This window comes from Leptodactylus fuscus, chromosome 11 (assembly GCF_031893055.1).
Source record: "Leptodactylus fuscus isolate aLepFus1 chromosome 11, aLepFus1.hap2, whole genome shotgun sequence".
In the NCBI taxonomy this organism is placed as follows: domain Eukaryota; kingdom Metazoa; phylum Chordata; class Amphibia; order Anura; family Leptodactylidae; genus Leptodactylus; species Leptodactylus fuscus.
In genome coordinates, this window is record NC_134275.1 from 23,938,705 (window position 1) to 24,010,793 (window position 72,089).

General features: G+C 43.4%; 1 protein-coding gene across 2 annotated transcripts; it reads right to left on the bottom strand.

Moving 5' to 3' along the window:
* Positions 1-4,030: 4,030 nt before the first annotated feature.
* LOC142184503 (TSC22 domain family protein 3-like) lies at positions 4,031-52,123 on the bottom strand. 2 transcript variants are annotated; one of them, XM_075259398.1, is made up of 3 exons: positions 51,552-52,123; positions 6,112-6,163; positions 4,031-5,331 (listed from the first exon to the last, which is right to left on the bottom strand). In XM_075259398.1, the coding sequence occupies exons 1-3, from the start codon at positions 51,863-51,865 to the stop codon at positions 5,086-5,088; spliced, it is 612 nt and encodes a 203-aa protein (XP_075115499.1). In that variant the 5' UTR covers positions 51,866-52,123; the 3' UTR covers positions 4,031-5,085. The 2 variants fall into 2 exon arrangements, with proteins under 2 accessions (XP_075115499.1, XP_075115498.1); XM_075259397.1 differs by lacking the exon at positions 51,552-52,123 and adding an exon at positions 6,868-7,141.
* Between the last annotated feature and the right edge of the window lie 19,966 nt (positions 52,124-72,089).

The window sequence follows — 72,089 nt, forward strand, 5'->3', positions numbered from 1 at the left end:
GCCCGTCATAACAAAGGATGAATGTGTCATCATAGAACTCTTAGATAGGTAGTAATACAACTACACCATGGCTAATGCACGTTTGTCACACTAAGGACTCAAAGGGAGAGTTGTGGAGAATGGAAGTCAGTGACTGCCATAAAGGCATTCGTCCCCAACACCCACTATGGTTATTTTTTAATGGTAAACCAATTTATCTCTCAGTATATTGTTCACGTGTGGGAGAAACCTATGTTGGCTCTATATAAATAAAGATTATTATTATTAATTATTATTATTATTATTATTAATTATATACACAATGAGAACATACAAACTCCATAGAGATGGAGATTCAAACCCAGAACCACCGCACTAAGCCATTGTGCTGCCCGGGACCTGAATCGCATGGTGTAAATTTAGGAATGGGATCTATGCCATCTTTCCAGAGCAGGTCTTAAGCCTTAGGGTTGGTTCACACTAGCGCTTGTACACCCGCATGGACACCCCCGGACGGAATACAATCGCAATTGCAAGCACGAATCATCTGTGCGGGCTGTGTGCAGTAAGCACACGGAGCCCATTATAGTCTATGGGGTCCGTGTGCTTTGAAAGCACATCGCTTGCAATTGCGATTGTATTCTGTCCAGGAGGTGTCCATGCGGGTGTACAAGCGCTAGTGTGAACCAACCCTTATTCACACATCAGTGCTTGATCAGTGTATTGCATCACTGATTATTAGGCTGGGTTTATATAGTGCATCATTACTGAAGAACTGTATGCAGTTTTTAATGCCTAGCCTATGTTACTACGCATTTCACTGTCATGCTAACAGACACCAAACTGAAAACTTATTGCCGGAGTTTGCTGGCTTACTAGGTTACTGGCATACTAGATACATGCTAATATATGTTCAGCCAAAACCAGGAGCAACAGAACAGAAAAAGTGCAAATCTTTCTACAAACCAAAACTCTGACCTGTCAAAAGGTCTTATAGATATGGATTTTTCCACTTCAAAATCACCTCCAAATTGCAGTGAATAAAGCAGTGTCCTGCTTCATCTTGCTATAGTTGCCACAGCTCAAGCCCCTTGTTGCACAAACACTGTGTTTTACAGTACCTGCAGAGTGGATGGGCTACTGGCATTCGCCATCCACACATTGCAGAAAAAAATCCACAACGATTTCCAAAACCGTTGCATGCATTTTTGATATCGCAGCATGTCAAGTATACCTACGTAAACAATGGCGTTTTTCACATAGGTGTAATAGAGACATAAATGTGGAAAAAAAACAAAAATACTTTTCCGCAGCGGTTTTATGTCTGTGGCTCGCTACGTGGAGCCTTAGCTTAAATAAGCCCTTTTTTTTTTTGCAAATGCGGCTCAAGTTAAAGGGGTTGTGTCGGGGCCTTCAGGGGGTCTCTATTCTGCTTTTTTACACGGATATGGTGGACCTGTGATCTAAAGCTATGAAAGTGCTCAGTATAACATCTACAAATACTGGAGCTGGTGCGATGGAGTTTCCTGGTGACTCTCTTTAGATTTGTCTCTCTATAACATTGTCATAGTCTCTGGGCCTGTCTGCGCCGGGGAAATCTGGTTTGCAGATTAAGAAAAAAGAAAAACAAGCCGCAGAATTATCTTAACAGACAGGAGTCAATGAGATTTTTAAGGAATCTGAGGTTTAGCTCGAAAGCCCTGGGGCGCTCTGCCTGTAATGGGGTCCCTACAGACCACGTGTTTTAGACTAGAGACACCATTGTGCATTGTATACATTTTCCTCACATCTCTCAGCCCATGTGTCATTAGCATGTCATTAATGTCTGCACACTTGTCCCGCACCAGGGTCACACAACACTCCAAGACTGTGGATCAATTTCGAGCTTGTTTGTTCCTTTCACTGTGGGTGTGACCGCCGTTCGCCTTGGTAACAAAGAAACAAACAAGACTCTAGGACGCAATCTTTCTGCTGGCGGGCGGGCGAGTTACTGATCTGAGTTTCACTATTTTCCTCCATTGCACCACCCATCTTAGTCTGACGTTTGTGCGGTCAATGTAAACCACAGAAAGTAACTGCAACAGTGATCGTCCTTGCACCGCTATGAGATACAGAACACAGTATAGCACAGGCACGGAAAATGTACCGTAATTATGTGCTGCAGATATCATTTTTGCTTTTACTTTTTAAGGGTGTTTTATTACAAGTCAAAGAAAAAAAAAAAAATCTCAAGCAAATAAATCAGCAACACCATAATAAATGGGTCTATAGTGAAATCTGTGTTTGTAGTGTGAATATACTATAGCTAAGCTTTTATGTGATCTGGGTATATGCAAAAGCATCCGCTGGGTGCAAATGACTAAGACCAAACATAAAGCTGGCAGACAACTGCAGACAAAGATATTTCCTATTCTATGACTAATTTATCCCATCCATAGTCATCCATGTGTGAAAAATTGGGCATCAGTTTGTATTCACATGTATTGCTCTACATCAGCAATCCTCAAACTGCGGCCCGAGGGCCACATGCGGCCCGCCAAGCACTTCTGTCTGGCCCTGCCGACAACGCCAGCAGGCGTGCATTTATAATGAAGCTCCTGGGGAGCTCGGGCCAGGCCATGGAGCGCACTTCACTTTACCTATTGGAGGGCACCGCTCCCGATGTCTGTGCGACCTGCTCTGCCTCTGGCCCACTGTTTAAAAAGTTTGAGGACCCCTGCTCTACATTGATGGTAAACTGAACTGTCTGAGGCTTAATAAATGTCCCCACCATGGAGCAGATCAGATCCATCAGTCAGAACTGGTTGCTTTCTGTTCCGGAGATGTAACCATAAGGCCTGCACTACATGACAACTGTGGTTGCACTCAGATGATCATGTCGTCCTGTTACTCTTTCACTAATATATATGAATGGAATCATCTTGTGACCGTAACAATGGCACACCCTTGACACTGGGTTGCAAAAAGATCCAGCAAGGCTTCATTACTGTGAGACTATAAGTCACAGGCTCAGCATCATCAATGTGACTCCATTCACACGTATTCGTCAAGGCGTTGCAGGATAACACTCCAATTCTTGGATATTTGACAATAGTCACAGAAAAAGTCTCCCCAGCCTAATGATTATTTCTATGGCTAATTCTACAAATGTGACTTATTTGTACATGGGTGATTTGGGAATATACATATCATGGATCCCAGAAATCACAGGCCAAGCTGTTCTCGGAAAGCATTGAAGTCACTGCTAATAGACAGACAACGCAACCTGCAGACTATATCATATATTATTTAGCAAGCCATATTATGGTCCACATCTTAATGTGGCTTTAAACTGATGTCAATTACCATGAAAAATAGAAGTAGATACCTGATTTAGCTTTTGAGGTAGAGTGAATGAATAGTATGGAGCCTTAGGGTTGGTTCACACTAGCGCTTGTATTCCGTCCGCAAGGAGTCCGCATGGAGACCCCCCGAACGCAATACCAATGCTAATGCAAGCCCTGTGCAGTTAAGCACACGGAGCCCATAGACTATAATGGGCTCTGTGTGCATTTGTGCGGACAGTGCGCGGCAAGCACACGGAGCCCATTATAGTCTATGGACTCCATGTGCTTTGCAAGCACATCGCTTGCAATTGCGATTGCATTCCGTCCGGGGGGGTCTCCATGCGGATGCAATACAAGCGCTATTGTGAACCAACCCTAAAAGTGCCCATATACATTAGATTAACCCCTTAATATAAGCAGCTCTCTTATCTTCTCGCCACCAGAGATGTCTGACAGCTGCTTCATTCCCTCTTCCCATTCAGAACACGTTTACTGGGGAGAAAGGAATAGCTGTGGGCCAAAAGAGCATCCAACAAATGACTACTGAAGATGTCTAGCTACCTCTACAATGACATCCAAGGGTCTGAAAGTCTACAGCACAATATCAATGTTTATTACTTGCTACCTATTGCCCCTCCTTGCAAGGTGCTAAGGATTAATGGCTGATCTAAAATCCATACTTGCAATAAAACAAGATTAATATCTGTAAGAATGAAACATTCTCATAGGTATATATGAAAAAGGTTTTATTGCGACTCAAAGTTATGTACATTGCAGGTCTCTTACAATAACATTAAACAGCAGAAAGTTCTGAATCCATTGAGCCATGTAAGGTTATTGTTTGACATTTTAGTCCATAAGTCATTAATATTGCAGTATAAAAAAAAGTCTGTCGTCTTGCTTTTCCCAGATTTTAAAGTGTCGTGTGAACTTTACAGGAGGCTCTTTGTCAGCCAATGTGCTTTTGCATGAAGACAAATGGAAATGAGGGAAGTAAGAGATATACAATCTATTCTAGACATGTATAAAAAAGACAAAAGAAAGAAAAAAAGAGTAACAATGTCCATGTTACATGTAGCATATTCCAAGCCTTCGGAGAGACTTTATGGCAACCGCTTATCCAACATTGAACACTATCTCTGTAAACCCATGCTTACAGCCCTGTTATATGTGGGGGGATCTTGGAAAACCTCCACTAGCTCTCACTAGGGCTTCTATGTGCCATCTAACTACAGATATCCATTTCAAAGTGTTTAGGTGCATCTCAAGCTCGGCTGTATTCTTCAACCAAATGGAGCAACGTATCCTATACCAGTCTCTACATTCTGGAGGAGACCAATCTCTGTTTTCCATTTCGGATCAGTTTATGGTCAAGCCAAACAGAGATGGTCCCTCTGACCAACTTTGTACTCCATGGTTAGAGAACTCTTTCAGAAGCGGTCTGTGGACTTCTTCAGCAGCTTCTGCTATTATCTTGGCTTTGCGTTACAAGCCTGACACCAAGAAAGGCAGGTTCCATAGCGGACAAGCTCTGTCTTACTGGTACTCTTCTTAAGAGTCCATGAATGGCTTCTCTCACTCTTCTCTATAAGAAAAGACTTGTGAGGAAGCCTTGTTCTAGCCCTGGTACATCTCATGGTACCAGTATAGGCTAGTCAACGACCCTCCAGGCCAAGGTGACACTTTAAAGAGGGGGGAAAAAAATTACATTTTTTTCTCATTATCGAGGAGACGATTAGGAAAAGTTCTGTGGCTCTGTCCACTCCAAAGACAGAGCCACTTAAACTGCAGATCCAGCTGAGCGTGGTTGGGTAGCATGTATAAAATCTAGGCTTGAAATCTCCCTTGTCTCATCTGAAGGAAGCCGGGATTGAAATTTCTTCATCTGCTCTGGGCTGGCGAGATTCTTTAGTAGGCAATTCTCCCGTTCGAGCTGAGAATTTTTCTCTACCAGCTCCTTGATCTGTTCCTTCAAGACTTCCACCTCTTCCCGCACTGCGTACATGAGATGGTTCTTTACCAAATCCTAAAGGACAAAGAAAAATAAATTGACATTAGTGGGATGATCCAATGCAAGTTTCATGCATAATTTCTGCTCAGTCTAGATGGACCTGAATCAAGCACAGCGTGTTTAACCCTTCCATTGTCAGGTTGGAAATCATATATGTTGGAAAACCTAAGTTAACCAACCACAAAAGGTCTACAATTACATTGTTGTGTATGTGTGAGCATATTACATTTATGCAATTTTAACACAATACTGTTTTTATTCAATAAATAATGCATATGCAGATTAATATACAAGGTGACAGCTACAGTAACTGACTGACGCTAAAGTGCAATGCAGTGCACCTAAGCAGGTTGTTATTCCAGTAGGGCAGACATGCTGGAGTGCGGAGAGAGAAGGCGCTATTGTTGAAATGTCTGCAGTTTCCTTCCTGAGTATGGGATTCCCACATACCCAGCCTGGTGCTGTCTGCAGCTTACACTGCAGTCCTACTCTATCCAATGAGATCCCACAACCTGCGCTGAGAAATCTGCTCAGCAACAAGCAGCGCTACGTCTTCGTATGGAACAACAGGGAGATCCCACTCACCAACCTACACCGACACGCTGAGCTGATGCAACTCCTGTGCAAACGCCTATTACAACTACAGCACACAAAGCATGCCATGTACAGTATATTCATCTCCATTATAAGCAATCTGTACAGGGACATGCTCTTTGCGAGAAGAATGGGATAAAATCCTAAATATCTGCACAATTTCACATTATGTGTATATTGGTTTTGGAAGATGATACTCACCATAGCTTGTTCAATCTTGTTATCTATTGCAACCACACTGGCTCCTGAAGCACTGTAAGAAGAAGAAAGGCAATTTAGTGTCAATGTAACTGCGTAATGCTTATTTAATCTATGTCATATAGTTCACCTCTTATGTAAAAATGATAGTAAAGCGCACTGCAAGCAGGAGACTGTGCAGCGTGTGTACATCCCCGCAGGGGTTAAACTGACAGCCCAGACAAAGCAATGGTCTTCTGCAATACTCTGACAAACAAGTAGGCGGAAACAGAGCTATTCCAGTCCAAACCAGGATAATCCTGCTCCAACCCACCAGCCGTCAATGCAACAAAGCTCAGGCATGTCTGCGGTGTTATAGACTATAGCCATTGACTATAGCAATGCAAGGCTACAGTCCTATTACAAAGGAACGGAGACTGCACTGCACCATTACTAATAATACCACAATAGCATTGATTATATAGATATATATTATGTATAAGTGTAGATATATTATGTAATTATTAACTCTATTGTGCAATTCATACAGAGAATTATATATAAAAAAAAATTATCAAATAAAATATCAAAATAAATTCTAATTAAAAAGCATGCACGGTGCATCCTAGAAATGCATAAGATGAACGCTATTGTACTGAATATACATGAAAACCTATGAAGCCAAGGACGAGCACCTGCCGCAGTCAGATTTTGCAGAGGTTGCTTTGCAGCCCTATAAATGACATCAAGTTAAATATTCCGATAAATCTTCATATTTACCTGTTATCCAGCTTAACAGACACGACATCTGCCCCCAAAAGGGAGGAGAAGAAAGAAATGGAGAAATTGTGCAGCTCATAGACGGCCACCTCCATGGGGTATTTACACACTCCTGTACTCATGTTTGCAGGATAATATGTAAGTGTAGATGTCCACAAAGGAAAGCTGTGCAGTGGTAAGCGGTATATATCCTGTACTGTATGAATGGGACACCCTGCCCTGCGCTCAGGCATCGACTGCTCAGGAAGCAAGCTTAAACTGAAGGCTATTTCAGTGCTGCGCCTCCTTATATAGCAATGGGTGGTGACGTCATATGGTGTCACCCCCTCTATGCAAAGTAGGCTGACTTCGTAATACACCCCCCTCCTCCAAACCACAGAGCTAATAAACAGCCTCAGTTCACTGCAATATATTGACATACATTTGCACAATAAGTTTCTGTGTTTTTCCTCTGAACATTTATTTGTGTTTTTGTGAAGCTGCACAGGACAAAGAGATGTGAAGAGCCCTGCAAAAATGAGAATATACAGCTGGAACGTAATAAAGTCTCGTCTTATTATTACACGCTTACTAGATTTTATAGATTTATATGGAACATAACGCCAGTAGTTACCATGATGGGACCCTGGCAATTGCAGCAAATTGCAAGAGACATATGGATGTATTTCTATGTATCTATTCTATTCTTTCATATTAATATTTGCATTTTCGTCATTGCAAAAAAGAGAATTTCAAGACATAGCAAATGATCCAAGCATATTCAATGAAAAGCTATTGGACGATAACTATATTACAATTATAGTGAGTGTTCACGTCATATTTATCACTTTCACGCCATAAGCTCTTCGTTAGATTTGCAGACAAATAATATTATCCACATAAAGACCTCTCTTAGGCTATATTACATGTATACATACACACTAGATGTAAACAACACCTATATACTGTACCACTGGCTCCTTTTATAAAATGAGATATAACTTATATACATAGATAGGCATAACTTAAAGCACCTTGGTCCCAGTGCAAAATCTGCAAAATCTTGCAATTGTGGCACTTGTGGGACAAGGGAATTTTGGGATCCCATGAGGTACTAGATCCCAGTATCAGCTGCCACTTCGGCACACCTATATGTCTTTGTTATATGTATAGATAGATAGGCAGCTAGACCGATATTACGATAGCACCGTATATTTATTGGTTTGATTTGCACGATCCTCCTATATTGCAAAATGTAGGGTTTTAATGAACAGCATTGATCCAGGCTACTCAGCCATGCAGTGTACTTGGAGCAACTTCGCTATCATTCTCAGGATTAGCTGGAGTCTTAGATGTCAGACTCTCAATCACAAAGTGATGGTATATAATAGTATAGCATAATGCCATATGTTCTAGTGCATAATGTACCATGGATAGAATGTGAAGAGATCCTAGCATAAACAATTATCACAACATGGACTTATATCAATAGTGTCAAGTGTGTGACAAGTTTATTAGAATTTTTCCAAAAGGATATTATATGTCATTTAGTAACTTTGGCAAGTAAAGGATACATGTTTGAAAGATTTAGTCTAGCATATGTATGTTGCCTGACTACACCATTCAATTGAAAAAATGCAATACATGCTATGCAAAAAATGTTAGTAAATAATGGACCACATTCCTAGAACTATCTATACCAGGGGCGTAACTACCGGGGTAGCCACGGTAATGGCTACCACAGGGCCCGGGACATTAGGGAGCCCAGTGACAGCCACCACCATTGCATTTTTTTTTTATATAGGCTGTTACTTGAAGGGAATGGCCCCTATTTACTTACTGATCCTGGATCCTGCTCGAGGCCGCAAGCAATTTCCCCTTCTGTGGATGCAGCTGTGATCAGGAGCCGGGATTAGTAAGTAAGGCCGCAGGCCTGCTATCCCCATAATCACTATCATTATACTCGGGGGGTCTTTTCAGACCCCCCGAGTATAATGATGGGGGGCCCAGTGGAGGTGAGGGAACTTAAAAAAACACTGTTAGGGTGCATTCACACTGAGTAAACGCTAGCTTATTCTGAACGTAAAACACATTCAGAATAAGCGGCGTCTAAAGCAGCTCCATTCATTTCTATGGGAGCGGGGATACGAGCGCTCCCCATAGAAATGAATGGGCTGCTTCTTTCACTCCGTGCAGTCCCATTGAAGTGAATGGGGAGTGCCGGCGTGTACGCTCCGGCATGAGCAGAGCTTGCCGTATACGCCGGCACTCCCCATTCACTTCAATGGGACTGCACGGAGTGAAAGAAGCAGCCCATTCATTTCTATGGGGAGCGCTCGTATCCCCACTCCCATAGAAAAGAATGGAGCTGCTTTAGACGCCGCTTATTCTGAACGTGTTTTACGTTCAGAATAAGCTAGCGTTTACTCAGTGTGAATGCACCCTTAGTTACCTCTCCTGCACTCCGGAAGGCTTCGGGCCTACTTGGTGACGTCACAGATGTCCCCTGACTAAGCCCCGGCTCAAGTGACGTCTGGTCCATCACTGAAGATGGCCGACATCATTGGGGAGTGCACCGGAGCCCAGGAGAGATAAGTAACAGTGGTTTTTATGTTTGTATCCTCCCTTGGGTCTCTGATTATTATACTCTGGGGTCTAAAAAAGTTTGCCATGGGGTCCCCCCATTCCTAGTTACACCACTGATCCATACTAGACTATTTTCATTCATACGTGAGCTATACTGTGTGTTGTTGACTGAAGCTAAGTATGTACAGAACAGATAAAGGTGTGACAATGCTGATGTTGCATGTTGTAGTGTAGAGTAAGGTTCTGTATGCCATATTTAGCCTGCATTCGTGCATATGAATAATAATTAAACAATAAGTGCCTATTTCAGTGGCTATATATTCATGCAGACACATTTCATAACTTGTGTTATTAATGATATGAGCTCCCCCTCCCCCTCAGTCTGTGACACTGGAGTTCCTGGACATTAGTTTGCATTTTCTATTATAACATGATCACTGGCTCCCCCTGCTGGTGTCTCCCTGACACCACAGCCATCGTAACCGCACTAATATCTTGTTTACACTGCAGATGAAAAAGAACACAGTGTTCTCCTTAGATATGGTATAGCCAAAACAACACGGAGCAAAACCTAGTTGTAGCTTTCCAAACCAACCAGAGCCTATTTGTGTTCTCGCCAGTTCTCTGACAGAGGTGTGGTCACCCCAATATGACCTCATTTTTGAGAGGAGACGCAAATGATCCGAGGATTATGCAAGATTATTTTGCATTGTAGGCAGTTTTGCCAATGGGTATTAATAGCACGTAAAAATTTTCCATAAAGTCTAGTTACATATTTGCACCGCAGAAGATACACATAAAGGGAACAGAACAATCTGTGCAGAGCTTTCTATTCATATTGGCGGGGCTAGAAAATGGGCGAGTGTTATGGTTATTGTGGAGGGTGCACTTAATACCGCACCCGAAAAAAGGGCATGCAGCTTTTATATGGAATTATTAATGCTATTTTAAACATATTGTCTGTATAGCAGTGCTGTTGTGTAGAAAAATGAATATAAATGTGTATGATAAGCATAAGCACGGCGGTAGTGACACATAGGCCAAGGCTGCACAGACTTGTCTTTAACGTGTGCACTGCTGAGTTGCAAGCAAATGTTCAAATACATCTTTATTTCACCCTCATCAGACAATAATTTATTGCATTGTTCAGTATTTCAGTGACACACAAACACATTTTATATGTAGCACAATTTTCTGGCCATGTTATTTGATTGCCCTACATTTGACAATGGTGTTTGTCTCTGTCTGCCACCTGGTGGTGTGCATTGGTAGTGCAGTTGAAATATAAAAATGCCCCCTTATTTTGAGACTGCTCCTGTAAGTAGTGTAATGTTGCTGAATAACTCACTGACAGCTTTATTGTCAATCACTTAGAGGTTCTAATTTGACTTCTTGCACTCACAGGAAACAATGGTCCAGATTAAGTACGGTGCCTATGACTAGACGCTGACATGAATGTGGCACATATTTGGCTCATTTGGTACATCTAGTGTGAGCTAACATTTTTCAGACTTGCTAGACAAGTGGCTGTGACTTATTGGCAGAGCCAATTACAAATACCACATTGGATTAGGAAAATCATCATGTCCGCACCAGTTCCACGGTAAAATTACACATTGGTTTTTATGACGTGTGATTCTGCAGTGTGGACATATCCTAGGCTCACGTGTTAGACTGAGGGTCCTTGGATGAACCAGAAAAAGTTATCGTGGGGTTCCATTCCACAATGCCACACAGTACACTTGATATTTGTGTATAATCTGCTGGATCATTATTGTATTAGAGCCCGGGCCAACCAGATTATCCTCCGGTACTTTGGTTTGCCAGTCCGACACTGGTCCTCCATAGACCATATAGCAGCACTTCTGCAGTTTCCTTGCCTGACTTGGCAGACGTCCACATTGGAGAATTCTCTGGCGTCTACAGTACATGTATTAGCTATTGCACTGCTGATATAACAGCAGGTAAGTACAATGTGATACGGCGCCTCCTCCGAACACAGGCGTGCACAGAAATGTGTGCCAAGCAATTATATAATAACAGGAGTGTTTTGCGGATAAGGTCATGCACTAACATGTAATTGGAGCAAGTTCTGAGTAAAGCCACTGGAATGTTAATCTGCAGACTGAGGAATACGTGTAATGCTTATAATATCAATGTCTTCAAGGTGTATGGCGACGTTACAGCATCAAGGTTAAGTTCCAGTCATGAGACAACCTGTTGTGCCAGGATGCTCAGGGGTCATCTCTGGCCACACTGGATATTTGAAAGGCCCCGTCTGTCTATGGGCAGACATCTTCCCTGGCAACAACTCATTGGATGTCACTTTCCAGTGGCTGGAAACTGGGACTTTATAGAAGGTGATCTCCGCCGTGGTCATGTGCTAAAGATTCAAGACCTGAACGCCGCCCTTCCAAGTTTAAGAATGCTCTTTTCACCATGTGTTGTTAGAGGGGCGCTGTCACCTAGATAAGGTCTGCTTGATTCATAGGGGGATAATCTGCTTGTTGAATTTCATTGATGGTTATTTGAGTAAGGCCTGGTTCACATCTGCGTTCAGTATTCCACTTGGGGACCCCCCTAACGGAATACTGAACGCATTGACAAGTGGTGAGCACACGGACCCCATAGACTATAATGGGTCCATGTGTTTTCCGCGCGGTGTCCACATGAGTCATGCAGGGAGGAATGTAGTTCATGAAGTACTTTTCTCTCCGCATGACTCGCGTGGACACCGCAAGGAAAACACACGGACCCCATTATAGTCTATGGGGCCTGTGTGCTTTCAGTGCTCACCACTTATCAATGCGTTCGGTATTTAGTTCAGGGAGGGGGGGTCCCTAAGCGGACTCCCCCAATGGAACACTATACGCAGATGTGAACCAGCCCTAACTATTTATTATTTATGATGTATGGGTTACCCTTAATAAAACACTGTGCTCTTGTTTATCCAAAATAGAACTTGGTCTGTGTCTCATTTTATTATGTACTTATATTGAGGCAGTGGGCTTGTGCTGCCATGCAAACTGATACAAACGTCAGCTAAATCGAATAGATAGACACAGGGACACAGATATAGGGATGAAGTAGAAAGTACACCCAGGCCCTGATGCCAGAGAAAGCCCCCTGTGCCACATAACAAGACACCAGTAGTATAAATGACCATGGGGATCCCTGTTTTCAATTGTACATCGGCACCTAGAACCTTAAAGAGGCTGTTCATTAGAGACACTCAAACCCAATACACAAGATTGGGAATAAATGTTACATTGCTGAATGTCCTACTGCAACCAGAATACTGCTAGTCTGGACTGAAAGTTCCCTTGCGTTCTAACTCCAGGGTACTTGGATGACTGGCACTCCTATCTGTACTAGAAGACTGGCAGTCCCATGGAAATTAGTGACATCACTATTAGAGATGAGCGAACACTAAAATGTTCGAGGTTCGAAATTCGATTCGAACAGCCGCTCAATGTTCGTGTGTTCGAACGGGTTTCGAACCCCATTATAGTCTATGGGGAACAGATACTCGTTAAGGGGGAAACCCAAATCCGTGTCTGGAGGGTCACCAAGTCCACTATGACACCCCAGGAAATGATGCCAACACCTCTGGAATGACACTGGGACAGCAGGGGAAGCATGTCTGGGGGCATCTAACACACCAAAGACCCTCTATTACCCCAACATCACAGCCTAACAACTACACACTTTACACACTCAATACCACCTCTCTGACAGTAGGAAAACACCTTGAAACATGTGTATTTGGCACTTGCAGTGAGGAGAGCTTGTCACCAGCAGTGAATTTGGCCCTTGTAGTAAGTTGAGGTTGGCACCAACATTTGTTTTGAAAATCAGGGTGGATTGAGCCTCTAACCAGCAGAGTTTGGGCAAATTCATGGTGGAGGGAGCCTCTAAACACCCCAGTTTGGGCAAATTCATGGTGGAGGGAGCCTCTAAAAACCCCAGTTTGGACCAATTCATGGTGGAGGGAGCCTCTAACCAGCCCAGTTTGGGCAAATTCATGGTGGAGGGAGCCTCTAAAAAACCCAGTTTGGACCAATTCATGGTGGAGGGAGCCTCTAACCAGCCCAGTTTGGGCAAATTCATGGTGGAGGGAGCCTCTAACCAGCCCAGTTTGGACCAATTCATGGTGGAGGGAGCCTCTAACCAGCCCAGTTTGGACCAATTAATGGTGGAGGGAGCCTCTAACCAGCCCAGTTTGAACCAATTCATGGTGGAGGGAGCCTCTAAACAGCCCAGTTTGGGCAAATTCATGGTGGAGGGAGCCTCTAAAAAACCCAGTTTGGACCAATTCATGGTGGAGGGAGCCTCTAACCAGCCCAGTTTGGACCAATTAATGGTGGAGGGAGCCTCTAACCAGCCCAGTTTGGACCAATTCATGGTGGAGGGAGCCTCTAAACAGCCAAGTTTTGGGAAATTCATGGTGGAGGGAGCCTCTAACCAGCCCAGTTTGGACCAATTCATGGTGGAGGGAGCCTCTAAACAGCCAAGTTTTGGGAAATTCATGGTGGAGGGAGCCTCTAACCAGCCCAGTTTGGACCAATTCATGGTGGAGGGAGCCTCTAAAAAACCCAGTTTGGACCAATTCATGGTGGAGGGAGCCTCTAAACAGCCCAGTTTGGGCAAATTCATGGTGGAGGGAGCCTCTAACCAGCCCAGTTTGGACCAATTAATGGTGGAGGGAGCCTCTAAACAGCCAAGTTTTGGGAAATTCATGGTGGAGGGAGCCTCTAACCAGCCCAGTTTGGACCAATTCATGGTGGAGGGAGCCTCTAAACAGCCCAGTTTGGGCAAATTCATGGTGGAGGGAGCCTCTAAAAAACCCAGTTTGGACCAATTCATGGTGGAGGGAGCCTCTAATTAGCCCAGTTTGGACCAATTAATTGTGGAGGGAGCCTCTAACCAGCCCAGTTTGGACCAATTAATGGTGGAGGGAGCCTCTAAACAGCCCAGTTTGGGCAAATTCATGGTGGAGGGAGCCTCTAACCAGCCCAGTTTGGACCAATTAATGGTGGAGGGAGCCTCTAACCAGCCCAGTTTGGACCAATTAATGGTGGAGGGAGCCTCTAACCACCCCAGTTTGGACCAATTCATGGTGGAGGGAGCCTCTAACCAGCCCAGTTTGGACCAATTCATGGTGGAGGGAGCCTCTAACCAGCCCAGTTTGGACCAATTAATGGTGGAGGGAGCCTCTAACCACCCCAGTTTGGACCAATTCATGGTGGAGGGAGCCTCTAAAAAACCCAGTTTGGACCAATTCATGGTGGAGGGAGCCTCTAAACAGCCCAGTTTGGGCAAATTCATGGTGGAGGGAGCCTCTAAACAGCCCAGTTTGGGCAAATTCATGGTGGAGGGAGCCTCTAACCAGCCCAGTTTGGACCAATTAATGGTGGAGGGAGCCTCTAACCAGCCCAGTTTGGACCAATTCATGGTGGAGGGAGCCTCTAAACAGCCCAGTTTGGGCAAATTCATGGTGGAAGGAGCCTCTAACCAGCAGAGTTGTGGGAAAGCAGGGTGGAGGGAGCCTCTAACCAGCAGAGTTGGTGGAAATCAGGGTGGAGGGAGCCTCTAACCAGCAGAGTTGGGGGAAATCATGTTGGAGGGAGCCTAGTATTAGCAGAATTGTGCAACGCTTATGGTGGATGAGTATGAGGATGCGGAGGAATTGGAGAGGTTGAGTACAGACATGGAGTTTCATGTTGGGGTGCTTTACACAGGTGGGCACAAAAATGAAGGCTCTATCCAGTGGTGGTTCATTTTTATCAAAGTGAGCCGGTCGGCACTCTCAGCTGACAGACGGGTGCGCTTGTCAGTGATGATGCCACCGGCTGCACTGAACACCCTCTCAGATAGGACGCTGGCGGCAGGACAGGACAGCACCTCCAAGGCATATAGGGCAAGTTCAAGCCACAGGTCCAACTTCGACACCCAATACGTGTAGGGCGCAGAGGGGTCGGAGAGGACAGGGCTGTGGTCGGAAAGGTATTCCCGCAACATGCGCCTATACTTCTCACGCCTGGTGACACTAGGACCCTCCGTGGCGGCACTTTGGCGAGGGGGTGCCATCAAGGTGTCCCAGACCTTAGACAGTGTGCCCCTCGTTTGTGTGGACCGGTGAGAACTTGGTTGCCTACTGGAGGAACTGCCCTCCCTGCCGCCACTGTCACATGCTGGAAACATCTCCATCATATTCTGCACCAATTGCCTGTGGCAAGCATTGATGCGATTGGCCCTCCCCTCTACCGGAATAAAAGACGAGATGTTGTTTTTATACCGGGGGTCAAGGATAGCAAAGATCCAGTACTGGTTGTCCTCCATGATTTTGACAATACGCTTGTCGGTTGTAAAGCACCCCAACATGAACTCAGCCATGTCTGCCACAGTGTTAGTTGGCATGACTCCTCTGGCCCCACCGGAAAGTTCAATCTCCATTTCCTCCTCATCCTCCATGTCTACCCATCCGCGCTGCAACAATGGGACGATTCGAAGTTGCCCGGAAGCCTCCTGTATCACCATCACATCATCGGACAACTCTTCTTCCTCCTCCTCCTCCTCCTCCTCCTCCATTAAACGCAGTGAAGCGGACAGATGTGTGGACCTACTCTCCAGCTGTGACGGATCGGATGCTATCCCTAACTCCTCTGTGTGATCTGAGTTATCCCTGATGTCAATCAGGGATTCTCTCAGAACACACAAGAGCGGGATTGTAAGGCTCACCATCGCATCCTCAGAGCTCACCCTCCTTGTGGACTCCTCAAAGACCCGTAGGATGTCACAAAGGTCTCTCATCCATGGCCACTCATGGATGTGAAACTGAGGCAGCTGACTTTGTGGCACCCTAGGGTTTTGTAGCTGGTATTCCATCAAAGGTCTCTGCTGCTCAACCACTCTATTCAACATCTGAAACGTTGAGTTCCAGCGTGTGGGGACGTCGCACAAAAGCCGGTGTTGTGGCACATGCAGGCGTTGCTGGAGAGATTTTAAGCTAGCAGCGGCTACTGTCGACTTGCGAAAGTGGGCGCACATGCGCCGCACTTTCACCAGTAGCTCTGGAACATTGGGGTAGCTCTTTAGGAAACGTTGCACCACTAGGTTGAAGACGTGGGCCAGGCATGGAACATGTTGGAGTCCGGCAAGCTCCAGAGCTGCTACCAGGTTCCGGCCGTTATCACAAACGACCATGCCTGGGCCCAGGTGCAGCGGCTCAAACCATATTGCCGTCTCATCGAGGAGGGCATCCCTCACCTCGGAGGCAGTGTGCTGTCTGTCCCCCAAGCTGATCAGCTTCAGCACAGCCTGCTGACGTCTACCAACGCCAGTGCTGCAACGTTTCCAACTCGTAGCTGGGGTCAATCTAACAGCGGAGGAGGAGGCGGTGGCGGAGGAGGAGGCGGAGGAGGAGGCGGTAGAGGAGGAGGAGGAGGGGGGTGTTCTTCTCGTGTCCCTGCCAGGAATGTTAGGCGGGGAGACGAGGTACACCGGGCCAGTTTGGGAAGCAGTCCCAGCCTCAACTACATTTACCCAGTGTGCCGTCAGTGAAATGTAGCGTCCCTGTCCGCATGCACTTGTCCACGCGTCGGTGGTCAAGTGGACCTTTGTGCAAAGCGCGGAACTAAGGGCCCGCCTGATGTTGAGTGACACGTGCTGGTGCAAGGCGGGGACGGCACACCGGGAGAAGTAGTGACGGCTAGGGACGGCATAGCGAGGTGCCGCAGTTGCCATCAGGTCCAGGAAGGCGGGAGTTTCAACAAGCCGGAACGCCAACATCTCCTGGGCCAGCAGTTTAGCGATGTTGGCGTTCAAGGCTTGCGCGTGTGGGTGGTTAGCAGTGTATTTCTGCCGCCGCTCCAATGTCTGAGAGATGGTGGGTTGTTGTAAAGAAACGCCTGATGGTGCCTTTGATGGTGCAGGAGAAGGAGATAAGACAGGACCAGGGGAGGATGAGGTAGAAGTCAACAAAGTGGCGGAGGCAGATGAAGTGGTGTCCTGGCTCGTCCTCTGGAGTGCATCGCCAGCACAGTCAGCAGTGGCAGTGGCAGAGGCAGAGGCAGAGGCAGTGGCAGTGGCGTGAACGGCAGGCGGCCTTTGTCCTGCCGTTGCTGCCTGCCACTGATTCCAGTGCTTGGATTCCAAATGACGGCGCATTGAAGTGGTGGACAGGTTGCTCTTCTCAGAGCCCCTAATCAATTTCGAGAGGCAAATTGTGCAGACAACACTATATCTGTCCTCGGCGCATTCCTTGAAAAAACTCCACACCTTCGAGAAACGTGCCCTCGAGGTGGGAGTTTTTCGGGGCTGGGTACGAACTGGAACATCTTGGGAGATTCCGGGTGTGGCCTGGCTTCGCCTAAGCTGCTGACCTCTGCCTCTGCCTCTAGCTACCCTTTTTGGTGCTGCACCTGCCTCAACATCCACACTACTTTCCCCGCTTGACATCCCCCCTGTCCAGGTCGGGTCAGTGTCCTCATCATCCACCACTTCCTCTTCCAACTCCTGTCTCATCTCCTCCTCCCGCACAATGCGCCAGTCAACTGGATGCCCTGACGGCAACTGCGTCACATCATCGTCGATGAGGGTGGGTTGCTGGTCATCCACCACCAAATCGAACGGAGATGGAGGAGACTCTAGTGTTTGAGCATCTGGACACAGATGCTCCTCTGTTAGGTTCGTGGAATCGTGACGTGGAGAGGCAGGTTGAGGGACAATGAAAGGAGCGGAGAACAGCTCTGGGGAGCAGGGACAGTTTGGGTTATTGTTCTGTAAAGCTTCGGAATTTTGGGAGGAAGGAAGACAAGACTGTTGGGTAATAGGAGGAGAGGAGGCAGAGTCTGACTGGCTGCTGGACAATGTGCTGTAAGCGTTCTCTGACAGCCATTGCAAGACCTGTTCCTGGTTCTCGGGCCTACTAAGGTTTGTACCCTGCAGTTTAGTTAATGTGGCAAGCAACCCTGGCACTGTGGAGTGGCGCAATGCTTGCTGCCCCACAGGAGTAGGCACGGGACGCCCTGTGGCTTCACTGCTACCTTGCTCCCCAGAACCATTCCCCCGACCTCGCCCACGGCCTCGTCCACGTCCCTTTCCGGGAGCCTTGCGCATTTTGAATTCCTAGTTAGAAATTGGCACTGTATACCAGTAGTAAAAATTGTGGGTGCACGTAACCCCAATATATTCTTTGAATTCCCAGTCAGACACTGGCACTATATGGCAGTAGCAAGAAATGAGGGTATTTGTATTCCCAATATACTCTTTGAATTCCCAGTCAGACAATGGCACTGTATACCAGTAGTAAAAATTGTGGGTGCACGTAACCCCAATATATTCTTTGAATTCCCAGTCAGACACTGGCACTATATGGCAGTAGCAAGAAATGAGGGTATTTGTATTCCCAATATACTCTTTGAATTCCCAGTCAGACAATGGCACTGTATACCAGTAGTAAAAATTGTGGGTGCACGTAACCCCAATATATTCTTTGAATTACCAGTCAGAAACTGGCACTATATGGCAGTAGCAAGAAATGAGGGTATTTATAACCCCAATATATTCTTTGAATTCCCAGTCAGACAATGGCACTGTATACCAGTAGTAAAAATTGTGGGTGCACGTAACCCCAATATATTCTTTGAATTACCAGTCAGAAACTGGCACTATATGGCAGTAGCAAGAAATGAGGGTATTTGTATTCCCAATATACTCTTTGAATTCCCAGTCAGACAATGGCACTGTATACCAGTAGTAAAAATTGTGGGTGCACGTAACCCCAATATATTCTTTGAATTACCAGTCAGAAACTGGCACTATATGGCAGTAGCAAGAAATGAGGGTATTTATAACCCCAATATATTCTTTGAATTCCCAGTCAGACAATGGCACTGTATACCAGTAGTAAAAATTGTGGGTGCACGTAACCCCAATATATTCTTTGAATTCCCAGTCAGAAACTGGCACTATATGGCAGTAGCAAGAAATGAGGGTATTTGTATTCCCAATATACTCTTTGAATTCCCAGTCAGACAATGGCACTGTATACCAGTAGTAAAAATTGTGGGTGCACGTAACCCCAATATATTCTTTGAATTACCAGTCAGAAACTGGCACTATATGGCAGTAGCAAGAAATGAGGGTATTTATAACCCCAATATATTCTTTGAATTCCCAGTCAGACAATGGCACTGTATACCAGTAGTAAAAATTGTGGGTGCACGTAACCCCAATATATTCTTTGAATTCCCAGTCAGACACTGGCACTATATGGCAGTAGCAAGAAATGAGGGTATTTGTATTCCCAATATACTCTTTGAATTCCCAGTCAGACAATGGCACTGTATACCAGTAGTAAAAATTGTGGGTGCACGTAACCCCAATATATTCTTTGAATTCCCAGTCAGACACTGGCACTATATGGCAGTAGCAAGAAATGAGGGTATTTGTATTCCCAATATACTCTTTGAATTCCCAGTCAGACAATGGCACTGTATACCAGTAGTAAAAATTGTGGGTGCACGTAACCCCAATATATTCTTTGAATTACCAGTCAGAAACTGGCACTATATGGCAGTAGCAAGAAATGAGGGTATTTATAACCCCAATATATTCTTTGAATTCCCAGTCAGACAATGGCACTGTATACCAGTAGTAAAAATTGTGGGTGCACGTAACCCCAATATATTCTTTGAATTACCAGTCAGAAACTGGCACTATATGGCAGTAGCAAGAAATGAGGGTATTTGTATTCCCAATATACTCTTTGAATTCCCAGTCAGACAATGGCACTGTATACCAGTAGTAAAAATTGTGGGTGCACGTAACCCCAATATATTCTTTGAATTCCCAGTCAGACACTGGCACTATATGGCAGTAGCAAGAAATGAGGGTATTTGTATTCCCAATATACTCTTTGAATTCCCAGTCAGACAATGGCACTGTATACCAGTAGTAAAAATTGTGGGTGCACGTAACCCCAATATATTCTTTGAATTACCAGTCAGAAACTGGCACTATATGGCAGTAGCAAGAAATGAGGGTATTTATAACCCCAATATATTCTTTGAATTCCCAGTCAGACAATGGCACTGTATACCAGTAGTAAAAATTGTGGGTGCACGTAACCCCAATATATTCTTTGAATTACCAGTCAGAAACTGGCACTATATGGCAGTAGCAAGAAATGAGGGTATTTGTATTCCCAATATACTCTTTGAATTCCCAGTCAGACAATGGCACTGTATACCAGTAGTAAAAATTGTGGGTGCACGTAACCCCAATATATTCTTTGAATTACCAGTCAGAAACTGGCACTATATGGCAGTAGCAAGAAATGAGGGTATTTATAACCCCAATATATTCTTTGAATTCCCAGTCAGACAATGGCACTGTATACCAGTAGTAAAAATTGTGGGTGCACGTAACCCCAATATATTCTTTGAATTCCCAGTCAGAAACTGGCACTATATGGCAGTAGCAAGAAATGAGGGTATTTGTATTCCCAATATATTCTTTGAATTCCCAGTCAGACAATGGCACTGTATACCAGTAGTAAAAATTGTGGGTGCACGTAACCCCAATATATTCTTTGAATTACCAGTCAGAAACTGGCACTATATGGCAGTAGCAAGAAATGAGGGTATTTATAACCCCAATATATTCTTTGAATTCCCAGTCAGACAATGGCACTGTATACCAGTAGTAAAAATTGTGGGTGCACGTAACCCCAATATATTCTTTGAATTCCCAGTCAGACACTGGCACTATATGGCAGTAGCAAGAAATGAGGGTATTTGTATTCCCAATATACTCTTTGAATTCCCAGTCAGACAATGGCACTGTATACCAGTAGTAAAAATTGTGGGTGCACGTAACCCCAATATATTCTTTGAATTCCCAGTCAGACACTGGCACTATATGGCAGTAGCAAGAAATGAGGGTATTTGTATTCCCAATATACTCTTTGAATTCCCAGTCAGACAATGGCACTGTATACCAGTAGTAAAAATTGTGGGTGCACGTAACCCCAATATATTCTTTGAATTACCAGTCAGAAACTGGCACTATATGGCAGTAGCAAGAAATGAGGGTATTTATAACCCCAATATATTCTTTGAATTCCCAGTCAGACAATGGCACTGTATACCAGTAGTAAAAATTGTGGGTGCACGTAACCCCAATATATTCTTTGAATTACCAGTCAGAAACTGGCACTATATGGCAGTAGCAAGAAATGAGGGTATTTGTATTCCCAATATACTCTTTGAATTCCCAGTCAGACAATGGCACTGTATACCAGTAGTAAAAATTGTGGGTGCACGTAACCCCAATATATTCTTTGAATTACCAGTCAGAAACTGGCACTATATGGCAGTAGCAAGAAATGAGGGTATTTATAACCCCAATATATTCTTTGAATTCCCAGTCAGACAATGGCACTGTATACCAGTAGTAAAAATTGTGGGTGCACGTAACCCCAATATATTCTTTGAATTCCCAGTCAGAAACTGGCACTATATGGCAGTAGCAAGAAATGAGGGTATTTGTATTCCCAATATACTCTTTGAATTCCCAGTCAGACAATGGCACTGTATACCAGTAGTAAAAATTGTGGGTGCACGTAACCCCAATATATTCTTTGAATTACCAGTCAGAAACTGGCACTATATGGCAGTAGCAAGAAATGAGGGTATTTATAACCCCAATATATTCTTTGAATTCCCAGTCAGACAATGGCACTGTATACCAGTAGTAAAAATTGTGGGTGCACGTAACCCCAATATATTCTTTGAATTCCCAGTCAGACACTGGCACTATATGGCAGTAGCAAGAAATGAGGGTATTTGTATTCCCAATATACTCTTTGAATTCCCAGTCAGACAATGGCACTGTATACCAGTAGTAAAAATTGTGGGTGCACGTAACCCCAATATATTCTTTGAATTACCAGTCAGAAACTGGCACTATATGGCAGTAGCAAGAAATGAGGGTATTTATAACCCCAATATATTCTTTGAATTCCCAGTCAGACAATGGCACTGTATACCAGTAGTAAAAATTGTGGGTGCACGTAACCCCAATATATTCTTTGAATTACCAGTCAGAAACTGGCACTATATGGCAGTAGCAAGAAATGAGGGTATTTGTATTCCCAATATACTCTTTGAATTCCCAGTCAGACAATGGCACTGTATACCAGTAGTAAAAATTGTGGGTGCACGTAACCCCAATATATTCTTTGAATTACCAGTCAGAAACTGGCACTATATGGCAGTAGCAAGAAATGAGGGTATTTATAACCCCAATATATTCTTTGAATTCCCAGTCAGACAATGGCACTGTATACCAGTAGTAAAAATTGTGGGTGCACGTAACCCCAATATATTCTTTGAATTCCCAGTCAGAAACTGGCACTATATGGCAGTAGCAAGAAATGAGGGTATTTGTATTCCCAATATATTCTTTGAATTCCCAGTCAGACAATGGCACTGTATACCAGTAGTAAAAATTGTGGGTGCACGTAACCCCAATATATTCTTTGAATTACCAGTCAGAAACTGGCACTATATGGCAGTAGCAAGAAATGAGGGTATTTATAACCCCAATATATTCTTTGAATTCCCAGTCAGACAATGGCACTGTATACCAGTAGTAAAAATTGTGGGTGCACGTAACCCCAATATATTCTTTGAATTCCCAGTCAGAAACTGGCACTATATGGCAGTAGCAAGAAATGAGGGTATTTGTATTCCCAATATACTCTTTGAATTCCCAGTCAGACAATGGCACTGTATACCAGTAGTAAAAATTGTGGGTGCACGTAACCCCAATATATTCTTTGAATTACCAGTCAGAAACTGGCACTATATGGCAGTAGCAAGAAATGAGGGTATTTGTATTCCCAATATATTCTTTGAATTCCCAGTCAGACAATGGCACTGTATACCAGTAGTAAAAATTGTGGGTGTATATAGCCCCAATTCTATTGCTAGGGGACTTGCAGGGTATTTCTGGGGTGAAGGTGGGGGGGCACACCGTTGGAACGGGTATCGGGGTATATATCGGGTATACGGGAATACACTGACAGTGTATTCCATTCAGGATCCTGGGAAAGCTGGGTTGCGGCGATTGAGCCCGTCAGTGCCACGTTACACTGACAAGCTTCTCCCTGGAATTTAGCTCTTACAAGAGCTGTTGGTTGTCTTCTCCTTCCTATCCTAGCCTGTCCCTGCCTACCCAGAATCTAAGCCCTAGCTAGCTGGACGGAAACCTCCGTCCTCGGTGAATTGCAAGCTCAGAATGACGCGAAGCTGGGCGTCGCTGTTCTTTTAAATTAGAGGTCACATGTTTTCGGCAGCCAATGGGTTTTGCCTACTTTTTTCAACGTCACCGGTGTCGTAGTTCCTGTCCCACCTACCCTGCGCTGTTATTGGAGCAAAAAAGGCGCCAGGGAAGGTGGGAGGGGAATCGAGTAATGGCGCACTTTACCACGCGGTGTTCGATTCGATTCGAACATGCCGAACAGCCTAATATCCGATCGAACATGAGTTCGATAGAACACTGTTCGCTCATCTCTAATCACTATACCCAGGACCAGAAGTGGTCACCACCCAAACTTTCTTTATCTTTCTATTAGCAAGCACCAAGTAAAGTTATTGGAAATTGGTTTACTCTTTACTCAAATAATCCGAGCATGTATGTGTAGAGCTAGGAGGAATCGCTGTCAAGGGAACAAGTGTTCGGCAAGCGTATGGGCACCTTAATAGCCTCTCAGTCACAAACTGAAGATTCAATGGGGGTTACAAAGCGCAGCGTATTCCATCCTCATTTATAAGGAATCCTCTTCATGCGGGGGGCTCATCTGATGGCCCGTGTGCCTGTGATGAAGTCTACACCAGCTTGTAGCACAACTTCATAGTTACATAGTTAGTACGGATGAAAAAAGACATACGTCCATTAAGTTCACTTCCACCCCACTTTTGCGAAACAAAAATGATTGTCGCAACTGGCGTTTACAAGTTTGCAAACCCAAGACTTGTGACTTTTTTACATTCTAGAGATCTGACACATATGAATAATAAAGTTCCCCCAATAAATTCAGTAAAATAGGAGCTAAGATAATAAACATGAAGAATAGTAATAATATGTGCTGGGAAGTGGGAAAACTACAGGAGCAGAATGCAAACGTCTGCAGGACTACGTCCATACTGAGCAGTAAACAAGTAGAGGTCAACAGTGTGTGAGAAGTCAAGAATAAAAGCGCCATATCTGTCATCGTGTCCGCTCCGTGAGAGCAGATTATAAATAGCCTCGTACTAGAGAACAGCAGCAGGAAGGAGACCTGTTATTACTATTACTACAGAGCCTGCAGTCCAGGAATTCCCTGATACAGACATACAGACCTACGCCTACTCTGCTAGAACACTATATGCCATGTATCATCCTGTAATAATGCCCATGACACATAGGTGTCAACTGGTTAATTCACAGAATGGCTTCTAGAAACGGATCTGTTATAGATGTCGCCATTACTCTCATTTTTATCCCATACGTAAATGGTTAATGCATATATCATTAGCCACGGTCACCCATTGCTATATTGCAAATAATTGTTAGCCCCTTTTTGGATTTTTGCGGTGCGATTGACTTGGGTATTTTTTGTAGGCTAGGTTGTATTTTTTAATGGCGCCATTTAATGTTCCATATAATGTATTGATATGCAAAGAAATTATTTGTAGGTAGTTCACACGTAAAAACCTCCTGGCTTATTTTGGTCCTGAAAAAAAACGCTTCCTAATTAGGAAGCTTTTTTTTGACATTGCCAAGCTTTTTTCCGCACGTTTTCTTGCAAAAAACTGCGTCGCTTATTTTTGCAAAAAAACGCACGGAAAAAAAACGCGCGGTTTTTGCCTCCCATTCACTTCTATTGCTTTCTTCAGGCGGAAAACGCCTGAAGAAAGGTCATGTCGCTTATTTTTTCTGCTAGCTGAAAAATAACTAGCAGGAAAAAAAAGCTAGCGGAAAAAAAAGCTAGCTGTTCACATAGGGCTCCATTGTAAAGGGGCTGATTTTGAAGCGAAATCCGCTGTCAAAAACTCCCCTTTGCCCACGTGTGAACTAGCCCTAAAATAGGAAAAATTGATTTGGAGTTTTGAACATTTGGGTTTAGTTGTAACTGTTAACTTTGTTCTTTGGGATGGTGTGATTATGTCAGTACCAAAATGGTGTAGTTTTTGTCATGTTTTACTACTTTCTGGGACGGAAACGCTACGATTTGCCTGCAGCAGAAACGCCGCGGGAAAAATTGCAGTGTTTTAGGGTATGTTTCACACAGAGTTTTTTTGCAGGCAGATTTTGAAGCAGAATGCACCTCAAAATCCGCCTGGAAAAAAAAAGCTCCCATTTATTACAATGTTCCTGCTTTAGTACAATTTTACTGCTAGCAATTTTTTTCAGTTAGCGGGAAAAAGAAGCGACATGCCCTGCGGAGGAAAACTCTGCGAACTTTCTGTTTAAAGCACTGCGGAAAGAACTACGATGCATGGCCGCTGCGTTTTTTTCCACAGCACCTTATTGCTGCATGATGTCCTGTGGGGCCTTAGCCTTATGCAGTTTTTCTCACAGCACTTTTTGGCTGAGGCCCGTTACATGACCATTTTCATAGATCGTTTTTTCCCCCAGAACCAGGCTTGTGTACATGAGCTGTATATGACATTACAGAATGTGGCGCATTCCACGGACAAGTCAAACGCTATTTCTACGGGAATATCGCAGACATGTTTTTAGAGTCCCAGACAGCTTGTCAAACATTACTGCAGCAGTATTAAGCTGTCGGACAGGTTAGTGATACATGTACAGTATTATGTGTATGACAGCAGCCGCCAAGCTACTGTTTTCTTCAGTTTGTTTCATGAGGAAGGTGTTTGGGACATTGAAGATCCAGCCCTTTAGTCTTTATGTGATGGTCAGACATGTAGCGTGTTACATAATGGCAGGAAGCAGGAGGTTGTGTTCAGCATTCACTGCCTTCATTCCTGCTGTGCGCTCCTGTGGGTACAATATCAATTGGGGAGATCAGCTGATGTCTGTAGCTACGAAGTCTTGATATTGAGGTTTTCCTATCATAGACATGAAAGGCGAGCTTTCCTATCACAGAGATTTCCTGCACGACATCACAGGCTCCTGAGCGACAGATTGCAAATGGCAGCTATGTTAGCGTGAGGGTTACCATCAAAGCAGCAGTTTCTATTCTGTCACCTGACGGGATTCTAAATGTCATTCAGCAGATTATATCTGTTGAGGTCTGGCAACTGGAAATAAAGGGGGGGGGGTCTACTCTTAACTGATGACAAGCAAATCCAGTGTTAATATTAATCATGCCATGCATGCGGAGGTGGAACCTGGAAAGCTACTGGGCTCTAGTGTAAAATATGTGACGGGATCCCCATTACCATGTGATAGCTATAATAGTCATGTGTCATTAGGTTGTAGAAAGGCCTTTAGCACCCTGAGACTCCTGGATCCAGTAGCTCTGCATTCCCTATAGCTATGTCCCTGCATTTATGTTTCTACTATCCTTCCCCATTGTCATGTTTACAAAGGGGATGGTGGAGAACTTATATTGATGGCCTATCGTTTGGATCCGACTGTTTGATGGGGCGAACCCTTGGTCAAAACCTTTGGTCTTGTCACTGTGGCATCTCCATTATTGAGAGGTAGACTTTTTACCTATGCACCACTGGTATGTTATATATATATATATATATATATATATATATATATATATATATATATATTGTTATATTGCAAGGGTTGATAAAAGGGTAAAAGAATAGAGTCACTGCCGTATATACCAGCGTAGCAGACGTAGCTGCTATAGAGCCTGGGATCTTAGGGGCCCCTTTATTTGTTCAATAGGCCGTTAACTGCTGGAGTAACCCCAGGAGAGGTAAGTACCACTGGTTTTTATGTTTGTCACCTCCCCAGGGCCTCAGATCATTATACTATAGGGTCTTTAAAAATAATAGTTTGTGGGTGGTATATCCCAAAAATTTTATGTGCTGCCAAACCCGAAATTATTGCAATATTTGCAACAAACACCTTTTGGTGTCCACTTTTCACAGCCGTCTTGCATCCATGGGGCACCCTTTTTCACAGATGCCCCATACATTTGAGTGACGCATGAAAATCACCAAAAATAGGCGGTCTGTCTTGGGATATCAAGGAGAATCTGACCAATGTACCTGTTAGGATTGTAGGTTTCAGATATAATTTATGACAGTTTTATGGTATAGATAATACAGTATAAAATTTGTTCATAGAAAAAGTGAAAAAATTTCCAGCTCCACTCCTTGTGTCCCTTTTTAGTAAAACATAGCGTTTATTTGTACATTTGTTTAAAAAAATCCAGTATATGTTACAGGCATGATTGCTCTTAAATCAATTCCATGTTTCAAAAGTAAAGCCAGCTGACGCGTTTCAAGGACAGGCACGTCCCCTTAGTCGTAGCAAAATTTGTTCCTCTGCTGTGGCCATGCCCATGTAGTTCCCGGCTCTGCCTATGTTCTGTCCAAGTTTTTCAAAGACATGTTCTATCTTTGTTTGTCCAAACAGATAAAGCCATGTAAACAGACCCATAAAGTTTCATGGATTTTATACCAACCACACGGTCATTTCTTGATTTGAACAGACCTTAGCTCCATGAAACATGGAGCTGTTGTGTGAACAAGACTTCTTTGGACCTGAACGGATCAATACAACTGGTTTTCATGCCCGTTAGATCTTTGAAATACACCACTGCCATGTGAATACATCTTATTAGAAAAGTGATAACCAGTGGTGTAACTAAAGTCTTGTGGGCCCCGGTGCAATCTTCTCATCCCTTCAGCGAATTCTGGATAGTGATGGTTTTGGGTGCTAAGGAGTTTAATCCACCTTAGTGTGGTTAGGGGAATCTGTGGATCTCCTTGGTTTATGGGCCAGATGGAAGATGCAATCTCTATACTGATGCCAGTGCTTATGGGATCCCTAAGGTTCCTGGGCCCTGGTGCGACTGCACCCTCTGCACCCCCTCAAGTTATGCCCCTGCCGAATTCTAGAAGTCCTCTATTATTAAGCAGGTACGAATCACAGTCACACAGTTGCAATCTTTTCAGATATTTGATGCCACTTACCGGTATATAAGTATTAGTCTTAATAAATATCCCTCAATTTATTATCTATGTTATACGTTTTAACCATGAAATGGGGTATTTACCTATCCTTGTATATAGGGATACTCACCTACACCCAATGTGCCCTGCAATATAATATAGTCTTTGAAATTGTCTACACCAAATACTCTCGATCATAGGTGAAGGACAGTAAACATCTAGGTCTATGTGAATAAACAAAAACATGCCCTATTGTACTTTGTTATCATTCAGACTTCATTATTGTGTTGTGCAAATCTATCATCTGTAAATAGGAAAAACATTGATCCTGTTATGACCAAGTACCAATAGTCAGTGACTAGTGCAGAAAATATCACTCTATATGAATAGCGCCTTGCATACAATGATGTATTAATGAGCTTTCATCCCACCAGGATTAGCATGCAAACTCAATGTAATGTTTCCTGTGCCGGTATCAATCTCTATAAATTGATTATTAATTATTTGTTAAAACATTTTAAGCTATTTAATATTTGTGAGTTTCACATAATGCAAATATTAAAACAATTGAATAGTAAAGTGAAGATTGCTTAACATTATATTAGGCTATAAGTACAAGGAATGTACTGTACTAACAGAGCAAAAATGTAAGTACAGGAATGTCCGACTGTGCAATCGCTGCTATCTCTAAGTCACGACGCCGATGGCCTAAACTATATAATTAAACGCACAATAAAGCGAACTGGAGGGAATTAACATGTAATTTTCTTTTTCTGCACTTAGTATATATTCCATAGTGACATTTAGTCTGACAAATAATGTTCAGCATGAGTCAAGTGTTCTATACAGAAGGAATGACTAAGTGAAAGAGGCTAAGGAATAAAGAGAGGCAAGAAATATCCGAGAACACTAATACACTCTTCATAGCAGAACAAATATACACAGAGGTAGTAAAAGAGAAGAAAGAAAATAAAGAAAAGATAAAGAAATGAGAAAGAGAGAGACAGCTGGCAAGCTCCCATCTCCAGCTGCCGGTCGATCTGCTTCCTTTGATAAAGCCCTTGGCAGAACTCCCAGTTCTTAATGTCTGGCATCCCAGTTACGCCCCAGACTAGAACGGTCCTTGTCCAAAGGCCTCCCCCTTCTCTTACCCTGTCTTCTCAGGCCTTTCTGCACAGAGGACAACAGTTAGAAACAAGAGGACAGAATAGCAGAGAGAACCTAATGTCCGACCAGCAACAAGGGGTTTTCTTTTTAAGGCCAGTGCAAAATAAACCCTACACTATTATACAAGGCCATACGATATTATACCATATTCAGAGGTAGGGGAACAATAATAAAGAAAAAACTTTCCCAAAAGACCAGCTTTTTCAGAAGTCCACCCATAAGATTTCCTCCAGATCTTTTTGTTTCACCATATATTATGCATACTGAACCTTCATTTTGGAGAACATTACCCTCCAGGAGACTACAGATGAGCGAACACTGTTCGGATCAGCCGATCCGAACAGCACACACCCATAGAAATGAATGGAAGCACCTGTGACGCTGACTTTTACGGCGGCCGGCTGGCGTCACAGGTGCTTCCATTCATTTCTATGGGTGCGTGCTGTTCGGATCGGCTGATCCGAACAGTGTTCGGATCGGCTGATCCGAACAGTGTTCGCTCATCTCTACAGGAGACCACTTGTCAATGCAATTTTAGTTGGTTTGCTCAAAGAGGTTTAAAACAGGTTTTACCTTCCCCAAGGCCCTTGGTCCATTAAGTGTGACTGCACTTGCTATAAGGTCTACATTAAAAGCCGTATCGGAAAGAGGTTACTTGGACTCTATGTAGCAAATGATTCTTGGGCTACCCTCCAAACCCTAGGAAATAGACCATAGCACCCTTAAAACGAGTGTGTTTTCTGCCAGACCATTATTACGTGCCGAACAACAGACAGCCCAACACTAGGGTGAACCTAGCGTAATGTGGATTACTAAACGCTTATTACCGCAGCCTTAACCATGTTCCTTCTCAGATGGGTATATGTCATACTAAATGTTGTAAACAATGCTGCGGGTATACTGTAGGTAACAGGGGGGTGGGCTAAGAAAAGGCAAAATTATTTGTTTGTAACTTCCTCGACCCCTTCCTCTAACCTTAATTTCTGCAACCAGGGCAAAGAGTCCTTGTGTCAGGATATAGAGTACATTATATACAGGATATACCATAGATGGAGTAGAGAAACAGCAAGACCCAAGACCTGGTGCCTGAAGGGACCAAAAGCCCCCTTTGCCACATAAGAAGCTACCAGTCATATAAATGCCATGTGATAGGCATGGAAGGGGGGGGGGATTCTGTTGCAGATTTTGCTATGGAGCCCCAGAAACTGAAGATAAGCCCGTGTGATGCTGATGATGATTATTATTATAATTATTATATTATTTCATAGTTCTGTAGAATGTTATCTGTTCTATAAACAAAAAAGAGAACCATATCATGAAGGTGTAAATTGAAGTGTCGTAGACGGCCGTCAGTTGCCCACCTGGTCGTTTGACACTATTGCAAAGAAAAATGCAGACACTTTGCAGCCACGATGTGTTTTACGAGAAGGTCGCACATAAATTTATCAGTTACCTATATTGCATAAGATAAATAATCTTTTCTGTTTTCCCTGGAAATTCCGCATAGGATCCTGCCAAGAACTCCCTGTCAACATGCAGTACGTGTTACAATGTGTGTTAGATGGTAATGTTATCCTTTATAGGGAGTTATATAACTTCTCATGCAGTTTGACTCTCTGCCAGGTCTGTTTGCCTGAATGATCTCAGCACTTCTTGCAGAGCTTGCAGGGAGAGGCTTCCGTGTGATAACTTGTGATGAGGACGCACAGCAATATGGCCGTGACTTCCCTTGAGAAAGGAAATGTTATTACTAGGCTACACATAAAGGAATAAAAGTTAGACGTGGAAAACATTTTCCCAAGATAAAACTCACACAGTTTACAAGCTAGGACATTACATTTTAAAGACGCGGTCCAGTCTGGAACTACTAATAGAAGATTATTCCATACCTACGTGCTCATCACATACAAGAGAAACTCCAGCCTCAACTATCTAAGCAAATAATCACATGTGGACATTGTAATGATTCCCCGGGGTCACAATTACTGGTAAATTGCAATGCAGAGGAGTGAAGAATTTGCTAGAGAGTCATTAGAGGATCTTCGTGATGATCACTTAACTCCTATAGGGGCAAGCGGCCCTCAGGCCAATGCGCCATGTGGCGTATACAGTTGTTTTACAGTCATTGCAAAGTGGATAGGATTCTAGCAAACACACATACTGCAGAAAACACACACAGCGGAAACGCTGCAATTTCTAAAACTGTTGCGGTTTTGGAAATCGCAGCATGTAAAATATAAATAGACAGGCGGTTTCCCTATAGGTATAATGGAAGCAGAACGTCCACAGAGGAAACCTGTGAAAAACCATGGTGCATTTCTGCCACAGTTTTTCCTGCTGCGCTTTTTCCCGTTGCGTTTTTACGCTGCAGTCCACTACATGGGGCCTTAGCCTCAGACTGTTTTTGCAGCAGGCCCCCTTTTGTTTTTATGTCCTTATCTCACTATAACTAATGTGCATAGCGCCTATCCAAACAATAAGTATATAAACTAGTTTCCATTAATAAACAACAGAAGAATTTTCCATTATAATGAGTATAGACCATCTAAGGCTCTGTTCACATCTGCATTATTGCTTCATAACAAAAACCACAGCGCTGTGCAGGAAGCATAGTACAAGGGTTCCCTATAGAGCCAAATATCAGCACTACTCAGTGCTGTTGTGATATCCATTGTATTTTGGGAAGGATAGTGTTGCATACTACACTATTCCTACAGTCAAATGTCACTAGACTGTCAAGAAATCTTAAAGGGATCCGATCATAAAAACTAATTTTTTTCTGGGTACCACGTAGGAATAGCCTTAATAAAGGCTATTCGTCTCCTACCTTTAGATGTCTTCTCCGGGCTGCGTTCGGTATATAATCCGGTTTTCGTCAGTATGCAAATGAGTTCTCTCGCAGCACTGGGGGCGTCCCCAATGCTGCGAGAGAACTCTCCAGCACCGCCTCCATCTTCTTCATGAACGGGTCTTCTTCACGTCTTCTTCCGGCGGTGGCTTTAAACTTCTAGACCTCGGGCAGCCAACTGCACATGTCTGGCAGCCACAACAAAACGGCCGCTTACAATACTGTGTAAGCAGCCATTTTCTTGTGGCCGGCGGGCATACACAGTTGGCTTTGCCCTAGGCCTAGAAGTTTGAAGCCAACCCCTGGAAGAAGGCACGAAGAAGATCTGTTCCTGAAGAAGATGGAGGCGGCTCTGGAGAGTTCTCTTGCAGCATTGGGGACACCCCCAGTGCTGTTTGAAAACTGGGGCCCACCCCCAGTGCTGTGAGAGAGTTAATTTGCATACGGGCAAAAACCGGATTATATACCGAACGGCGGCCCGGAGAAGACATCTAAAGGTAGGAGAAGAATAGCCTTTCTTAAGGCTATTCCTACATGGTATCCAGAAAAAAATGAGTTTTAATGATAGGATCCATTTAAACTGCATTGAATGTCCTTTTCTGATATAAGAAAACTGACCAAAATCAGACATACTATAGCATTTTTTTTCGTACTAGGATTGAGGCCCGGTTCACATCTGCGTTCGGTAATCCGTTCTGGGATACCAAACACATTGACAAGTGGTGAGCAGTGGAAGCACATGGACCCCATAGACTGCGGACAGGAAAGTAGATCATGAAGGACTTTTCTGTCTGCAGAACAACAGACTCGGACAATACTCAGTTGTCTGAACAGGTCCTTAGTAAGTGACTGGTTTAGATGCAGACCCCATGGCAGACATTATAGGGCATTTCCATGATATTTTATTGTTCTTATGTTCTTAGGAGAATCATATTTGCTCTACATTTATAGTATATAACGCTGTATTACTGTCCTGTGGGCCTGTCTACATCTCACTATAGTACTGTCCTTCTATCCTGTTGTGCCGTCCCCATGTCTTGTGCTTGTTCTGCTGTAAAATGATTTCGATCAGCGATTCTGGCCTTATGTTGTACCGCTCTGTAACTCCCCCCTGTTGTACTCTGTCTCTGTCCAGCTGTACTCCGTGAGCCATAAGTCAACTGAGGATCCCTCCTAAGCACTGGCAGAGGCCCTGTAACTTTCCAGAATTGTATATTAACCTTTGAAAGGCAGCGGGAGGCAAAGAGCTAGCAAACGGGGTCTATTTATAATCAGCAGTGGCATTTAGAGACATGCTGAGCTTTATTTTATTGCCCTATATACCTTCAGCACTTATATCAGCTTTTCACTGACTCGCAGAAATACTTTCTGTAAACTCTACATCTAAGCTAATAAGCCGGAGAAAATGACCTCTCTACGTCAGACTACATGTTGGAGATGTTGGATAATCTAGTTGATAACCTGCAATGTTCAGGGACTAACTATAGTAGTTATATTACTAAGTAATATCCCTATCTTACGTTTATGTTATATACATAGACTATATTATTAGCTATAGGTCCCACCTCAGGTCTTCATCCAGACCTTGTCACTGAGGCTCCTTGACTAGAGATGAGCGAACAGTAAAATGTTTGAGGTTCGATATTCGTTTCGAGTAGCCCCTCAATATTCGACTACTCGAATCGAATATCGAACCCTATTATAGTCTATGGGGGGAAAATGCTCGTTTCAGGGGTAGGCAATGTTCGATCGAATTATACTTACCAAGTCCACGAGTGAGGGTCGGGCTGGATCCTCCAAGCAGTCTTCTCCTTGCAGCGTCCCCGCGGCATCTTCCGGCTCTTCATTCACTCTGCCAGGCATCGGGCCTGGGCAGAACCGACTGCGCATGCCCGCACTACAAGCGGACATGCGCAGTCGGCTCTGCCCAGGCCCGATGCCTGGCAGAGTGAATTCAGAGCTGGAAGATGCCGCGGGGAAGCTGCACGGAGAAGACTTCTAAAGGTAGGAGAAGAACTAGCGTTGATTGGCCGACTGTATAGCATTCGGCCAATCAATGCTGGTTCTGCATTGAACATTTACATTCGAATAGTGAGTGGTACTCGATCGAGTACGAGTATTTCGAATACCGTAGTATTCGATCGAATACCTACTCCATCGAGTACTACTCGCTCATCTCTATCCTTGACCCTTATTCATAAATTCATAGCTAAGTTTGTCCTCAAAGACTTCCTAAAAAAGCTGGACAACCACTAGTGATGATAGATCCCATTACATCCAATTATCTAAGAAGACAATGTAGAGAAATATATTTCTAGATATTTATAACATTGTATTATATATGTGCTTGAAGCATAGTAAACCTCCTTCGTACATTGTTGACGAGAGCTATAATGGGACATGCTATACACATCAATACTATTATTATTTGGCAGGACAATTGTGTTGTGCAAATTCCCCCCTATGTGGGTTCTGGAATCTGACTCCCACTGACCTTGTATTCCAGCTTTGTTGACATACATGCCCACATCAATAGGAATGTATTTGTCTAATAAGACTTACTACTAACTGGTTCTGTTGATGATGTTAATCTCCGCTGTCTGACTTTATCATGGTTACAGACTATAATCAAACCCTATAAAGGCATATAGTGCAGTCATGTACTAATCTTTATGTATCCCCTCTTCTGCTGTCCAAAAGGATATTGGTGAATCCTGGTGGACCCCAATGACTTTTTTGGGCTTCATTAGATGGCAATAGAAGAATTTCAGACTATGCTGTTCTGATCACCAACATGTCAGAAAAATCTGCAGCAATCCTGATCTATAAGAAACTTCTATACGTCATGAACTCAGTTATAGTCAATACGATTGTCTATTGTAAGTTTAATCATTTTACCCTACAATGGACTTCGGTTTTTAAAGAAGAAAAAACAACAAGTCTAGAAATGCAAAAACAACAAAAACAAATGATATTATCCACAGTCTGCAAAATGATTTCTTCACACGATACATATGCTTCAATGGAGATGTAATATGCTGCTTTAAATGTCATGCTTGAATAAGCGGACACACCTATCTACCAGAAAACATAAAGTGATGGCTTAACTATTTACCAGGTCCCTGTGTATTGAGATTCTTCGGTCAAAATTTCATTACATGATCGGAGGAAAGATCTTTAGGTTTAAAACTACAGTGGAACGTCTTTCAGATGACCACGACAAACTGTGGTGAAACGTGGTCTTCTAATCTGGAGGAGTTCTACTGTGGTGAAACGTGGTCTTCTAATCTAGAGGAGTTCTTCTTGAGGGAAAGTTACAGATCAATGTGAGTAAGGAAGGAGAACAGATAAACTCAAGGTGCAGGAAAAGAGACCGACTGTAATGTAGGGGGTATTCAAACTTGCGCCCGTGTCCGTCCGTCGGGTCTCCATCCTATTCCCCAAGAGTAGGACAGAGACCCGGTGGGCATGTCCGACTTTGTGTCCAGCCGCAGAGAGGCTGCATACGGACACCGTCAGTTTGCTTTAAAATCACATTCATATGAAGGGGTTTTAAAGGTCAGGAAGCCGTCCCCTATCCAGTTTCTCCGGGGATTAGGACGGAGACCCGGCGTGTGGAAAGAAGTCTGAACGCCCCCGTATAGTATAAAGGACTGAGATGTGAATGGGGGGACAAATTAAAGATCATAGTGATCACAACCCTTCCATTTCCTAAACTCATTATTGTTAGTGGTCACGATGGAAGGGTGTCTCATGCCAAGTTTTTTTGTTGGACCCTGTGTACACTTGTTCTTGACCTAAAAAGGTGATATGAATCTGAATAAAATCTGATAAAGAATAACTAATAATGTTACTAGTATTACTTGACAAACATTGCGATAAGTGACCATTGATACAATACTTGGAGCCTGAACTACGGTATATCGTCACTAATAAAGTTGGCTCTGAGCAGGGACCCCCTTCCCTAGTTTGATATCCATATGCCCTAATAAAGCACATGGGAGCACATTACTAAGACAAATGTTTTAATACATTAAAATAGCTGCAAGCACAACCTTTACTATAAAGAATATTAGAAATGTATCAGTCAGTCCAGCAATAATGGGATCTGGATGCTGATAAATGTGTATTTGTAAAGCCGCACTATTTATGCCAAAATCGTAAAATAAAAAAGGTTACATAAACCCGGGCAATGCAGTTCTGGGGATTCTGCTGATGGGAAGACTTTGGTGTAACCATGTTATGACACATACGGGAGGCGTGCTGGAAAACAAGATTTATGAGGTGCTGAAAGCCGATATGTGGTATGTAATGTGCTGTAATGTGATTCTGCTTGCAGACACAATAACAATCCAAAAACATATCCAGTCTCAACTGTCCTTAACCTGATGTCTCTATGGGTGGATCAGTCATTCTTTGTGATCTGTTCTCTTTCCATTTGTCTCTGCACACAGCATGTTCGCAACAGCCCTAGCACTTATTGAAGTCTTACAGAATATAGGGATTAGGTAGGAAGTGTGTTGTCTATTCATCTTGTCACTCAGATTGTGGTATGTGTATCCATATCACACCTTTACATGTACACAAAATGGCCCATGCTACTGATGTGGCAACAGATTCTACGCTTTAGGCACTCCACAACTGAGGCACCATAAATGCTATAATATAATAATACGTAATACAATCTACAAATGGAAAATACATTTAATCACATTAGTCAATACAACAAGCCATCTGATTCTAAATACATAATACCTCCCACTGGCTCTGCTGTAAAGAAGGAAAATGTTTGGTATACTAGAAATGCTGGTACTAAGCAAACGTGGGAAAATCCGGAACGAAAAAGAGCTTATGCATGTTATTAAGAATAAGCCAAGCTGCACTCAATGCCAAGTTGCAGCTACAAAAGCAAACAATATATGTATATATTGTTTATATGTTCTTGTTTATCATGAGAAATCTCGCTGCTTGTATAACATGTTTCCAGTATTCAAAGCAATAACATGGAGGACTCTAAAATGTCCTTATCACAGGATAAACTGAGCTGTCGGGGGTAGATACAAGTTTCGGCTCAAGTCACATTGAGGTATTTTCAATTAACATGGAGAAGTGAAACATTTTTAGATTGTTGGCTGGTATTTGATAGGGCATTTCTATTAAATGTCAATTTTTCAAACAATCAAAACAAATGGGTCTATTCACATGTCCATTTATTTGATGGACTGTTTTACACTGATGTGCTCTGATTTTGATCCATTGAAGAATACATAAATAGACGTGTAAATACACCTATAGACTTTAATCTAATTGGATTTCATTGGTATGTGTCGCTGCTTATCACGGTCATATGACTAATTCCAAAAAATGTACATGTCGCATGGATGCTAGATCCATAAAAAACAGCCATATGTTTAGGGTGCTGCCTAAGGTTTTTTTTTTTCTTATTACTGACAGTCTTTTTAAACTGCAAAACAGAAGTAATTGGGAAAATTGGTCAATCAATTAGCACTTTCACCTACTTAGCTGACAGCATCAGCAACCCTAGCACTGTCTGCGGCTGTGGTGCAGCTGACCACTAAGCACAGCGAATGTCAAAAACTATGACTTTCTATAAAATAACATGACCATGATCATAGCATAAAAAGATGAACATGGTCTTAGGCCATTGTCACATTTCACTCATATCAGAAACAACCTGTGTGTGCCCTAGGGACTACCATTGGACAGACAGACAGCAGATATTACTGTAAGTACAGATCATAGATTGTAAACTCATCACTGTGAGAGTCATCATGACAGCTCATCTTGTGGCTCAGTTGCGTGCTGACAAGTCAGTCTCATCTCCTTGGATAATGCCTGAATATTATACAGGTCGAGCAACATATTCTACATAGTGTTCTGCACATTCCAACAAACTATATCAATGCCACAGGCAAATACCTGTGATTCTGCCTCCTAATCTAATACCAGTGCACGCTATACACATATTCATTGGATCTTAGCCTTTCCAAACAGATTCAAATCTTTAGAAAAAGAAAAATAATAGACAAAAATCACACGACGTGTAAAACAAACTCATCAGCTTTAACTGACATAACAAAAACCTGATTGGTTAGACCTTAGTGCTGGACGCTCAGGTAAGGCTATATCTGCGAATGGGGACTAGTCACGTGAGGGGACGAAAATGGGACATGAGTTTGACTTCTATTTTGAATCCCATCCACTTTGCAGATACTGTAAACTCCATGATATTTCCCGCGGCATTTCTGCCGTGGGCAAATCGCAGCGTTTCCGGCCCATGGGGCCTAAGGCCTAAATCCTTTTGAAAACAACCGTTGCCGAGATCAGCGTGCTATCCGTTTTTTTTCCCCAGGTAGTACACTGACCCATTCATTTCTATGGGCCGGTACACATTCCTGTCCTATTTTGCGACCCTGCTTCTGAGGTTCCCATTGAGTTAATGAAAGGTAAGCCGAAGCACAGACGGCACATGGTTGACACTTGTGAGTCCCCCATGCGCCACCCATGCCTTTAATCCACGGACAGCTGGATGCACACGGTCGTGCGCAACCATCCTAAAGCTATAGTCCCACGTTGTAGAGCGCTGCTGTTTTTTATTGCAGATTTTGCTCAGTTTTTTTTAACCAAACATAGCGGGTGGCTATAGAAGGGATAGGAAATACTTAGGAAGCATTCATACCTGCAAAACAAAGCAAAATCTGCAACAAAAAATGCATCTTTTCCACAACAGGAGGCCTTAGGATGGGGGCACACATGGAGTAATAGCAGCAGGATTGCTGTTGCAAGCTTTCAGGTAGCTAACATGCCGCCATATACAGTAGCTGCATAGTAGATTTAAGCAGATCTTCTCCGCATATTACAAATAATACTTGTAGCATAGTGACTATTGAAGGTATATGGGGTCTTAGTGAAGAATAGCAGGAAAGAGTAGGGGAAAATAATAATCAAAATGACTCCCTGTTGCTTTCGGAAGGTTAGGGCAGCGCTTTGTTCCGCTCTGCCATTGTCTATGCTGTAGTCAGGGGCAGTAGCTGTCATCACAGTATATTGTAAATGGTAGGATAGCGGAGTAATGAGTGAGCAGCACATGTAATACAGAGTGAATAAGGTAGTAATATTCCAAATGAATGGCTTTACCTAAACACCACTTATAGAGAACAATCGTTTTTTTCATTAAACATTGTGAAGGACACAGATATATAGCAAAAAAACGTAGAATTGCGTCATCTCTATGTGTCTCTTACATGCCATGTATATTTCATAACCTGTAGGTTTAGCGGTGACATGATTTCATTATTGGTGTGTCAGTCAGATGACAATAATTTGAGTGTCCTGTATATCCTTAAGAATTATTAAGGACATCTCCTTTACCTTTCACTTTCGTCCTGTGTTTGGTTAAAGTGCTTTCCATTACTATCTCTTTTACATTACTAGAATATATCATATTGTGCTCCGAATTTTCTAGTCTACCTATTTTACCAAAGTCTTCTGAACTTAAAATGTAAGACAATCTATATGGGAATGCTGAAGAGAAGCCAAGTGTAGTGCTTGGATGTTACACAGATGGCATGCTCAACCCATGTGCAATCTCCACTTCATTAATCTCTGCCAGGCTGCCATCTTGTTGCCTAGGCAAATGGGGACCAAGGGACGTCCATTCAGTGGATACGTGATAACTTGATATTACCAAAATGCCCCTTTAGTCCTGGTCCCCACGTTGAAAATATGCTGTGTTTTGAACGCTGCTTATTCCAGTACCTACAAAGTGGGTGAGATTCAGGCTCACTAGATTGTAATGCCTTTTATCCACATAAAATTTCGTGCCTCCAATGCCGAGATATTTATTTATTTCTGAAATTTCCCCAATGTGGGACTATTAAAGGATTATCTTATCTTATTTCACAATATTAGTAATGTGAGGGCGTCTCCGTTGCTCCAAACTGCTATGCCCCACACTACTCTAATATGGCTTCCACCTCCCTTCTTTGAGTGACAGGGTCAGGGAGCTATTTCTGAAACTTCGTCTGGCCCTGGGGTCTCACATTCACAATGTGTGGGGCGTAGCAGTTTGGAGCAACAGAGCTGCCCTCAGTGCTCCAGAGTGCTCATTTGCATATTATGCAATTAATTAATAGGAGGCACGAATTTCCATGAGAGGAAGGGTGTTACATTCAGGTAAGCATGACCTATGTATAGATGTGTTGCTGGCTTAACATGCTTCACCTGCTGGCAGACTCCCTTGAGTTAAAGGGGTATTCCCACGTCGCATACTCACCAGTCTTCGTTGCTGTAAAATCTTCTGTCTTCCTGCTTTGTTGCGTCATTGGTGGGCGGGGTTACATATGCAAAGCCAGCGGCGAGATGCCGCTGGCCCTGCGTGCACGCTCATAGATGGTGAGACCAGTCTAGCCTTCAAAATGCGAATACAGACCCGGCATCCGCCTCTCTCTATTACAGCAGATGCCGGGTCTGTATTCGCATTGTGAAGGCTAGACTGGTCTCACCATCTAAGAGCGTGCACGCAGGGCCAGCAGCATCTCGCCGCTGGCTTTGCATATGTGAATACAGACCCAGCATCCGCTGTAATAGAGAGGCGGATGCCGGGGATGGTTAGACGCCGGCACAGATGCACAGATGCCTGCAACATCGCTACGCTCCTGCCCTGCATGAAGCCAGCAGCGGCAGTAGCGATGCTGCTATTCCAGAGGCGGGGAGGGGGAGGCAGAGGAGCGGAATAGCAGCATCGCTACTGCCGCTGCTGGCTTCATGCAGGGCAGGAGCATAGCGATGTTGCAGGCATCTGTGCCGGCGTCTAACCGTCCCCGGCATCCGCCTCTCTATTACAGCGGATGCCGGGTCTGTATTGGCGGCCTCTTCGCCCCCCAAAGAGTAAACTACCCCCCCGCCCTCCAGTCTCGCTCCCGTGCACTTAGCCCCTCCCCCCTCAGAGCAGCAGATACATCACTTGACTTATGACCAGATAAGTCAAGGGATGTGTCAAAAAAAAAATGAATAAAGTAAGATAGTGGACAAACAAAGCAGTTTTGCTGAAACAATGTATTTAGGAAAAGTCTTACATTCACATTAACAAGCAGTATAGATAGAATCCTTGTGATGGGACAACCCCTTTAAGTTTATAAGCTATCTTTGTGACCAGTAAATTCACTTGTTAAATATTTCCAGGGACATAAATCTGATATAAACTGTGTCTCTTAGTATTGCAGCATTATCCATATTCATTGGCTATAATTCTCATCATGCATGCCCACACCCTTACTAGAAACCAGACCTAGACTACAAAGAAAGATCACGGAGAACTGATAACTGGTCGTATTTCATGCTGGCAATGCCAAGAACATATTATCTTTATTAGCTAAGATTGACTGCGTGATAGGAAAACGGATCCAGGTCAAAGTGTGGCACATTAGCAATAATAAATTGTAGATTAGTTATACTCTTGTAAAAGTACGTCAAAGTGAGAAAAATGCAGCCGTATAATGGTTGTCTATCTCTGCAAAGTGATGACAGAAATACTCCCTAATAATGAGGAGTTAATGGGCGCAGCAGTATCCACTGAGCAGACTCACAACTGCTGTATGAGGCCTGGTTCACATCTGCGTTTTTTATTCCATTCGGGGAGTCCACATGGCGACCCCCCCGAAGAGAATACCGATCGCTTTGACAAGTGGCGAGTTTATGAAAGCACACTCATAGACTATAAAGGGGTCCGTGTGTTTTCCGCGCAGTGTCCACACTGAACATGTGGAGAGAAAAGTAGTTTATGAAGTAGTTTCCTCTCCGCATGACGTGTGTGGACACCGTGCAGAAAACACACAGACCCCATTATAGTCTATGGTCCGTGTGCTTTCACTGCTCAACGCTTGTCAATGTGTTCGGCATTCCATTCAGGGGTGCCCATGCGGACCCCCAAACAGGAGCCCTTAGTGACTTAGTGTTATCAAAGTGTTATTACAGTAGAATTCCCATGAAAAATGTTGTTCGCTGTCCTGTGACAAAGGCACATGATGTCAATTGAAGTGCAGGTAAATCCTCTCAAGAGGAATTTGCTGAGGATTTGGGGGCAAATTTCGCCCCCAAATCGAAGCAGATTCCTCCCGGAATCCACCTCCCCTTGTTTTCAAGGGGAGCTCGCAGCAGGACATGGAAAAAATGAAGCATCCTGCGTGATCTCGCCCCAGATTCCAAGGCTTATTCAGCCGCAGGGTCCGCGGCTCGAGAATCCCTCCTGACTAGGCCCATTCATCCGGACCTAATCAGGAGCAGGATGCCCACGCGGCTAGATGGTGAAAATGAAGAAGAATTCCTCTTCATTTTCCACAGTGTGAACATACCCTTATGGTGGCTGTAGTTGTGAGTTATCTACTCTTTTCCATTCCACAAATGTGTCAAGTGGCCAGCAATAAGACTCCACAACTGACACGACTTCTCATATATGGACAGGACTCGGATTGAGGCTCAAATAGAAATGAATGGAGAATCTGAGGTTTCTGTAACAGTAGAGAAGTGTACAAGTACTATGGGGGCCCTTTGTTCTAGAAGTCTGTGGGGTCGCAGTCCCTAGTTTCCACCCAAGTTGTTTAATAAGCTGTCTAAGATGATAGGCATTCTATAAAGTGTATAGGCATGGTGCGTCATTGCCAAACTTTCCAAGGATCCCCCTCTTCTTCTTGCATTGTGTACGTTCAACCCAACAAAATATTTATCTGGATATTATATTATGTAACATGATATTCGATAAACCCCCCTGTGGTCAGGGACTTTCTGTCTGTGGGTTGTGAAAGCAAATCCAATTACTGTAGATCTGTAATGTAATGTGACCTACAGCGGCAGGGGTAATTTTACTTGGTATAAGTATCCTGTCTGAACATGCCCCTGCATGCTGAACCACACCTGCTTATTGGTCTTATGGCGTGAACTAGCACATTTCATGTAAATGCCATCATGTGAGTGACAATAGCCCTAGCCAATAACTCCGGAACCATCATTTACTTAAAGGAGTTATATATTGAGGATGAACACTTGGGTTAAGTCATCTATGTTATATCCACATGCTGTGACCCCCCTCCTCGTGTCCTACAACCAAGTCGGCTGTATTATTATTATTATTATAATTATTATTATTAACATCAATCTGCACAGAGAACTAAATGATCCTGCAGTATGTCTGTGTTTCTTTCTTTTTTAGTTGCTATGATTCCTAGGATTTCTCTATCTGCCATGAGCTTGTATGTGTTTCTCTCTTGTTATATACTACTGTACCATCTATGAAACTGTATCACTGAAATTTCCCCATTGTGGGACTATTAAAGGAATATCTTATCTTATCTTATCTTAACCCAGGACTCCAGCGCTGCAAGGCTACAGTGCTAAACACTGAGCCGTTGTGCTGCTTATTTCAGGGTATTGTTATATAATAGTTAATGATATTTATAACACTTACCCAGAAAGTCAATAACTCACATTCCTCCTCAGAGAGTCAAGATAAAATAAATATCTTCCATTACAATGTAGATGGCCAAAAGGCCTTACAAGACAAGAAATCGGTGCTCCAGGGAGTTTAGTCTGTTACATGTTACATCATTGCAGAAGTTAGGAGATCAGAAGCCGGGGAGTAGGGTTGAGTGATCGGGATCATAAAAGATCGGATTCCGATCGGCGATCGAGTAAATTTCACAATCGCGATCAGAATTCCGACCCGATCTTTTCCAGCGGGATTGAGATCGGAGGTTATCTCAAGATTGGCTCAACCCTAAAAGTGACTTTTCCCATAGAGAAGCATTGACTAGGGTTGAGGATCGGGATCGGAAAAGATCGGATTCTGATCAGCGATCGAGCAAATTTCACGATCGAGATCGGCTGGAAAATGATCAGAAATCGGATTTTAAAATCGATCTTGAAATCTCTAGATCGGCTCAACCCTACCGGGGAGGAAAACCAGCAAGGTATATAATATTAAATGTCAAAATACTAAAAAAAAAATTATAGAAAAAAGTACCATTCTGGACAAACCTTGAAATATGACTTCCTCCACCAAACCAGGTAGGTGCCCCTTTCTATAATATATAATTTTTTTAATATAACCGCATTTTCATGGTCATGATACCCAAGGCATGTCTCAAACTAGCGTATCAAGCGCCTCTCTCCCTTTATACTGTAGTATCTTATGGCATAAAAAAGTAGATAAATATAACAAAAAAAAATTGCCTGTTTATTCATGTACATTTAGAATTTAGGCTAATATTTGGCCAAGCCATTAGTAATGGCCCAATGGTTCCTTCTTAGAAGAATAGCACCAGCTGGACAACTCCTTCTCTCAGGCTACGTTCTGGCTTTGAGTCTCCGTCAGTAAATCGAAAAGCATCAGAGGAAAAAAAAGTCCTCCGTGCATTGGTTTTGGTTTATAAATGATGGACCCCAATATAGCTAATGGGGTCCACCGGGCTCCGTGTGTAACCGATGTTTTAGTGGAGCGCCTAAAAGTATTGATGTGGCGTTATGTACTCGCTTATATATGCAATCTACAACGCAAATATATGCAAATATGTTTTTTTAATGGCTTATCTAAGATTACAAAATAACTGGCGCAGGGTACATAGCGAATTCTTGCTGACATTGATATCAGCTACAGAAAGAGCATGCCATAGCATGTCAGCTTAAGAAATGGCACTATCATCTTACACAATGAAGAACTGTTTTCTAATCCTAAAGCACTATGATAAATGAATGCACCCCAGCCAACTATTATTAAGCCTTGTCATCCTGATGTATTGCTCCAGGGATGTCAGAGAGCTGAAGATTTCATGGCAGCAATATATTGGCACAGTGGTTTATTTCTACCTTTATAGAAAAATTACTAAACAGATATCTGAAAAGGACTGTGGGGCCTATTGTATCATGGCTGGTAACACAACTGGTGCACAACCCATGAATACATTTGTACCAATCAAAAATTACCGTATATACTCGAGTATAAGCCGAGGCCCCTAATTTTACAACAAAAAACTGGTAAAACTTATTGACTCAAGTATAAGTCGAGGGGGGAAATGCAGCAGCTACTGGACAATTTCAAAAATTAAAATGGGCAGAGATTTTGGGTGCAGTAGTTTCTGGGGAAGGGGAGGGGGTGTTTTGGTTGTCTGTCTACCCCTTCCCTGAGCATGAGGACTGTTTTTTCTTCCCCCACTTGGAATTCAGCCTGGCTGAATATAGGGGATCTGCAGTGCTCCTATTAACCCCTTCCCGACGGAACAGGAGCACTGCAGATCCCCTATATTCAGTAGACCGGCACTGTCAGACACTGGGATACCTAATGTGTATGTGTTTCGCAGTAGTTTTCTACTTTTGTATGTATTCTAGGGAAAGGAGGGATTTAGAACTTTTATTTTTAAAAATTTTTTTAAATCTTCTTTTTTTTTTTTGCACTATTTTATGAGAGGTTCTATACATTGATATTGTAGCTGGTCATAGTCCCCCCCCCCCCCTCCCCTTCCTAAAGAATTTTTTTTTTTTTTTCCGCTTTCATGAGTATAAACCGAGGGGGCTTTTTCAGCACACAAACTGTGCTGAAAAATTCGGCTTATACTCGAGTATATACGGAAAGTAAAATTGTGAATTTAATTTTTATTTTTATTTTAATAGATGTGCTCTGCATGCCACTTTACTTAATTGGGTTGGGACAGGACCAGATTTATCATCATCAGATGGAGGATGTGCCTAATTTATGAGTGAACCTCATCCTAAATCTGGTGTAAATTCTGGCGACTCGTCTTGATAAATCAGCCCCTATGTTTTTAACTCTTGCTATAACAAAAAAGTTGCATAATGCAATTCATTCTATGGAGGGGAGACAAGCAGAATCCACCCTTAAAGATAATAAGAACTCGCCATTGAAAATGCAGTTGCAAAGGTCTGAGGGCTAGTTCATACGTAAAAACCGGCAGGCTTATTTTGGTGCAGAAAAAAAACACTTCCTAATTAGGAAGTGTTTTTTTTACCTTGAGGCGTTTTTTTTGGAGCATTTTCTGGAGCAGTTTTTGGTAAAAACTGCTTCAGAAAACACCAGGCGGTTTTCATCTCCCCTAAAGTGAATGGACTGTAAAAAAAACACTAGACGTTTTCGGTCATGGTTTTTTGCAAATAAACGCTAGGCGTTTTTCGCCTCCCATTCACTTCTATTGCTTTCCTCAGGCTTGTCTATTCCACACATTACGGTGTTCTAATATTTACGTCTGGTGTGAAACTTGGCACAAAAGTGGCTTTAACCTTAGTTCACTTGAAATTGGTGAGGCGATAATACGTCACAGCAATTATCTCTGCTTACCACACGCCCTAAGAGCAGACTGGATGAAACTTGATGGCGTTATCTGTAGAAAACATGTTACATGGCCAAAACAACCAAGCACCTGTGAAAAGTACAACTTTTGCTGTACTATCCTATGAATAACCATTTGCAGTACTACAGGACCGGGACACTGTAGGTTTCCTGAAGGTATCCGCATATTAATAAACCCCTTTTCCCATCCTAATATGAATGGAAAAAACTTTAGACCTCAATAGGGTTTTCTAGCTTTACAATATTGATAGTCTGTCCCTAGGATAGGCCCTCAAATTGGTACCTGCAAGCCGTCTTCTTGGTGGTATCTGTGCAGGCCATTAGAGCTTTGGCCTACTGCCCCGATGCTGAGTCAGATGGTAGACAGACTTATATAATAGCTTACTGACAGAAGTGACAAAACACCAACCCTACAAATCATAGGGTTCATGTACAGATAAAATGAGAGTGATAAGTCAATTTACGCAATAGCACTAAGGACCCTGCTCAAAAGAGCTTACAATCTATGTGGTAGAAGGGACAATACAAGAGGTCGAAGCGCTTCCTAGCCATTTTTTATTAAAAAGGTAAATTTAATAACACAAATAAATAAGACTGTGTGGCTCTAGGTTCACACCTGCGCTTGGGTTTCCCTTCTTCACGTCTACTTGGTGACCCAAAAAACAAAAGCTCAGTCCGCTTAAAAAGCAGTTGCCTGCGGAACCTATAGAACAGGGGTGATCCTGCCCTTTTCGCTGCCCGAGGCGGACGACAGAAGCCGTCCCCCCCCCCCCGGAGGAGGGGGCGGGGTGGTGTGAAGGGGGCGGGGCTTAGAGGAGTTTGCAGGCAGAGAGCAGGCAGGGAGAGGACCTGCTCTCTGCCTGAGCGTGAGGGGAGGCTGCTGGAGTGGCCTCCCCAATCCACCGCTCAGTGCTAAGCCAGTCCAGGGCAGCTTGTCCTGGACTGGCTTAGGTAAGCAAAAATGCCGCCCTCCCCAGGGCCCTGGCATAGCGCCGCCTGAAGCGGTCGGTTCAGGTCGCCTCATGGGAGGTGCGGCGCTGCTATAGAATATAATGGGAGTTGCTGGATTTCCGCCCAAAAAGTACAGAGAGAAAAGTCATACTTGTAGGACTATTCTCTCTGCATTTTTCAAGGAAAATGGGGGATGGATGGACGGAACTATCTATAGGTACCGTACATTGACCGATTATGCCACTGAAACTCTCACGTTGGGAGTCGGCATCCCCAAACTGAAAGCCAGCACTGGCACTATGCATCACTACCGTCAAAATATAACCTAATATAATACAGAGATTTTTTTATGTGGAGTTATATACACCATATATAAAGCACCAGCCACAAAACTATGCAGCTCTATACTGAGTATTGAGTTAGGAAATAAATTATGTATTTGTAGTATTTGTCGCAAAGCTGCCGACAAGAGGTAATGAAATGAATGATTGTCCATTTCATGGTGATCATAGGATCGGAGAGAGGGGAGAATTCTGAAATGTCCCAACCCAGCCCATCCATTATATCATATAGTAACAATCCCAAAAGTAACAACAGCAACACCTAGGAGACATTATAAGAAAAACCTTATGTGGTAATGACATATACCAATGCATAAACCGGAATACAGACTGTCCAGTAAATAAGACAAATGCGAGCTCTTTTACTGCCTTCCTTACAAAATTTCTAAGATTTGAGGGTAGACATGAAGAAAGGTCTTTAGAAGCTTCATATGATTTATTGCTTGTACTTGAACGTAACGTCTGGATGAAACTTACATTAATCTAACAATGCTTTTATAATCTCAAGCCTTAGGCATAAAAAGTGACTTCTGAAAATGTGCAGGTGTTCTTTCAAGTACGTCTTTCTATTGTATATGTTTTAATAAATGCTCGACTCCGGCTGTAATGGAAAGTACAATTATAGTCGTAGAAGTGTTTTCTGATGGAGACCATTGTGTCAGGCCCTTATAATCATACAGCGTGTTACTTGTGCTGTGTAACTATATGGAGTGAACAATCGTGACTAACGCAAAGGATCCATGGATATACCAAAATTATATATATATATATATATATATATCATCCAACTGGTATAGTTTATTGCCATTCAGCCATATTACCCTGGACTTTGGAGTTCCAGTTTCCACCATGGGTTAAGGTTGATATATGCTGAGATGAGGACCCCTGATCTCTTCTCGCTCACCATGGAAGTAACCAGCATTGACATTTGCTTTGCTTACTAACAAAGAAATATTTGCTAACCACAGTGGATAAGGTCTAGATTTGTAAACATAGACCTTTACCCATAAAGGGAACAGAAGATCCTTATTCATATCTTATGCTAGGTTCACACTAGCGCCCGGAGTCCATTCTGTGGTTTCCGTCTTCTGCATGCAGAAGACGGAAACCTGTCAGACCGGGTCCGGCCGTGAGCGGTGGTGAGCGTTTTATGCTCTCCGCCACGAAACCGGTTTCTTTAAATCGGACAAAGAGTAATGCATGTCCGACTCTGTGTCCGGTTTAAAAAAACGGTTTTGGGGCGGAGAGCATAAAACGCTCACCGCCGCTCATGGCCGGACATCTTTCAAACACATTCAAATGAAAGAGTCCTTCAACTTTCCATCTCCTGCCTCTGTTTTGTGCAGGAAATGGAAACCTGCAGAACGGAGACCGGGCGCAGATGTGAACGAGCCCTTACTAAACTCTCCACATAACTGACTCCTGTGTGACTCTCAGACAAGTAGACTCTTCATTTTTCATGAAGTCAACAAACTAGTATGGAATCTGTGGGCTCCCCTCAAAAACATTGGGCACAACTCTTGTCTGCTATTGTATTATAGCAGAGGCATAACCTAAAGTGCCTGGGCCCCAATGCAAAGTCTTTAATGGGGGATCTGTAGCTACCTTGTTCCATATAGAATAATGGTATATTTTATGTGGCAGAGGGACCTTTGGGGGCCATCTCAGGTTCTAGGGCCCAGTAGCTCTACAACCCCTATAGCTATGCCCCACTCTGTATGGATGTAGACATGGTTTCCTATGAGTTATACCAATGTCTCTCACTTTTTACAGTGGTTTTTGCTTTCAGGACAACCCCTGTCTATATGCCTGATGAGGACATTATAAGAATATGAATACTATAAAGTTGGAGTCTCCCATTCAGGAGAAGGAACTGATATCGAGCATTGTCTACATATGAGACTTGATTTCCCATGGCAAAGTCAGTTATTTGCAGGAGTCTCTACACAGTATACGCTGATACAATCCGTCTAATGTTTCTTTGCTAATATTATCTCGAACGTTAAGTTCTGTCTTCATAAATAGAATGTCATAAGCCGACAAGGCTATATATTTTAATAGGTAAAAATATATTTCATTAGTAGAGTTATGTTTCCGTACAAACTGTCCGTCGCCTGTAACAAGCAGCTGTGACCTGAGCTCCGATGGCAAGGACAGTGGCTGCTTATTGACCACAGTGTTAAATACCACATTGGCATCCAGGACAAGGTGCCGACTCGTACAATCATTGTTTAGTGATTCAATCATACATTAAATATTGTGCCAAGGTTCAAAAGGCTGGGACATTCTGTGTTCATACCAGGCCTATCAGTAGTGGGCTGTCCTCTCTCAAAGTCAGATATTAGAATAGGACAGCCAAGTTCTTTCATAATAAATGCATTATCTATTAATATTTCTGTCTATTCGCCACAGTGAGGCGCCCCCTACTGTTCAAGTAGCGCCAACTCACCAGAATGTTTTTTAATTTCAGAAATCCCATTAACTTATTTTATTCTTATTAAACGTTACATAAGTTTATTGGGGGTGTGGGAAGCCATGGTAGTGCGTGCATGTGTATGTGTGCCCGAAAATGTGCACCGAACGAGTCTCAATTTGTGAATAAACCCCACACGCCCATAAGTAGATAACCTTTAATAAGGACTATGAAATTATAATTATACCTTGTAGTTTTTTTTATTACAAAGAATAATTAAATAAGGTTTATTTTAGGAGTTAGAGTCTTTATTAGATAAAAGGATTTCACGTGACTCTGAAGTTCCTGCTTCCACCGTGGGTCCTGGACTATAGATCGGGCTCAAAAATGGCAAAAAAATAGCAACATTTTGAACCTCTTTACCTTTATGGTCATGTTTTGTTCACACGCTATCACCGAGGCTGGCTGCTGCACTCACCTCATTTGTCGTCTTCGTGGGAGACATGTCACCACCGAGTGCACACAGCGGGATCAGGAACAGAACATGATCATAGAGGCAAGTATATTAAGAACGACGATTTCTATTATTCATGTCAATTTTTTATGCCCAAAAATTTAACACACCTATAGGTTTCCACCCTAATACCTAACACCTAAAGATTTATGGCTTATCACAAGATACCGCAATATGGTACCCACACTTGAATACTTCTATCCTATGGCTGATGTGAATGGAGAGGTGGCTGCACCTGATCGGTTATATCAGAGTTCAGAAAATAGTCATCTATCTTTGACCTCACCATATGTAAGTTCTCATACAAGTTATAATGCTATAGACTTTGCCGTGTCAGAATATATTGCTCACCTGTGGAAAAACAGAAGGATGGAAAGCATGGTCTGATCTATGTTGCTGTTGCAGATGCCTTCGTTCAGGAGGTAGCAGGGATCCTTCACCACAGGTTCCAGAGAGTCCTGCCTCATGATGGTGTTCAGCTTATCGGTGTTGAGGTTCTCGAAAACCAGCTTCTCCCTTAGTTGTCGAAAATTATTAACAGTAGGACTGCCCAGGTTGTTATTGTCTCCGCTGCCTTCCTCCATCTCGCTCTTGTTGGCTAGGTCAAGGCAGCAGCTACAGCAATCCAGACCAATGGGCGAACGGCAGCCTTCTTCTTCAGACATGTCTCTGGAACTGTCCCTGAAGTCAAATACAACAGGCAGCGCTCCTTAAGAGCAGATGACAGGCTGAGATGAACAGCTGCAAGGAAGTTTACAGCAGGAGCTGTGTGTATCAAGTGTGGCCTTCCTTCTGGAGGTTTGGCTATAAGGTTGCACTGGCTTATCTGCAGAGCAGTTTCATGTGCACACACATACACCTCTGTGTGCTGTGTCTAGAAACAGGGAAGAGGTTCTCTCTCTAATAGACACATCCCAGTTGTAAAAACACTCAAGCACAGTCCTCTAACTCCCCCAGAGGCAGAGCTAATGTGCAAGACTTTACATAAGAGGACACAAGTCAGCGAAGGAGGGGACAGTCTCACGTGTGTGCACTTCTGGAGAGAGGAATGGGATAGATTTGTTTCTGAGAGCCTCAAGATTTTTGTCTTATCGTCGATCCCTCCCAAAACATGTAACCCATTCCTCTGATGTTGCTGACTGTGCAGCATTCGTCTGACGGGGAAAACCTAGAACTGATATAATTTATTTCTCGCCACGTAACCCCTAGGAGTTTCACATGTTGGAAAATGGATACATAGTAAATAAGATTGAATGAAGACTCAGGTCCATCAAGTTCATACTGACACTATGTTTACTACTAATGTTAATAAGAAGTAATGACAGGCTCACTTATAATCCTGTACTATAATACGTTACTGTAAAATGTTCTAAAAATCTATAGGGGTAGTTGGATACATAAAAAAGTTGGCGCCACTGCAACTACTTATAGATTCCTGCTCAGTAAAAACAATATTCTTAGCACATTGGCATGGACCTGAAGGGTCCTTTGTGATTAAAGCAAGAATTAAAGGGGAAGTCAGCAAGAATGAATGACAGCAAGCAGAGACCTAGAAAGCCGTGAGGAATTGATACAGAAAGTACATTGGACAAAAAACTGGACAACCCCTTTAAAGGGGTATTCCCACGTCGCATACTCACCAGTCTTCGTTGCTGTAAAATCTTCTTTCTTCTGGCTTTGTTGCGTCATTGGTGGGCGGGGTTACATATGCAAAGCCAGCGGCGAGATGCCGCTTGCCCTGCGCGCACGCTCATAGATGGTGAGACCAGTCTAGCCTTCATAATGCGAATACAGACCCGGCATCCGCTGTAATAGAGAGGCGGATGCCGGGGAGGGTTAGACGCCGGCACAGATGCCTGCAACATCACTATGCTCCTGCCCTGCATGACGCCAGCAGTGGCAGGAGCGATACTGTTATTCCGCTCCTGTTATTCCGCTCAAACTCCCCCCCCCCCAGAATAGCAGCATCGCTCCTGCCGCTGCTGGCTTCATGCAGGGCAGGAGCATAGCGGTGTTGCAGGCATCTGTGCCAGCGTCTAACCCTCCCCAGCATCCGCCTCTCTATTACAGCGGATGCCGGGTCTGTATTGGCGGCCCCTTCCCCCCCAAAGGGTAAACTACCCCCCCCCCCATCAGGCTCGCAATGTATTTAGGAAAAGTCTTACATTCACATTAGCAAACAGTATAGATAGGATCCTTGTGATGGGACAACCCCTTTAAGCCCAAAAGAGCCTTCCTATGGAATCATAAAACCTTAATTATTCTAAAAATGATAATACCTTAATACAACTATACCTTACAATTAAACAAAAAGTTAGGCCAGGACTACACAGTGATTTTGGCTGTGACTTAAGGTCCATGATCAAAGATCGCAGGGTTTCCTTACGGCTCCTCAACTCATGTTTGTGAATGGAGTAGACAGTCAAGCAATCTTCATCTTAAAGTCGCAGTTCTTGCTTTCTCAAAGTTGCGACACTGTTCAGTTATAAAAGTGTAAGAGCTGCAACCCAGCGATCTTTGGTAGTGCAATGGGAGTCACAGTCAAAATTATAATTTTATTATTACTATTATTTTATTAACTTACTTATATAGCGCCATCAGTCAAGACAACGGATCAATTAAGACATATGTTTGATCTATCGTCTCTTTATGCAAATGGTTACGAAAAAAGACTAGACTATATAACATTAACAAAAAATTGTTTAACCGATTGATAGCTATAAGCTAAAGATCAACTGAGGAAAAGCATAAAATGGTTACTAACTAGAAGCCAACTCCTACTGACCAAGATGAGCCTAAAGCAAAAGTGGAACCTCCCCCTCCCCCTACCAGAATCTCTACATTTTCCTGCAGATTAAGTATTTCCATAGGAATATCAAATGTGTCTTCCATCCTGTAAATCCAAGGAGCAGAAAGAAAAACATCAGACTGAGGGACCTGTTTATACACTTACAGATCCTTTAGGTTTTTTGGGAAACGTGAACCACAAAAACCTTCGGTACTGGATACAATTTTCGTAAACTCCAAATACAAGAGGAAATAAAATGACTGTTACCAAACTCACAGCTAACACGCAGACATTTCTATGGCCCCATACACACTATATCTTTCAGTTTTGTAGCTGGGCTTACTGAGAGCAGTGAATGGGGCTGTGGAGGAACATGGATGTCATTCACTTATGGCCTGTGTGTTTGTATCCTCACTTGTATTTATCCCTTGGCGTAACTAGGAATGGCTGGGCCCCAAGGCCAACATTTGACATGGGGCCCCTGCCGCAGTCAGGGTATGAATCAGGTTAGGCAGCAATGCTAGGCAGTTGTGGGTATAGATGTACAAATGTTTAACTTCAGAAGGGATACAGACAGACTCATAGGACCAGTTCACATCTGCATTAGGTATTCCATTTGGGGAGTTTGTTTGAGGACCCCCCTAACGGAATACTGAATGCATTAAAAAGCGATGAGCAATGAATAACATAGACTATAATGGGGTCCGTGTGCTGTCCGCACGAATCATGCAAAGAGAAAAGTATTTCAAGCAGTACCCGCATGATTTGTGTGGGCACTGCACGGAAAACACACGGACCCCATTATAGCCTATGGGGTCCGTGTGTTTTCATTGCTCACCGCTTTATAATGCGTTCGGTGTTCCGTTCGGGGGGCTCCCCAAGCGGACTCCCCAAACGGAATACCGAACGGAGATGTGAACCAGACCTTATAGATGAATTGCACAGGTTAGTACTTGGAAGTATGCCAGACTGGCTATGTAGCTAGACACATTTTGGGGAGCTTGTTCCCTTCCTCAGTAGTCTGCAATAACTAGCTTGAAACAAACAAATCTTTCAACCTAGTTTTTGAAGACCAGGTGCAATGAGGTATAATGGGCGGACCAGCTCTCTACATGTCCGTCTATGCCTGCTAGCAAGTTATGTGCTATTGTAACATGCTGGTATTATCAACTATTTATATACATATGTTAATCCATGTTTTCTGCTTTATTGCTCTCTAGTTTCTTTGCAATTCTATGGGTCTATACGTTCTACAGACTTCACCATACAGTCTAGTTTATGGTAGATTATGTCGGTTTACCAGATTGACAAACCACACAATCGCCATAGGATAACATGAAGTAATGTGGACCAAAAAGTCAAGTCTCTCTCTGACAACCCACTGTCACATTGCTCTGTACTGCTCTAGTTGTCAGTAATGTCATGGTGGTGCTGGATCATAACAGCAGAGAAGATGCCATTCTGCTTCTCTCCTCCTACTATGCCACTATACTGTATTGGTTTATATACACAGTTTATTATACGGTTACACCATGCTTGTGTGCTTACTAACGGTCCAGAACACTGGAGAATGGCTCATGAGTTGATGGTACGACCCTGACTTCGAGAGTGCTGGGTAGGAATGGGAGGAAAACGTGAGTCTTCTCTTCCCTGACTGGGAAGGAATGACAGTCATGAGATGTTCAGCAATAGGAGATGGAATTTATCCAGACTTACCTTGTGGAAGTGAAAGTGGGCAAGATCAATAAAAGTTGGGGATGTGAGACAGTTTAGCAAACTATTAAAGTGGAAGACTGCCCCTACAAGGGAGACGCTAAGTGCTATTGGGAAGTATCATCAACCATCATTGGGAAATCCTATCAGCCCAGCAACAACCCTCAGTGGATTCTCAGTAAGAACTGGACCTTCCGAATCTGTGTGCTGAATTTGCTTTAGTCGACTTCAAGTAAACACTATAAGCTATTTTTTCTGCAAAAACCCTGTCTCCAGAGATTTATTACAGTGCAGCCATCATGAGCACTCCAACCATAATCAGGCTTACATGTGCCACGGGGAAAACACTACTACCACCATGAGACACTGCAGACTCCCTGAGCATTGCACCAATCTAGGAGGAGAGCTGGAACATCAGGTCATGATCTTTGCCACCATGACCACTGTGACTACTACTACGTGTTATTCCTCCGCTGGGCTGCTATATTTTTCGGCATGTAGGCCCAGCACTGATGCTTATGACCAGAAGGCTGAACTCTCCAAACTGATCTTTCCTGACAAAATGGTCTCTTCGCATTTGTTGATCTTTAGCAAAGTAGAACCTAACTGTGCTCTGAAAACTCTGCTCAGTGAGAATACAGACAGGAAGACATTTGGTCATCACAACACAATGGTATCTGCAAAAAAACCTGTATAGACTGGTATACAGGACTGAAAAGTGCAGTCACTTGTGGTCATTCAACTCTATCTACTTCCTCAGGAGGCAGACAAGGTTGAATACAATGGAGAAGCAGGAAAGCCTTTAGTTTTCTACTTCACCCTTCAGGTTGGTGCTACTGTCTGTGGTGTAGTACAGGCCTGCTGCATTAAAGGGATTCTATCATTAGAATCCCATTTTTAAATAAGCCTAAATTGGAATAGCTTTAAGAAAGGCTATTCTTCCCCTACCTTTAGAATTCTTCTCCCCTCGCCATTCAGTAGATATCCTGGTTTTCGTCATTATGCTAATGAGTCTCCAGACACTACCGGAGGCGTCCCCTGTGTTGTTTGAAAACTCTCCAGTGCCGCCTCCATCTTCTCCTGCGTCACCGAGGCATCTTCATTCAAAAGCGCCGACTACGCATGTCTGTCGGCCATTTTCCTGTGGCCTTTCCCGTTCAACCACAGGCACATGCCTGTCGGCGCTGTTGGATGAAGACGCCTCGGTGATGCGGGAGAAGAGCCGGGGGAAGAAGATGGAGGCAGCGCTGGACAGTTTTCAAGCAGCACAGGGGACTCATTAGCATAATGACGAAAACCGGTATATCTACCGAATGGCGGTGCGGAGAACAATTCAAAAGGTAGGGGGTGAATAGCCTTTTTTTAAGGCTATTCTGACGTGAGCTTAGTTAAAAATGGGATTCTAATGATAGAATCCCTTTAACTGGAGACAAGTGCAGGAGATCTGCAGAGAGCTCTGTGGGAACGGATCTTGGTAAGTATTACTTTATCATATACAGCATGTGGCACAATTACTGTGCGGGGCCATTGGAGACCATTATAAAATGTGGGGGGCATTAGGGAGAGCATAATAAAGTGTAAGAACTATTTGAGAGAGCATTATAAAATGCATAGCATCACTGGGGAGCATTATCCGAAAGCCAAAGGGGAATATTATACTGTGTTGGGCCACTAGGAGCCATATACTGTGTGTTGAGCTATTTGGGAAAGGTGAATTTGATATGTACTGGGTTGGGGTACTTGGACAGGAAGCAGGGGTGTAACTACCATAGAGGCATCGGAGGCAGCTGCCACAGGGCCTGGGCCGTTAGGGGGCCCGGTGACAGCCGCTACCGCTGCGGGTTTTTTTTGTTTTTTTTTGTTTTTTTATAGGCCGTTACGGGCCCTATTCACTTGCTGATCTTGGCTGGGCCGGAATTGGTAAGTGACACCACGGGCCCCACAAATACTATCATTATACTTGGGGGTCTTTGCAGACCCCCGAGTATAATCATTGGCGGACCGGGAGAGGTAAGGGAACGTAACAAACACTGTTACTTACCTCTCCACGATCCTGCCAGGCCTCCTTCCTGACATCCTTTCTAACGTCACATGAACCTGGCCTGCGTCCCGGGTCTTGTGACGTCTGACGTCATTTCAGAAGGACGAGAGCGGCAGCCGACAGTATAGGAGCCGGGGACGGGTAAGAAACAGTAATTTTTTATGTTTTTATTCCCCCGGGTCTACGATTATTATACTCTGGGGTCTTTTCAGCAGATCAGATCAGATAATATACAAATGTGTGTACACAATCCACTGAGGGTTAGGTGAGTGTTTGCACAGATAGATAACAGCCCTGACTTTATCAGAAGCTGAAATAAGAGCAGTGTAATATAGTATGTGAACATAAATTCATAACAGTCGTGAAGTCATGTCATATACCAGGATAAAAAGTAGCCTATGTATTAATCCAGGTTACAATCTATCTACGTGCCAAATTTCATTCAAATCCGTTCAACCGTTTTTGCGTGATTGAGGAACAAACATACAAACACACAAACATCCAAAGACACAAACTTTTATAATATTAGTAGGATAGGATGAAATTAAGCTTTACAATGATTCCTGCCCTCTCTTGATGTAGGTTGGCCAGATAAAGAACTAGGTTTTCTGTGTAAAAAGGCTAAAAAAAAAAAAAACTTGCACTGTCTCTCTCAGGAGTCTGCTTGGATTTCCTTTGTTTTTTAACTAAAGATCCTGTCTCAAACCACATAAACCTTTATATCCGGGAGCTCAGCATCTATCTATGTATCATATCCTGTTCTCTGATACAGAAGCATACAGATATATCCATCCTTACCTTTCCTCTTGACTTAAGATATCCTGATATAAGTGAACTGATGACAAGATGAATAACTTGGCAAAAAAAGAGTTTAGATTACTATCAATACCCAACAGACTAGTCTGAAACCAGCAGGTATACACAGTATATCCAGACAGTAATGCTGAAAGCTGGAGGGGGTCTGTCAGGCAGGTACTAGGGGGCGCCGCTGGGTGGAGTACAGGAGAGCGGAGCCCAGCAAAACGTATAATAAAGAATAGGCATCACTGCAGATACCACTGGGTTAATATGTATTAGGCCTGGTTCACATCTGCATTCGGTATTCTATTCAGGGAGTCCGCTTGGGGACCTGCAGAACGGAATACCGAACGCATTGACAAGCAGTGAGCAATGAAAGGACATGGACCCTATGGACTGTAATGGGGTCCGTGTGGTGTCCGCACGAGTCATGCAGAGAGGAAAATAGTTGATGAAGTACTTTCCTCTCCACATGTTCTGTGCAGACACCATGTGGAAAAAACACGGATCCATGTGCTTTCATTGCTCACCGCTTGTCAATGCGTTCGGTATGCCGTTCAGGGGGTCCTCAAGCCGACTCACCTGGATTAAGTAAATGTCTTCCTCTCATTGTTTCTTACTTCTTTATGTTACTGCCATGTTTACGCCACGTGGAGCCCCAGATGTAGGCTAAGGCTCCAAGTAAGGAGCCACAGCTAAAAAAAAAAAAAAAAAAAAAAAACACTACAGAAAAGACTGCGGCGGAAATGCATCAAATTTTTTTTCTGCAGCATTTTTCACAGAAAGTCTCCAGACTTTCTGTCCCTATTATACCTCTAAGAAAAATGCCAGCATTTCCTTATGTATAAGTGGCATGCTGCGATTTTCCAAAACGCAAATGTTTTTGAATTCGTCACTGATTGTTTTCTGCAATATGTGGATGGAATTAGCCAGAATACCATCCACTTTGCAGGTACTGTAGTATACAGCGTTTTTGCAACGTTTGGCCATGGTCCTCAAACTTAACCAATTTATAGGTGGAACTTCAGTCTTCTTTCGGGTGACAACTTTGGTTCACTTTTCACAATATGGTATACAAAAAAAAAATCTGAATTTCATGTCTTTTCAAGAAGAATGATCCAAACAAAGCTCTTACATGGGTCATGTCTAAAATTAATCTTAAAGTTCCCCAAATCTCTGTTTGAGAACAGAATGTCTGTAGACAGTTTCGTAATACTGACTGTCTCTAGGAGAATTAAAACACAGTTCAGATTGCGTAACTGCAAGGAGAATTACTTTACAACCAGCAAGTAACATTACAATCACCTGATGTGGCAGCGCACTCAGCATTAATGGAGCAAGCGTCAGAGCGATTCTAATTCATGTAGGCAACTTTCCATCATGTGATATTCTATGTGCAGTACATACAGTTCCGAGCATATAACACCAAGTACATGTAACACCAACACATGTAGGTATTATTAATTACCAGAAAGGGTTCCCTTCATATCCTAAAAATGTTCTACAAAACTGTCTGTCTGTATGCGGCCTTAAATGGGTTGTCCAGGCAAAAATGGGCAACCCTTTAAAGTTTAAATAAGCAGGGGACAGTGAAAAAAAATATAAAAAAATGTACACTCGCCTGTCCCCATTGCTCCAGGTCATCCTGAGCCTCCCATTTCATCTGCTTCGGCAGCATCTACCACTGAGGCCAATCAGAGAAGGACACTACCTATGACATCACAGGTCCCCTTCCTGAGGCCGCTGATTGGCGGTCACGTGTTTTACATCAGGATTGGTTAGAACTAGAGATGAGTGAGTAGTACTCGATCAAGTAGGTATTCGATCGAATACTACGGCTACAGCTTCCCCGCGGCGTCTTCCGGCTCTGAATTCACTCTGCCAGGCATCGGGCCTGGGCAGAGCCAACTGCGCATGTCCGCTTGTAGTGCAGGCATGCGCAGTCGGCTCTGCCCAGGCCCGATGCCTGGCAGAGTGAATTCAGAGCCGAAAGATGCTGCGGGGACGCTGCACGGAGAAGACTTCTCGGAGGATCCAGCCCGACCCTCACTCGTGGACTTGGTAAGTATAATTTGATCGAATGTTGCCTACCTCTGAAACGAGCACTTTCCCCCCGTAGACTATAATGGGGTTCGATATTCAATTCGAGTAGTTGAATATTGAGGGGCTACTCGAAACGAATATCGAAACTCGAACATTTTACTGTTCGCTCATCTCTAGTTAGAACATGACACAATAGGAGCTCCATGCATACTATAGATATCAGGGGGAAGCAGGACAGCCCTGCCACATGCTATATCAGAGAGATCAATGACCATTAGCTTACTGTGGCCAACAGAAAAGAATAGAGGCTGAATATCCACTTTCCCATGTCGGTGCCCAGTATCAGGCAGAAGGGAGGCAGTGGCATGGTAAATCAAGTATAATAGCCACCGTCACCAGACAGTCTCCCCTAGAAGATGAGCAAATCATATGGAAGAAGAACATACGTTTTGACTGATATTACCTCTCTAGACAACGGGCAGTCTATATATATTGGCAAAAGGTAATGAGGTTTAATCACCTAAGTTAGTATATAACACACATGTACCTATATATCAATGTATACTGTACCCCTGTAAGTATAGACATATAAATCTATTGGCAATAATAAATGTTGATAGGAAATGTAAAAAAAAAGTATTGGTTTTAAAAATAAAGCAACAACAAAACAAATAATATTTTTTAAGCCCATTATTGTGCAAAAGTAGTAAAACAAAAAGAAATAGTAAAAATATGTGAAATTAACATCTGTGTAACCGTAATTACTCGCTGAAAATATTGCAGTTAACACTATAAAATCAAAATGAAAAACAAAGCCCAACAAAAACAATCCTGAAAAGTATCAGTATCTCTCCCTAATTCATCTATAAAGCCCATAAGTTAAACTTGACATGGAGGGGGTGCCAAAGAAAACCTTTGCCCTGAATGTGGGAGAGCATCAGCTAAGGGGACCCAAATCACACTTGATACTAAGGGGCCTCTGCTACTGATCTGTACTATACGTGAGCTTTTATGTTTTTTCAGATTTTTCTGTACTATAGTTTTCCTTGTTGCAACCAGGTGTTAAATTAGCAACAACACCAGGAGCAATAGACACAGAATAAGGAGGTCCCACGGAGGAATTTGCCACGAATTTGCTGCAAACATTCTATGAAAAGCGCTGCAGGAAAAACCGTGACGTGGCCTAAAACTTCTGTGTAACTTCCTGTAGCAGGGAGGTGGCCGTCCTCTTCATCCCCTTTGGCGTTATGGGTAGTATCGACACCTGGTGTCATTATAGCCATACAGTGTTTGTGCATTATTACTAGGGTTGAGCCAATCTTGAGATTTCAGGATCGTTTTTAAAATCCGATTTTCAATCATTTTCCGGCTGATTCCGATCCTGATAGCGATCATAAAATTTGATCGATCGCCGATCGGGATCCGATCTTTCCTGATCACTCAACTCTAATGTTAACTTTTCCCACAATGATTGCCCAGTAGACAAGTTTTGTGGGAACTAACCTCCAACCTCGATCAGGATGAGGATTGGAATTCCGATCGCGATTGTGAAATTTACTAGATCGCCGATTGGAATCCGATCTTTTCCATTCCCAATCGCTCAACCCTAATTACTACAGCACAGCGAGGACAGCTCATAGCATGTGAGTTGATAGATACACTTCCATTGAAAAAAGATGCAGCGGTGACACTTATCATAAGATTTGCATAAGATGTCACAAGTCTTAATAACAGTTGTTACATAGTATCAGAAGACATCTCTGCAATAGTATGTGTCAGCTGGGCACAGTATGTTTGTGTCTAGCACAGGTAAGGAACATATGGTACCTTTCCAAAGTATCTGTAGGTAGATGTAATGAATGAGTCAGCACAGATGTTTTTCCTACAAAGTAGACACTTCGCTCCTCCTACTTCAGCCCTAAATTTTATGCCATGGGGTATTTTAATTGTTCTTTATCTTCAACTTCTCAATATTGTCATTACCTATGTACATGTCTGAGCAAGCAGAGGCTGCTTAGTGCCGAGTCTAGCATTATCAGTAAGACGAAATAGCAAAGAATATTTGCATTTGCACAGGATGCCAGCAGCCAGGTTGTAAGGTGGAAGCCAGTCAGAGGCACGTACATGAGCCCTACCACACACCCCTTATTTTACTTAATTTAGTTGTGATAATATATGCACCAAAAGCGCATAAGAACTGTTATGGGGCCTGCAACATGGGGGCCTGGCCCGATGCCCCGCTTCTTTTTTTTTTGTAATATATTCAGCATTGGGATGTAAAATGTACCCAATGCTGAGAAGTAAAGCAGAGGAGGCAGTGATTGGGAGCAGAGTATTGGGGGCAGTATATTGTGTGTGGGCATGTAGAGGGGGCCTTTACTGTATGAAGGCCCACCCTTACAATATGGGGATCTGTAAAGTGAGCCCTTACTGTATGGGATCCTGTATAGGGGCAATATGGTGTGGGGTAAGCAGTAAGGGTAGCAGTTACCAAGTGGGGGCCTGTGAAGAGGGCATTAAATCATGTGGGGTCTGTAAAGGGGGGTGTTATACATTATGGAAGGCCAGTACAGGGGGTGTTGTGCCATATGGAAACTGGTGGCATCCAGTCAAAATCTTGCTATGGACCCCATGCTTCCTAGTGACGTCCCTGCTTTCCTGTAAAATCGTAGGTGTGTTATCTACCCAAAAAATTTCATGAGTGCTGCACGCAGAAGACGGAAACCTGTCAGACCGGGTCCGGCCGTGAGTGGCAGTGAGCATTTTATGCTCTCCGCCGTGAAACCGGTTTTTTTAAACCGGACACAGAATACTGCATGTCCAACTCTGTGTCCGGTTAAAAAAAAACGGTTTTGTGGCGGAAAGCATAAAACGCTCACCGGCGCTCAATTAAAAAAGAAAATAAAGAAAATAAAGCTAAAGATACTACTTCATGCTCAATTTATTACATAGAACCTTGTTGTACAAGATAGAAGAGCAATATGATCCATCTTACATAACGTGTCATGAGAATTTAGATTTGCTAAAACAAGTTACCAATGTCACCATATGACTTTTCTCAAAACTAAGAATTTTTGGAACAGAAATAAACCATGGAAAATGGTATTATGTCATTTTTAATGCACAGTAAATCCCATAAAATTAAACTTTTAAGAAAATGGTACAATTTTGTTTTCTAATTCCATTCCTTTTTTTTATGACTATGAGGCTAAGGCCCCATGTAGTATACCATAACGCGCCGCTTTTGGAAATTGAGCATATTTTACAGAAAAGTGGGGAAGGGATTTGCTAGAATCCCATCCACTGTACAGTGACTGTACAATTCAATGGTTTATGCTACATAGGGCCCCGTCCTAAAGTATATTGCAAAGAACATTAAATGGTGCCACTATTAAGAACAAAAACAAGCCCTCATAAGCCTCTGTGGATGGAAAAACAAAAAAGTTAAGGCTTTTGTAAGGCAGGGAGTAACAAATGAAAATACATCAATCAAAAATCACCATACCCTCAAGGGGTGCAAACCACTGCCCATTATATGTGTTTATAAAGCATGTCACCAACTTTAGCACAGGGACAATGAACTATTTTACTAAACTGTAGGGCAGCCACAATAGTATAAACAATGCGACCTCTGATGCCGCCCCTGCTACCTCTTGTGTCACCCCCTCTACCCCATAGTTTGTAAGCTCTTGCGAGCAGGACCTTCAGTCCCATTGTGTGAATTGACTATCACGCTGTATCTTTTTGTTGGTACTTGAATCCTATAATTTGTAAAGTGCTGCAGAATACGTTGGTGTTATATAAATAAAATGTATTAAGATAAGATAATCCTTTAATAGTCCCACATGGGGAAATTTCAGTGTGTTACAGCAGTATGATAATACGGATACAGGATAATTACAGTAATATAATACAGAAGGAGACTCACATAAGCTCAGAATAGCAGATAGGAGAAAAATACTAGGAGTCCTAGCAACTAAAGAAAAAAGAAAAAGACTTCAGGATCATTTAGTTCTCTATGCGGATTGCTCTACACTTGGCCTGATGTAGATCATGTAGCCTGACCCCAGTTGGGAGGAAGGATCTCCGATAGCTCCTTCTCACACTTGGGGTGAAGCAGTCGGTCACTGACAGTGCTGCTAAGTGTTGTCAAGGTCTCATACATGGGGTGGGATTTGTTCTCCCGCATGGAGGTCACCACGGACAGTATCCTTCTGTCACCCACCACCTGTACTGGGTCCAGGGGGCTCCCCAGGACAGAGCTGGCCCTTCTGATCAGCCTGTCAGGTCTATTTCTGTCCCTGACTGGTATGCTACTTCCCCAGCAGGCAACACCGAAGAAGATGGCTGAAGCAACCACAGAGTTGAAGAAGGCTCTAAGAAGTGGCCCCTGAACTCCAAAGGCCCTCAGCCTCCTAAGCAGGTAGAGTCTGCTGTGGCCCTTTCTGTGCAGCGCCTCCAGGTGATCAGCCCAGTCTAGTTTATTATTGAGGAGCACGCCCAGATACTTATAGGTCCTGACTATCTCAATGCATGTCCCCTGGATCTCCACCAGGGTCGGAGCACTTCTCCGTTTACTAAAGTCCACCACCATCTCCTTGGTCTTCCCAGCATTAATCCTGAGCTGGTTCTGCTGGCACCAGTCCACAAAATCCCGGTTTAAGTCTCTGTATTCCCTATCGTCGCCATCAGTGATAAGGCCGACTATAGCAGAGTCATCGGAGTACTTCTGTAAGTAACAGCTGGAGGAGTTGTGCCTAAAGTCAGCAGTGTACAGTGTGAAGAGAAATGGGGCAAGAACTGTACCTTGTGGTGCCCCCGTACTACAGATCACAGTGTCAGACACACCGTCCCGGGCTCTCACATACTGAGGGCGGTTTGTGAGGTAGTCTAGGATCCAGTTGGACAGGTGATGGTGGTATTATTATTATTATTATTATCTGTGCCATTGTCACTGGCATCAAACCCTGAAGGCCGATGTTGACTTTTTTCCCACAAAACCCCTTTATGATAGGTCATAACAACTAAAATGCTAATATAATGTAATATACACTCACCGGCCACTTTATTAGGTACACCTGTCCAACTGCTCGTTAACACTTAATTTCTAATCAGCCAATCACATGGCGGCAACTCAGTGCATTTAGGCATGTAGACATGGTCAAGACAATCTCCTGCAGTTCAAACCGAGCATCAGTATGGGGAAGAAAGGTGATTTGAGTGCCTTTGAACGTGGCATGGTTGTTGGTGCCAGAAGGGCTGGTCTGAGTATTTCAGAAACTGCTGATCTACTGGGATTTTCACGCACAACCATCTTTAGGGTTTACAGAGAATGGTCCGAAAAAGAAAAAACATCCAGTGAGCGGCAGTTCTGTGGGCGGAAATGTGTTGTTGATGTCAGAGGTCAGAGGAGAATGGCCAGACTGGTTCGAGCTGATAGAAAGGCAACAGTGACTCAAATAGCCACCCGTTACAACCAAGGTAGCCAGAAGAGCATCTCTGAACGCACAGTACGTCGAACTTTGAGGCAGATGGGCTACAGCAGCAGAAGACCACACCGGGTGCCACTCCTTTCAGCTAAGAACAGGAAACTGAGGCTACAATTTGCACAAGCTCATCGAAATTGGACAATTGAAGATTGGAAAAACGTTGCCTGGTCTGATGAGTCTCGATTTCTGCTGCGACATTCGGATGGTAGGGTCAGAATTTGGCGTCAACAACATGAAAGCATGGATCCATCCTGCCTTGTATCAATGGTTCAGGCTGGTGGTGGTGGTGTCATGGTGTGGGGAATGTTTTCTTGGCACTCTTTGGGCCCCTTGGTACCAATTGAGCATCGTTGCAACGCCAAAGCCTACCTGAGTATTGTTGCTGACCATGTCCATCCCTTTATGACCACAATGTACCCAACATCTGATGGCTACTTTCAGCAGGATAATGCAATGCCATGTCATAAAGCTGGAATCATCTCAGACTGGTTTCTTGAACATGACAATGAGTTCACTGTACTCCAATGGCCTCCACAGTCACCAGATCTCAATCCAATAGAGCATCTTTGGGATGTGGTGGAACGGGAGATTCGCATCATGGATGTGCAGCCGACAAATCTGCGGCAACTGTGTGATGCCATCATGTCAATATGGACCAAAATCTCTGAGGAATGCTTCCAGCACCTTGTTGAATCTATGCCACGAAGAATTGAGGCAGTTCTGAAGGCAAAAGGGGGTCCAACTCATTACTAGCATGGTGTACCTAATAAAGTGGCCGGTGAGTGTATTTCCCCATTATATGGACAGTTGTATGCTTTTTTATTCTTTTTAGGTCAATGTGATATCTAAACAAGCAGAAGCGCCGAGCAGATAAACATATCAAACAATTAACAGATTAGGCCAGCAAACAAGTTCAGTTACTTGTCTGGGTGTGCGGCTCTCGCTTCACTTCACTTACTTCATCTGGAACACTAAATTGAGCTGTGCTTGAGGTGCCGTACCCGCTCTAATCAAGATTGGGTGTGAATAGAATATTAAAGGACCAAGCCTTGTTTCAGTCAGGCTCGGCACGCGTGATCACTTCATTGTTAGTTTAGTCTGTTCACCTATAATTCAAAGTTTGCTTAACCTCTAAAAATATATACATGCTTAAAGATATGAGAGGATCAGACAGGTCCATTGTAAGTCCTAGAAGCATTATGGCCTTGTTCACACAGTACATTATCGATGATGGTTATCTTTTGTGTCTAAAACCAGATTTAGATCTAAGAGACACGATGTAACGCGGTGTTGATTCTGACACGTAAACTCGTTTCAGAATCAGCGCTTCAAAACAGAATCCCATTGACTACAAAGGGTTCTGTTTAACGCGCGTAACACATTGAAATCAATGGGTTAAAAAGCTTCCCATTGATTTCAATATGCGCGCTTCTGCCCCGGTCACTGACTTCAGGAAGAAGAGCCAAAGAGAACAGAGCGGCTCCAGAGCACAGGGAAGGTGAGAAATATTATTTTTTGTGCTTCATCACCTCCGCTGGGGCTCCACTTATTATACAGTGGGGTCTGAAGACAGAAATAGACACACATATGCTGAGAAGAGAAGATGTACTAGGAGTCCATAGCAGCTAAGGAACAGAAGAAGAAAGAAGGAAGGAAGGACCTGCGATAGCGCTCCTTCTCACACTTGGGGTGAAGCAGACGGTCACTTACAGTGCTGCCAAGTGCCATCAAGGTCCCATACATGGGGTGTATGGGGTGTCAAAAATTGGAATATTATTAAAGTTGGATTATTATACTATGTGGAGGGGCCATTATTGGACATAATACTGTGTGCAGGGGCCACTATGGGACATAATACATGGTGCAGGGGCCTCTATGGGACATAATACTGTGTGCAGAGGCCGCTGTGGGACAGAATTTCTTGTACAGGGGCCGCAATGGGACATAATACCGAGTGCAGCGGCAGCTATGGGATATTATTCAGTATAAAGGTGTGTTTTTGCATCTAGATACACAGTGTGTTTCCACCATAAGGATGTGGCCATACGATGCTCCTGGACACATACATTATACCACTAAATGGAGGCTACACATGGACTTTCATTGCTTCTAAAGGGAAAGTACACATACGTCCTAGGAAATAGCGGTAAGCGCATGCATCCTGAAGCATCTTGAGGCAGCACTCCCGTGTTAGGGTTTGTGGTATATGACTTTAGTATAGGGGTTGAGGACCTCATCTGTGATTTTTTCATGTAAATCGGCACGCCAAACAAAAAAATTGCCTACCTCTGGGCTAGACAGTCTAAAGATACACCAGATCTATAACCCTGCATCAGCCACTGTGATAAATCTGGTTTAAATGTACACTGTAGTAAATCTGGCCCACACTTTCCACCACCATCAAGTACATGTAGTCAAGGCAATAACCCAAACAGGGATCATTTTTGAACAGCTTCTTCTGATACCACCATGTGTCTAGAAATAACAGCAGGTATCTTTCCCAAAAAACTATCATTTTTGGATGGTTTAAAATTTTCAAAAGCAGAAAGAAAAAAAGAGACAATTTAATCTGCGCTGGAATAAGTGGAAAGGAGCCTCTTAAAAAAAGAAAGAACTCAAAAGAACCTACCGTATATAACCGAGTATAAGCCGACCCAAATATAAGCCGACCCCCCTAATTTTACCACAAAAAACTGGGAAAACTTATTGACTCGAGTATAAGCCTAGGCAGCAGCAGCTACTGGAAAATTTCAAAAATTAAAATGGTCAGAGTTTTTGGGTGCAGTAGTTGCTGGGTGCTGGGAAAGGGGAGGGGGTGTTTTGGTTGTCTGTTTGCCCCTTCCCTGAGCTTGAAGACAGTTTTTTTTCCCCCACTTGGAATTCAGTCTGGCTGAATATAGGGTATCTGCAGTGCTCCTATTAACCCCTTCCCAACAGAACAGGAGCACTGCAGATACCCTATATTCAGTAGACCGGGCACTGTCAGACACAGGGATACCTAATGTGTTTGTGTTTCACAGTCATTTTCTACTTTTGCATGTATTCTAGGGAAAGGAGGGATTTACAATTTTTATTTTTTATTTTTTTTAAATCTTTTTTTTCTTTTGCACTATTTTTTTTTTTTTTTGCTGACTCGAGTATAAGCCGAGGGGGGCTTTTTCAGCGCAAAAACTGGGCTGAAAAATTCGGCTTATACTCGAGTATATACGGTATATATGTTACCGATTCCTTTCCTGTGGAGTGCGTTCTTTTTGTTATGTTTCACCTTCTCTGGCATCCTCCAAGATTGCTGAAATTCCTGGACAACCCATATTGTACCTTGATAACACACTGCAGATAAAGTCCTCCACAACATCAGACTGCATGGAGGTGGGCTTTTGTACACCACCGAGTTGCAAATGATTTAACATAGTCTTTGTTGTTTAGGATCAGGGTCAGGTATTACTTTTGTAGCCTTACATAGAGTTCCATAAATCAGACACATGGACATACCATTTATTACGTAATGTTATGTAATATGGTGACTGATTCCCTCTAGTGATATCTAACAGAAAGAAGAAGTGGATCTGCCATAGCAAGGTCATATTTACAGAACTGAATTCAGGACAAACTGTTCTCTCCAAGAAAGGTATAGCGAAAACAACCCTGGAAAAAAACAGGACTTAATCATTTCAGCACCTACTTCTTCACTATTTAATAGGTGTGGCTAGAAACGATAAATCTTGGTAAATTAGGTATTACGCCATCTGACTTAATAATAAGCAAATCATTTACATAGAGAACATCATCCTAATTAGAGATGAGCGAACACTAAAATGTTCGAGGATCGAAATTCGATTCGAACAGCCGCTCACTGTTCGAGTGTTCGAACGGGTTTCGAACCCCATTATAGTCTATGGGGAACATATACTCGTTAAGGGGGAAACCCAAATCCGTGTCTGGAGGGTCACCAAGTCCACTATGACACCCCAGGAAATTATACCAACACCCTGGAATGACACTGGGACAGCAGGGGAAGCATGTCTGGGGGCATAAAAGTCACTTTATTTCATGGAAATCCCTGTCAGCTTGCGATTTTCGCAAGCTAACTTTTCCCCATAGGAATGCATTGGCCAGCGCTGATTGGCCAGAGTACGGAATTTGACCAATCAGCGCTGGCTCTGCTGGAGTCTAAGATCGCTCCACACCAGTCTCCATTCAGGTCCGACCTTAGACTCCGCCTCCTCCGGCAGAGCCAGCGCTGATTGGCCGAAGGCTGGCCAATGCATTCCTATCAGCGCTGGCTCTGCCGGAGGAGGCGGAGTCTAAGGTCGGACCTGAATGGAGACTGGTGTGGAGCGATCTTAGACTCCGCCTCCTCCAGCAGAGCCAGCGCTGATCGGTCGAGTTCCGTACTCTGGCCAATCAGCGCTGGCCAATGCATTCCTATGGGAATGCAGAGACTTAGCAGTGCTGAGCCAGTTCTGCTCAACTACACCGTGTGCCGGTCAGCCCATCTGATATAGCAGAGCCGAAGGCTGGCCATTGCATTCCTATGGGAATGCAGAGACTTAGCATTGCTGAGCCAGTTCTGCTCAACTACACCGTGTGCCGGTCAGCCCATCTGATATAGCAGAGCCGAGTGTGCAATGGCCAGCCTTCGGCCAATCAGCGCTGGCTCTGCCGGAGGAGGCGGAGTCTAAGGTCGGACCTGAATGGAGACTGGTGTGGAGCGATCTTAGACTCCGCCTCCTCCAGCAGAGCCAGCGCTGATTGGTCGAGTTCCGTACTCTGGCCAATCAGCGCTGGCCAATGCATTCCTATGGGAATGCAGAGACTTAGCAGTGCTGAGCCAGTTCTGCCTAACTACACCGTGTGCCGGTCAGCCCATCTGATATAGCAGAGCCGAGTGTGCACACTCGGCTCTGCTATATCAGATGGGCTGACCGGCACACGGTGTAGTTGAGCAGAACTGGCTCAGCACTGCTAAGTCTCTGCATTCCCATAGGAATGCAATGGCCAGCCTTTGGCCAATCAGCGCTGGCTCTGCCGGAGGAGGCGGAGTCTAAGGTCGGACCTGAATGGAGACTGGTGTGGAGCGATCTTAGACTCCGCCTCCTCCAGCAGAGCCAGCGCTGATTGGTCAAGTTCCGTACTCTGGCCAATCAGCGCTGTCCAATGCATTCCTATTGGAAAAAGTTTATGTCACAAAAATCACAATTACACACCCGATAGAGCCCCAAAAAGTTATTTTTAATAACATTCCTACCTAAATAAAGGTTATCCCTAGCTATCCCTGCCTGTACAGCTATCCCTGTCTCTTAGTCACAAAGTTCACATTCTCATATGACCCGGATTTGAAATCCACTATTCGTCTAAAATGGAGGTCACCTGATTTCGGCAGCCAATGACTTTTTCCGATTTTTTTCGATGCCTCCGGTGTCGTAGTTCCTGTCCCACCTCCCCTGTGCTGTTATTGGTGCAAAAAAAGCGCCAGGGAAGGTGGGAGGGGAATCGAATTTTTTTGGAGTTTGCCACGTGATGTTCGATTCGAATCGAACACATCGAACAGCCTGATATCCGATCGAACATGTGTTCGATAGAACACTGTTCGCTCATCTCTAATCCTAATAGTTATTAACACAATATAACCATGTACGCTATTGAATGGGAACTAAGAAGCGAGGCGTCAATTCTTAATCCCGTTTTTTACATAAAACCGTATATAATATGATATTGTAAATCATGCATAGATAATAATTGTAATAGTATACAAAGGGGAAATACTTAATTTTATGGTCACAGTTACAGAGACATCAACCTGGAGGACCCATTCAGGTCGGGGCCTTCGTGTCCTATCCTATACATTGTACTAACCCATACTTGCCATACTTGAAGAGTGGACAAGAGCAGAATGCTCTTGCATTAGCCAAGCTCTTTGTCATTTTCAAAAAAATGTTTCTTAGTGATACTAATGGGTTAATAAATGCACCCCGATACCTTTATCCTTATTTGAGTGATTTCTGGGTGTCTCTGGG

Coding starts and splice junctions, on each gene's coding strand:
- LOC142184503 (XM_075259398.1), bottom strand. CDS start 51,865: ATGTCTGAAGAAGAAGGCTGCCGTTCGCCCATTGGTCTGGATTGCTGT. Junction 6,164..51,551: donor ATCCTTCTGTTTTTCCACAG/GTGAGCAATATA, acceptor TTCTTCTTACAG/TGCTTCAGGAGCCAGTGTGG. Junction 5,332..6,111: donor ACAAGATTGAACAAGCTATG/GTGAGTATCATC, acceptor TTTGTCCTTTAG/GATTTGGTAAAGAACCATCT.